This window comes from Archocentrus centrarchus, chromosome 16 (genome assembly GCF_007364275.1).
Source record: "Archocentrus centrarchus isolate MPI-CPG fArcCen1 chromosome 16, fArcCen1, whole genome shotgun sequence".
Taxonomy (NCBI): domain Eukaryota; kingdom Metazoa; phylum Chordata; class Actinopteri; order Cichliformes; family Cichlidae; genus Archocentrus; species Archocentrus centrarchus.
Genome location: NC_044361.1, coordinates 2,480,228 through 2,552,316, shown reverse-complemented (window position 1 = coordinate 2,552,316; position 72,089 = coordinate 2,480,228). Strand labels below are relative to the sequence as shown.

Genomic DNA, 72,089 nt, shown 5'->3' with positions numbered 1-72,089 from the left:
ACATTGCGCTGCCACATCTGACGGGAGAGTTCACACCAGAAAGTAATTACTCTTCTGGGCTGTTTTCTTTCGCCCAGCTGACTGACATCCCATTAACAGCTGTAGGCGTGTGCGATTTGGAGGTGCCGCTGTGGGTCAGCTTTTGTAGTTCTGATTGGTTCTCATCTCCACTGTCCTCCTTGGCAGCACGCAAATGAGGATTAATAGTGTTTCATTTGAGAGGTGAGCTCGTGCGGTGTGCTCCTGTTTCAAAATTTCAGGAGATGCTGGAAAGAAAACCGAGGCGAAATCAACACTCCCGTTTGAATCTCCGCTGAGGAGATCAGAGGGGGAGGAAACATGGGAATCCAGCGCTTACCCTGGATGAAGCCAGGAGACAAGTCACAGTCCTGACAGGAATCCTTGTTAATCTTTAAAAGGTGAGAGATTATAAAAGATCTGTAGAGGAAAGTTGCAAAGGCTAACCACAAAACCAGAGCTTAAAAAAGAAAATCACACACGCACACAAAGTGGCTGAGCATTCCTGATTTAGACGAGACGTCTGTCTTATAGCTCTTGGGCATCTTTCTGAGACAAATTACTTTGAGTAGTCAATAGCCTGTAATTAAAATATACCCACTTGATGGAGACGCAACAGTGTCTCTCTATTTAGTTATGGGTTGGAAAGATTAATTCTGGGGTGTATAACCCTTGTAATTTTGCAAGTGCTGTTTATTGTTTTCAGAGGAAAGAAAAAATCAGTGCAGACGATTGAAATGTCTCAGCTCAAGGTCTACTTTGATTTGCTTACACGTCACACACATTTGGCCCTCTTTTTGTGCTGTACATGTGCCCTTCTTATGCTTCAGCAACATAGATGCGCATTAACAATTTGCATTAATGTTTTGGAGCGCATCCACAGCTCTCACATGTTGCTGCTGCACTAATGTTCTTTGTGTTTGGATCCAAAGGTCAGGGTTTGCTGCTTTTAACTCAGAAATACTGGCACAAGCTGCTAGATGCCAGCATGTTAAAGCCAGAGTATAAAAAGAGCCTTACAAAGAAGGTCCACCATTAGCTGCCCTCCTCTCCTCTTACCCTACCCTCTTTAACATGAGACTCAGTGGTCCCCCTTGTGGTTAAAGTAACAACTGCGGCACATGTGTGCTCAGGGAGGGAGCAACATGAATTGTTGAATAAAACAGAGGCTGCATTGAAATCACCAGCTGTTGTCCGTAATGATGAAAACATCCCCAACTTAGCATGAATTTATAATTATGCAAAAAGCAAATTTGAATCTCTTTACTGGAACTTTTCAATTCCCGTTCAATCTCCCAGGAGAGCGCTGTTGTGAATCATATGCAGAGATTGTGTATTGTGTGTGTTTGTGAGAGAGAGGGTGTGATTTTTTTTTTCTTCCTTCTCCCTGTTTTTTTTTTCTTAATTTTTTGTTTTATGCAGAACTCAGATAATTCATAATGAAACTTTTGTGGAGTCCCAAAACCACAACAAATGAACTTTTCTGAGAAGTATTTTCACATATGAGCTTACAATAAGGGCGCCGGTCCTTTATTTTCACTGATAAAGACGCTAACTGTGGACATGTAGAGAAACTTTCTGAATATTTTTTTAAGATTAGCCCCATCTTCATCTCACCTTCTGCTGTCTAGTGTCAGTTTCTTTTAGCCCTCCCCCCCCCTCACTTATTCTATTTTCACTGGGGTTTGTAAATTAAGTGTAAATGTAAATGGATCAGTGTGTTATTATGCTAAATCCAGCAAAAGAAACACGTTCACATTGTAAGTAAACAGCTGCATTACCTGTGGGCTCCTGCACACCTGCTAGTGCAGAGCAGTTAGCCTGTGCAGATGCAAACTGTCAATCATTTCACACTCACACATGCAGGCAAACAAACAAAGGCGTGCATAAGACAAATGTGTATAAATGTGCAAGGTGCAAAAAAGTTCAAACACATGACACAAATAAAAAGAAGTGCTTACAAACCACAATCTGTGATGCACACACACACACTGTATACACACTCACATTATAGAGTCACATCCACATGATCAGCAGCAGCTCATGCACACACATGATGGGCACAAATAAAGTCAGACATAAATGAATTTTTGCATTAAACTGTTTCATCTTTTTTTTTTTTTTTTGAAAATAAATTATTGGGTACATTTAAGTACAACATGTAAAGGTATAAAAATTATTTCTTACTTGCGTCTTCACTGAATGTAAAATGCTCTTCATTAAGATTATTAATTTTAATTTAGCACACACTGAAACGTGGGATCATTTTAGACCTTTGCAGAAAAAGCGACTTACATCTGTATAAGTCGTATTTGCCCCTTAAATACAGAACTCGGTAGATGAAAATCAATTAAAATATCACAAATACATTTCGACCCAATCAGGATGAAAATAAAAGCTTTTTTTCCCCCTCTCTCCTCATCTGTCAGCATCCTCACTGCTTCGGCTTCTCAGCTTCGGACTGTGGTCTTAAAAAATGTCCAAGACAATAAATAAAATGAAACGATCCTCTCTCCACGCTGATTCTACAAACTTGGAGTCATTTAGTAGATTTTTATTTTCTTCTTTTTTTTTTAATAGGCCTGTTCTGACTCCTTAAATGTGGAGGCTGCTGAATCTGTCTGCGTGATGGCCGGAGTTAAGTTGTAAGCGGGGAAAAAACAGCAACAGCTTGCACTGATAAAATAAAAGTGAGTCTGGTTCAGTAATGATGCATTAAAAATGTTCACTGCCGAATAGTCAGAATAATAATTATTTCCCACTAAAAGCCTTGTTTAAATTGGTGAAATTAATTGGAAAAATAGCTTTCGGCAAACACAACGGAAGAACAGGCTGCAGCATTAACACGCCTTTCAACGAGCATTGTTCAAACTTAATTATTCTTGAAAACTTTTTTTTTTTTTCCTTATTGCCTATATTTTTTCAGCTCTCAGACAAATCAACCCATCTGCTTTAATAAACAGCTCTCTGTGGCGATAAGAGCATGTGATGTATAGCAGACTGTACCGGGCTGCACGGTTTCATATGCGGCTCAGGTGTGCGGGGAGGAAAGCTGGCAGGTTGCCCTCCGCTGTTAAAACAACAGGCTTTGAATTTCTTCGGAGCAAAACGCGCGCCGCGGCGCGCAGTTTACTATTTACCAGACTTTTTTTTTTTCCTCCCTTCTTCTTCTTCTTCTTCTTCTTGACATGCAAACATGTGGCGTGTAAATATGAAAATGAATGAGTGTGAGAGCTCTCCTGGCAGTGACTTCGCTCTCTCTCTCTCTCTCTCTCTCTCTGTCCCCGGAGAGCGGCGCGTCGGAGAGGAGCGGCTGTAAAAACCAAAGTGGGGCAATGAGACAAGCTGCGCCACAGCTGGCAAATCATCGATTTGAGCATCAGAAACGGGGAGGGGCGGTTCATTTACCTGCCACCCTCTCAAAGCAGCCCTCCTCACATGCCGCTACTCTACTCTCCTCTTCTTCACCCCCGCTGCCCGCAGCGCACGGTTGCTCGCGTTTCTGCGCTCCATCAGCCGTGTGCGCTCCCCAACTTCACTCCAACCTCCGCCAGTGCGGTTTCTACTTGACGACCCCCTCCTCCTCCTCCTCCGTAGGACTTTTGACTTCTTTTTTTTTTAAAGCAGTTCTTCCTCCCACATAGCAGTTGCCTATTTTTGGATCTCTCGCCGTGGAGCAGTGACAAGAGATTGTTCAACTTTTGATGGAAAACAAGAGGTCGGGCGACTGCTGACTTTAAAGGTACGGTCTCTCACTCTAAACTGTTTGTGCTCAGTGATCGCTCTCTGCTGTCATTCGGTCACATGTCTCTTTATTAGAGCATCTGAACGGGTGTGAAATTTTTATTGCGTGTCTCATAAAAAAAAAAATAAGGTCCGTCTCTTTGGAATTAGAAGGATGAGAAAGTCTAAATTAATTCAAAGCGATTTGCAGACCTTTATCTTCCCAGCCACTTAAAACCCACAGACCAGAAGTGGCTGCAGGAATTTAATATTTCAGAAAGATTTAAAAAATAAATAAATACAAATAAAAGAGAGATTATGAATTTTAATGCCGAATCTAAATTCACGCGTTCAGAAGTGTGTGCCGTCTAATTTTAAACGGGCCCGTGTCATTTGTGCACAAATAAGCAAAGCACTCGTGATGTTCGCGGGGTTAAGTACACCCATCTCCTCTAATTCATTTAACAAGTTATTCAGCGGAGGAGGAGGAGGAGGAGGAGAAGTGATGCGGCCATCGCTGCTCCGACCTGATGATTTTACAGAAACTTGCTTAATTTTCTTTCACGTTATGAATCTTATACAAAAATGTGGACACTCTAGATTTTAAACCAGGCCTTTCTTTCTTGCTCGTGAGGAAGTGTGTGTGATCAAACAGCTGACGCGTCTATTAGAAATGAATCTACTGCAGCCCAACTGCCCATCTACTTTTACTACTTTTCATTAGGCCATTAGAGCCACTTCGTTTATTCCCTCCATATACTCACTATTTAATTACGTGTCAACTTGCTTCAACATTTTTATTGCTGTGACATGAAACATTTTGTGTAACTCTTAAAAAACACACACTGGCTGAGCCCAACAAGGTATAAAAAAAAAAAAAAGGTGTGTGAGACTCAGAAGGAAACAAACATTAAATGAATTTATTGCTTTTTTTTTCCGCCTGACTTGGCGTGAGGCAGTCAGAGGGCTGTGATGACAGAGCTGATGTAGTAATGCTGTTTTGGTCTGCCTTATGGCTTTTGTCACAGTGCTGATAAAGTAATTTCAGGTACAACCAGACCTCAGTGTGTTTGTGTGTGTGTGTGTGTGTGTGTTTGATAAAGAGATAGAGAGCAGGGAGCAGTTATGAGAAGATGTATTAGTTGTTTGAAATGCGTGGGCACTGCTGTTCTGTGGTTTACAGGTTTTTAAAGGTTTCACTCTCTGTCTGCTCCTTTTGAAAAATAGCTGACATTTCACACAGCAGCAAGGCCGGTGGCTTTCGCTCAGATATTCAAGATTATTTATATATAGATATCAGCATAAATACACACGCGTATGAGAGACTACGGTTTGTGTTGTAGGCACGACCTGATGTGCTTGTAGGGGTTTGTGAAAATTACGCTGAGATATTAATTAAAAAAAATAAATAAATGTGGTGAAGTTCTGCATTTCAGAAACTTGATCTGGTCGTTATCTTAAAAATAATAATTAGCTCTCAGTGTCACCGGTTGTTTACCATGTTGCTGCTGTAGTCAGGTCGTGCGCTTTGCTCACGCACGTGCAAATTACAAGGTCAAGTGTGGCACTTCTGCATGGGAAAAAAGCAGGTTATGGCACAGCACCGGTGATTTTTCTCCCTTTTATCTTTGCAGATCTGTGGCAGTTCAAGGTGCTGCGGCTTATCTGGTCAGTGCCTTAGACAGCAATGACAAACAGCCTTTTTCCTGTCTTGGGCTGCCATGTGTCACTTCTTGTAAAAGTCCTCAGACAACCAGAAGAAAGCCTCAACGGCAGTTTGTGAGCGTTGAAGCAAAACTTCTCGGTATTACTCCTCGCCTTCATTATAACCGCTCCTTATCAGTTTGTGGTTGTGAAAGTGGCACAAGAATGCTGGTGTACATATGATACCATGTCACTGGGTTTGGCAAAATTTCTCCACTCCTACCTGTTTAGCAGGAATGATAAGAATCAGAGTGTGAAGATGCTGCCAGGTCACATAGATCCAGCAGTGAGGCTTAAACATATGTTACAGCTTATTAGTGCCTAATGACATCCTATAAATGTGTTCACAGTTCTTCCAATAACCCTACCGTGATTTACCATAAACTCACAATCTGAGAACACATTTAAATACGCTCACCTTTCTTCTTTTAAGTTACAGGTTTAACCTCGTCTACTCAGATTTTTCCCCTCAGAGCTTAGTTTTGTTTTCATTACGACTAATCGAAACTAGTGCACGCGGCATTTACTGTACTGTAGTAGTGTTGTAATAGCAGGAAATCAGCGAACAGAAAGCGTTTTCTCACTGTCTTTACTTTTAAATCCCAGTGACACGTCTGCATCGCACCTCTTTTAATTGTCACTTTCAGGTTGTCGGGTCAAAGCGTTTCTTAGGACTGGAAGGATGACAAATTAAACTCTCAGGTGGAGGCAGCGTTAGTTAAGTGCTGCGCCCTCGCTCAGTGGCAGCTTCACAGACTCTGAAAAGCAGGGTGTCAGAGGAGAGCAGGGGTAGAAAGTTTGTCCCGTGACCCCCCCGAGAGCCCAGTGAGCGTGCACATCGGAGAGCACAGGTTGTGATTTTTTTTGTTGTTGTTGTTTTTGCCGTGCAGTCTGCGCTGAAATTATATTAGGAAGGCTTCATCGCTTTGCTTTAAAATTGAATTTTGCTCTCAATCATCATCGAGTTCAGCAAAATAAAAAAAAAGTTGAGGGAAAGTTGTCGTCCCCACAAACAAAACAGACACTTGTACATGTCTGTATGAGCTTTGCTGCCTTAGCTGTGTGTTGTGGTTCTTCTTTGAATTCCTGCAGCAAAAGATGCTGTTTATTAACCCCCCCCCCCCCCCCCCCCCCCCCCCCCACACACACACACACACACACACACACACACACACACACACACCTCACTGCTGAGTATTTGCTGGGAGTTTAAAGCTGGGCTGTGCCTCACTTTGCTGAGGCTGATATCTCAGGCTAAAACCATTAATCGTCTTTCTTTACCACCTCGATAATTATCGCTGTAGCAAAATAACAGCTCAGCAAACAGTGAAATTATACCTGTGGTAGGGAGCAGAGTAAATACCTGTTTAGCTGCCAGCAAATGTATTTATTAGACTGTCGCCAGTAAATAAGAGGCCTGTCTCGTTTTTTAATGTGTGGCTCTTTGGGGATTCCATCCCTCCACGCTCCCCGCCATGCCTCCTCTCTATGAAATGGCTCTGTTATGATTGCTAATAGAGGAGAAAGATAACAATGATTCCCTCTCTCTTTTTTTTTTTTGATGGCGTGTTGCAACTAGTGAGGAAAAAGAAAATGCTGGCGAGTTAATAATGACTGCTGCATTCCAGGGCTCAAAAAATGTAAGAAAGCCCTCCCTGTCAGTTACAGACGTACCACCCTGGGTGCACGCTCAGTGTGTGTGATTCAGGAGTTACAGCTCATTTTGTCATTATCTGGAAAGTTCTTTATAAGGAAGAACGAGGGGGAGTTGGGGGGGGGTTATGTTGTCCCAGCATGTTGGGCTGCATTTATTTTGGCATGTGCTTTGCATACTGTTGATCCAGATTCCTTGGCTTAGTGATAAAAGCATCGTATTGTTTTTGGGGTCCTCACAATCAGCCCCCATTCACTGAATGGGTTGGCGTGTCCTCCCTGGGACATAAAAAAACTAAAAATCTAAAGTCCGTCACATTGGTTTTGTCACGCTTTTATGAAATGACATCCCTCTTATGTTAGATTTTTTTTTTTTTTTTTTTGGGGGGGGGGGGGGGGGGGTGTTCTTGTTATTTAGCATGCTTCATGCTCCTGTATCAAATATAATTTAAAGACGCTCGCACATTCAAGTTTCCATGATTCAAATCATATTATTACAGGTCTCATCGTATGTTTTTTTTTTCTTCTCACGAGGGGGAAAAAAAGCTCTTTGTCTTTCATTGCGATGCTTGTCTTCATCCGATCTGTGTAGGTTTTCCTGAATCCTTTGTTCAGAGAGAGGAAAAAAAAAACAGCGATTTAGAGGAAAGCGCATCCCGCTAAGATCAGGTTGTTAATACCCACCCACATACCCCAATGAAACAATTTCAGCAGATACTGTACTCTCTCTATCTCACACACACACACACACACACACACACACACTTGCCTTATCAACTGTTTTGTTCGTCAGTGGATGTATGATGCATCCTTTGACGAGAGATTAAATATGCAAAGAAAAATATGTAGATAAAGAAACACATCCTTAAGTCTTTGCCTCTTATTCAACACTTCTGCCTGAGCCTGAATATTAGGAGCTGTTTCCTCACACTCTTGTATCCCATCTCTCCCTTCAACTCGCTGCAGCCTCACTCCCTGCACACTGAGGCGAGTAACACCATCCCATCACCTGCCCTCATTTCCTCTGCACTCCCTACAACTGTGCCCTTCGCCGCCTCTCACCCCCTTCAGGAAAAACCCAGCGGGACGCGACGACCTTTCTCGCCCCTTCAGTGTGCCCTCTCTCACAAAGCCATCTTCAGTATCTCGTTCTGCGTCTCACACACAAACACCCCTGTCTTTCTAACTCTATTAATTGTTTCGTTTTTGCCGTCCACGAGGCAGAAATTAGTTTAATTATTTGATCATGTGATGACCGGCGTCCAGTGCGCAGTGACAGAAAAGTCATTTCTCCAGAGTGCTCTGCTTCTGATGCCTGTTGATTGTTCTGTGACTAATTGGTTTTATAATTTGATAAAGGCACAGAGAAGCAAGCGAGGGGGGGTGGGGTGTGTGTGATAAACAAGGCGGTGAACGGTCTTCTGGGCGAGCCCGGGCGGGGATGTGGTTTTGAATCGTTAACGCAGATTCCTGCGAGGAGGACTGACACGGGCCTGAACCGACCCGGTGCCGCTCAGCGGTCACTAAGGCCGATGTCATCCCGATGGAGGGGTCAGAGGTCATACAGAAGGCCCGGACCTCGGGGGCAAAGAGATCTTGTCAGAAGCCGTGCGGAAGCGCGCTCGCCACCACTGAGCGGATGCACATGCGTCTGTCTGTGTGGCGTGCATCTGTGTGGGAGCTGCACAGTGTACAGTGTACACCGCATGCCATAAGGGTGGCTGCCGACAGTGGAGAGTTTCAACCTGAAAACAAGAGGTGGGAGTGCAGCGGTCTATGTGTTATTTGTAACACAAGGGGGGGCGGGGGGAAATCCTCCTGGTGTTTATCTTCCACGGTGACGCTGAGACCCTCTGAGGGGAACTAGCATTAGGCCTTCCTGTCAGCAGACCTGAGCTGGAGACCACTTGCTCTGCTTCTATTTCTGTCGACTTCATGTGATTATAAAACAATTAAGTACTTAGGAGCCGACTCTCAGTTCATTACATCCCCCTTGTTCTTTCTTTCTCTCTTTTGTGCCTCCTCCCACACCGAAGCGTGGACATATGAGAAATGTAGAAATCACCTTCTTTTGCTGCTAATTGAAAGCCACACTCCGTGTATGAGAAGCTAATTTGAAACATGGCGCTAATTTGAGCTGAAGGATATCTCTGCGGTGGAGTAGTCTGTCTTTTTGTGGTCACCTCACAACAACTGTTTAAGGCGCTTTTTTAGGTCTTACATGTAAATACTAATAAACCACCTCAAAGCTGAACTCTGCACAGCGCTGCATGCAAGTTTGTTTGTGCGCAACAGGAAAACACGCGCGGTACCTGCGATAGCGCACACGTCAAGGGTGAAACCGGTCAGTCTCCAAAAAAAAAAAAAAAAACATTTCTGAGAAAACAATGAGCACAACTGAGACTGTATCAAATGAAATGATGACACATCGGGCTTGTATTGTTGAGAAAGTGTAATATTCTGGGTTGTGTTAGTGCAGTGTGGAGTGCCTTTTGAAACTTATTTGCCCACACACTGTCACAGAAATGCCAGTGGCACTAAACAAGTCAGACGCGTCTCTTTTTACCAAATTCATTCATGATAGAAAAATCTATTCTGCATGAAGCCAGTGCTCTTGTTCAGACAATAGATTCACTTTATTTCATGGCTTTTTTTTTTTTTTTTGTGCTACTCATTTAACTGCTCGTTGGTGTTGCACAGCATCTACTGTACAACACCCTTGTTTTCATTTTTTTCACTGCACATGACATATTTTCGTCTCGCTGAGGTTCGTCTGTGCACCCACACTGATGCAGGCGTGTTTTGACACGTTTCCTCGACAGATTATTAAATCCTCTTCAGCCTCTAATAATACTATTATGTTTATGTGTGTGTGTGTTTTTTGTTGTGGGAGACACTTGCAGAAAGAGCTCAAAGTCGAACCAGTGACAGCGCTAACCCCCCCCATGCTGTGCCTGTGTGTTTGCTCAGACTAATTTGTATTAGTAACCAAATAATCGCATTAATTCCCATTAGAAGCATCACAAGTGGCGAGCATGAAGACATCACAACACCTACGTAGAGTACGTGATGGCGCCGCTTCGCTTGACACACTAAATAAAGATGCTTCTCGATGCTGAGCCAACAATTATGCATTTTTTTTATTCCTTTTCAGCCTTTCCCCCCCTCTTTTGTGTGCCGATTATTAGTGGCCTTTTTAAATAAACACATAATACTTTGTCTCTTTAGAGACATAAAGATGGCTTAAAAAGCAGCGGGCCAGATATGATACCGCTGATAAGTGTGTTATGGGAAAAAACACACGCCGTACCTGTGATAACGCACACACTGAGGGCGAAATGTATTTAAATATTATTTAAATATGAGGTGTCTCTTTAGCATCCAGTCTGTCATGTCATTTTTTATGATTTCTTTACAAATGTAGCCATCAGGCGCAAAATCCTGCCTGAACAATTACACTTGTGTACATGCATAACACACTATGTGCTGTATCTCGACAACACAAAGCCACACGGGCTTGTAAAAACCCACCTTGAACAGAGCTAAATCTGCATTCAGCACATGATTATAACACCGCACAGCTAGTATTTTTAAAACGGCTTTCTGTGTTTCAAAACCCATTTTTCCCTCTTTTCTGTGCGATACAAAACGGTATATGTTAATTGATAATCAGCAGTGTTGATTCAGTGGTGCATTCAGTGCAAATCTGTGCCCTTCTGGATGTCAGAGGGTTTTCACAGCCACGTCGGTGCCAACCTAGCTGGCAGTGCCGGCACCTGTTGGCGGTGCCAAGGCCTGGCAGGGGTTATCGATGCTCTCTGATGGTGCCCGACAATCACAGTGGAAATGACTGCGGCTGCTTGCGTCATGCCAGATAGAAAAGAGCATTTGCCGACAATGGCTCGCTTTCACCATCGCTCCTGTTTTCCGGATGCTGCTAACGACGGCCAAGAAAAAAAAGAGACAGAGACAGAGAGAGAGAGAGAGAGAGAGAGAGAGTGAGAGAGGGAAACGGGAGCTGCTGCCGTGAACATCATGTAAAACACGTCAAACGTGGAAAACATGTCAACATGCAGAATGTTGAGCAGCAATGCTGTGCAAGTGTAGATGCTGCAAAGCAATCTGCTAAGGAGAAGGTGTGGGTGTAAGGGGGGCTCCAGCCTGTCAGATTCATGTTAATGCATATCATTGAGGACCCGAAAAGGGGGCACACGCATGCAATATTAATTTTTTATTATTTCTGTTTATGAAATATAAAGTCAGCTTTCATTTTCTTTAATGTATCTATGATGTGGAGCACTTAAAGGCAATTTAGGATTTTTACTTTCATGTCTTGAGGTGGACGCCTTTGTGGCGTTTTTCAGATGGTGAATGATATCTGATGTCTATATATTGGAATGAATCTCTGAAGATGTATAAATAGCACTTACAGTTTGGGTCCTTTAACCACACTGCACACCACAGCTGGGTTTAGTACAACTGCTGGCAGCTCACTCAAAACCAGAGAATGGTTGAGATAACAATTGATTGCTGAATCTTTGAGTGACAGCCTGTGCGCGTGAAGTCAAACACGCCGGGGTCGCACACCAGCGTTTTCAACAACTCTTCTACTTCCTGTTCAAAAAAAAAAGAAAAGAAAAAACCACAGAAGATGTGGGACCCTTTTAAAATGCAACCGCCTCCTCAAAACTTGCACCTCACACTAACTAGGTGTCAATATCGCAAGACGCTCTATCTCAGGTCCGAAAGGTGAGTTTCACATTGCGTTTTTCCGTTAAAAGCCTCTTTGGTGGCCTTCTGCTATGAATTTCTAATGCAGTCTTTTTGGGCACAAATGTATTTTGAAATGAACAAACTTTTGACCCCACAGTGGTGGGTGGAACAATGATTTGGTTTCACAATGGGGGGGGGGGGGGGGGGGGGGGTGAATGAGAGGTGTAACTGTGCTGCATCACTTCTTCCGTGGTAGCTTTTTTTTTTGATCACTTTCTGGTTCGGTCTTATTTTAAAGAGCTCCAGTTTTTCCCCCCTTAAAGCCGAGCACGTTATGTAAATTCAGACTGATTTTCTCTGTCGGGCTAAGCTAAGACGCTCACATCTGCCGGGATGTATTGTTTATGAAACAGCAGCTTTGTTTGAGACGATTTACAGTCACGTTTTCTTTTCTTTTTTTTTGTGGGGATGAGCTGTACGAACCCTGCAAACACATGTTAGTAAGCGCGTGGTGTTATGTAGCGTTTTATGCACACCTGACCTCCACGGTTGGCTCACAACTTGAGGCTCTGCTGTCGTGATAGGTATACACACTTCCTGTTTTCTGTTGGTTTCCTGTTTTTGTTCTTACACAGCCTGGACAGACGTGCTTGTTCATTCGTCTTTGATGTATACAGTGGCCTGATGAGAGAGAGCCACACCTCAGGCTCAGGCTGCAGAAGAGCAGTCTCATCTTTTAGTATTTTCATGCTTCGGGCTATTCATAAAACTAAAGTGTCCCCATGTTTTCACTTTGTCGTATAGAATGTATTTTCCCATGCACTCTCAACACTGAACTTTGCCTCACACACTCCCCCATCTGGCTCTTCCTAGGATCTAAAGATGGAGAGCCAGATAGAGCTACCCCTCACACACACTGTGTGTGTGTGTGTGTGTGTGTGTGTGTGTGTGTGTGTGTGTGTGTCCATCATTAAAATGACCCTTTTTCTCATGAAGTCAGAGCGAGGCTCTTATTATTAGGTCACCTTAAGGGTCAGGTACAAACAGCAGATCAGGCTGTTATTGACAATACCCACAGATTATCTTCCCTGATGTTTTTGCAGGAACCGCTTTGTGAAATAATTACAAAATAAGGACAATAGCTTAACATTAGCCTCTAAACACTGTGACTGTTCACACTGTTTTTGTTGAAAATATCAACAGAGATTAGCTCGTCTGATATTTTGGTGTAACCTGCAGTGGAGGTAAAGTTTCAGCACAGAAGGGAAGAATCACGAAAGCAAAATGCTGAGACTGGAAAATGTGACGACAACCTTTAACGAGGGATGTGACAAAAGGACTCCCTTTTTTTTTTATAATGTGTGCTGTTTGTGCAATGAGTAAATATTAGCCTGAGAAATCACTGCAGCTTCATATTCAAGCTGACAAGCAACCGAGCTGCACCATACATATACAAAAAATATGAGTCTGAATTGTATATTATTGCTGTAAGAGTGCAAACTGTAAATTCATACCTGCTTAAATAGGACAGAGGTCTATGGTCACTTTATCATTTGAAATAAAACGATTACCCAGCTCTTAGATTTAGATTTGTAATTTCCAATCTCACTTTGTGACACGTGTAATTTTATATTTTTATTTAGTCTTCATTTAAATTTTAGGAAAATATCAGTCTTGAAGTTAAAAATATCTTTTGGAAGAGCTTCTCGGGCAAGATAAGCAGCAGTGCAATCAGCTGTGACACGTAATACACACACACAACATAGCAAAATACACAAAATGTGTGCATAAGTGTGTATGAGATAATCAAAATGATTCACTTTAAAGTTTAGGAAACCTAAAGCCATAACATCTGCATCCTGAGGTAACCTCCTGCAGGTCACCTAAAGTGACCTTTTTATATATTTAGTGGGTTCTGGAAAAAAATCTATTTTTATTCCTCGTTATGAGAAGATTTTAGAGTTTTAAATAAAGTTTTTTTTAATCACAAACATAGCATTCTGTATATTTCTGTTCCCCTTTACTTCATTTTGATTTCAGTTTGTCTCTCAGGGGCAAACAAAGCACTTATTTAGCTTTTTTGACTGCGTCTGAATGTAGATTAATTTGTCAAATAAAAACGATATATTTGGCCCAAAGTAAAATCTGAAATAAATAAATAAAACAAACATCATAAATTAAGGTATCCAGTGTGTGTGTGTGTGTGTGAGCATCTGTGTGTTACTCGGTAATAAATGCAGGACCGCCTCACTCTAATCAAGCTGATTAAAAATTCCTGCGCGCACAGCCGGAAATCGCACCACCGTTCCTCCCCGTTGTGTGTGTATTAGTGAGCGTGTGTGAATGCACGTGTGTTTATGTGAGTGTGGGAGTGTGTGCGTGTGTGTTGTTTCTCTCCCAGTCCACTTTCTCCACTTTGTCTCCGCCAGGACTTTTCGGATGCGGAGGAATCATCTGTTTTTATTTTAATAAGGAAGGGGGGGGGGGGGGGGATTATTTCTCTTATTCTCAAACACTTTACACCCCCTTCTTTCTGCCCCTCTCTCTCTCTCACACACACACACACACACACACATCCCCATCCTTTCTTCTATTTTTTTTACCCTATTTTTTTACCCCCCTCTACCACGCCATTTGAAATGAGGAGGAGAAAGGGAAAGCAGAGGCAGCGGCAGCACCAGCAGCGAGGAGAGGAGAGGGGGGAGTGATGAGTCAATACAACTAATAATTTAATGGGGACAGAGAGGGAGAGACGGAGTGAGAGGGGGAGAGACAGAGAGGGAGATAGAAAGAAAGAGGAGCTCCGTCCGGACGCCAATCCCCAGCCAACAGGACACCTCCTACTATTACTATCAAGGCAGCTCTCTTATGCATCCACAGCAAGCCTTATTCATCCTCGACATCGGAAAGTAAACCGCACTTTTTGACCCCCCTCTCCTTGTTTTATTTTGCGAACCTGTTTCGACTGTCCGCATATCGTCTCCACATCGCCTCCATGGCAAGCTCACACAGTCGCTTGTTATTATTTTTTCTCTCTCAGTCTGCCGGCAGTCAAATCTAGCTAAGCCGACGGTGAGCTGTTTTTTTTTCTGTAGCCCCTTCGTGAACATACACAGCGGGTTTATTAGGTCTCGGCGGCGGTTGTTGTTATTACAACTGTGTCCGAGGTGCTTTGGTTTATACTGGCGGCTGCTGGCTGTACTGCGCGGCTGCCTGCTCGCCGATTTGGATGTTGTGCTGCGAACTAAAGCCGAAGTCGCCTTCACTTGTACGCGTTGCTAAATGTCGCCGGTTTTAGCGCCTCGCGTTGCCGTCTTTTTTCCTCCACTTGGACGGGATTAGCCGTAACGTTAGTGCTGCACACTGTGTCTCTGCGTTTCTCGCACACACACACCACCGCTTACCAATGTTCGCCTATCGCGGTCCATCTCGACCTCGTCCTCCCTTGCACAGACCCGGGTTGTTGTTGTTTTTTCGCACCGCCTGCCAGTCCTCTGCCAAGAAGAGCAGGAGAAAGCATATTTTTGAACACTGATTTTTCGGTCACCTCTCGCTGTCATGCACACGTAGAGAGAAAACAGGAGAGGAACCGGGAGTTGTTTCGGGGAGGGGGGGTTTCTTTTTCTTTTTTTTCTTTTTTTTTCGACCCTGGCCAAACTTGAAGAAGACGCGTTTTCCAGCCGGTGTTATATGCTCTCCAGTGCTGAAGTGCTGCGGTTCAGGTTGGTCTGAAGTTTTTTTCTTTCTTTCTCTTTTTTTTTTTTTTTTTTTTAAACTTCAACTTGTCCTCTCTGAAGCGCCCCCCCCCCTCCCTTTTTTTTAAGCAGGAGCGTGTAAACGGGGTGGCCCAGAACAAAGCAATGGGGGGGCCGTAGAAAAGCGGAATCTTTGATCAGGAATAAATGCAGAGTAGAAAATGACTGGGTTCGATTTCCAGGCTCCTGTGTGTGTGTACAGATGGTGTTACCTGAACTGTGACGTGTTTTGTTTTAAATAACTGTTTTACAAAGTGTTTAAGTAAAAGAGTACTAGTATAAAAACTTTTAAGTACCTACAGTAAAAGTACTGATGATGGAAAATTGCATCATATTTATGAATCAATTAATGTGCATGTCACTTTATTTTGCATCTGGAAACTATTTTAATTACTTTCTATATTGGCAGCTACCTTTATTTATAGAATGGTACAGTGCAATTTATTAGTATTTTTTCTTTAACTTGCAAGTCTGCAAAATAATAAGTAACTAAGGCTTCAAAGATGTCCTTAAATAAAATGTAACTGAGTAAACACACTTAGTTACATACATTCCACAACTGCTCCTATTCATATATATATTCATATATTTCATCCATTGTTGGGCACTGTAACATTAAAAGTACTGTGGTAATGGGGTAACCCCCCCCCCCCCCAACACACACACACACACACACACACACACACACACATACATACACATACACACACATACACATACATACACACACACACACACACACACACACACACACACTCTGCCCTTTAGAGGTGACGCGTCCATTTGAACTTTTGCTCTGGTTTTTGTGTTTTAAGGTCATATAAAAATCCTGACCTGAATCCGGACTGTATCCGGGTCTGGATTCCTTCGGCTCCCCCTCTGTGGGGAATTAGTTGCCTCATTGCATGTTATGAATGGGGGAGTTCATGATCTTTTGAGTGGGGCGGATGATTTTGCCCTTTTCACTCTTTGACAGCAGCATTCCAGTTCACGTCCACCAGCACCCACCTGCATGCATACTCACATTTCTATTGTGTCCTGATATTAGTGTTATTGTTACTATTATTGATCAGATTGTGGAAGTTTGGCCCAGCATTTCAAATAATGTAGGAAGCTGTGTGTGTGTGTGCACCTGTGGGTAAAACAGCCGCCCTCCATCTTTCCTTTTTGTCTCCTCCTCCCTTTTCTTTCCCACTTTTGATGACTACCCTCATGACTCAGCTACTGCCTGATTTGGAGTTTCCTCAAGCTGCTTTTTTCCCCCCACATCCTAAAGTTGTAAACTCATCGTGCACCTCGAACGTTTCGCTGCACTTGCAGAATCTAAAAATAAAGTTCACACCTGTAAAGACATGTAACTGATTTTTTGTTTGTCTGTCACAACAAAATGACGGTGCGGCCTTTCGCCTCCTTTTTTCTCTCCGTGCTGCGTCATGAATGTGAAGCTGCACAAAGTGACTCACAAACTGAATTACGTTAGTTTCCCCTTTGGTGCGTGCACCGCAGAACAACCTCGTTCCTTGAACTGCACTGTATTTATTGAAGTGGAATCTCCCAGCAAATTAATGTATTTGCACTAAAACCGGGGCTTGTTTGCCTCCTCTCACATGGGAATTTCTAGTGGGACACCCATACATAATACATGTGCTGAAAAATGGGAACATTACGGCAGCAAGAAGACATCACTGTGGCCCGAGTCATCATAACCGAGGCGAATTGACAGTTACTGCCGTAATGGGTCTGTTCTCAGAGGTCTCAATTACTTAAAGCACTTTTTTTGCTCGATAAAAATGTCCCCTCACATCTTCACATGTCAGTGATATCAACACAAAAGATTTCGTGTTCATTGCTGCCTTTATATTACATTTCAGCTCTTCAGCCTCGTGCTTCTTTTATGCCATGCACATATCTCTGCTGGCAGCTGATTATGTGCTGTTTCTGCCCCCCCCCCAGGTGATAGTGAGCAGAGGTGCTGAGAATGATGGAACATCTCAGCGAGACGTGTTTGGGCAAGGAGAACTCAGAGCTGGTCAACAGCATGGCAGAGGCCAAGGCCCCGCCGGCCAAGCTGCCCCGGCTGGAGCAGAACGGCAGCCCCCTGGGCCGGGCTCGGCTGGGCAGCACCGGGGCCAAGCTCGGAGGGGTCCCGTACAAACCCGCCAGCCACCTGCTGAAGACCTGCCATAAGAAAGGTAAGAACGAGAGAGGCCAGTGAAACAGTTGGCTCATTAAAAAAATTATTGGAAATAAGCAGAGGAAAATGGATGGATGGTAAACATTTGTGGTTTCTAGCATCTCAAATTGGTTGATTGATTTTTGTTTTTTTGTAATCAAATTGAAGAAGACTTCCCAATGGGTTCTGGGAAATTGTGTGATGCTTAGTGGGTTAATCACTGATTGACAGAAAATTAATAACAAATAAAATTTTTAAGCACATAACCCCAATATGAGCTCCTAAAATATGACAAAAATTCCGCTTTTCTTTGTTTTATGTGTCTGAAAACTGAATATTAGGGGGTTAAAGTGTTAGTGGGACACTTTATTAAGAAAAAAACTTTTTTTTAATTTCAGAGACAAAATGATTAAAAATATTTAAATTAAAATAATCATTACTTTCAGCTCGGTTTTCTAACATCTTCTATATTCATCATTTATACTTAATGAGATAGTCAACAGAAGTAGTTTCAGTCCCAGCCTGTGTCAACCACATGCAATACAAATGTAGTATACTCAGCTCTGTGTGCATGTGTAATGAGTAAGAGGAAATATAAGCAATGTAGAAAGAGGAAAGTAATTTAAATGCAGTTTAAATAGGCCCCCTCCCACACACACACACACACACACACAGCACCTTCCACCCACCACCACCCCTGCATGCTCTCCAAAACTCTTAAACCTTTTTACAATGCTTCTTTAGTCATCTCAGCATGCATACACACACACACACACACACACACACTGCACACACTCCCACTTATTTGCCCAGACAATAGCTAATAGAAGAGCACTGTGAGAATTATTCCTGTGCCGTGCTGCATCGCGCTGTGTCACTGCTCCTCTCTCCAGCCCCAGCCCTCCTGCTCTGACATTTGTTTATTAAGGGAAAGTTTCAGTCCTTTAAGAGCCGTTGCTGTTTAAAGGGAGTCTTTACTTTGAGATTATGACATAGCTTTTTAATATAACCAGTGTCGTCTTGTGAAAAAACACCAGGCAAAGCCATCCAATATGCGAACCTTTATTTTATGATCATGTTTCTTTATTTTTTGGGGGGGGTTTGAGAACCTGCAGGTTTGGAGTGGTAATAGCGCTTGGCTGCTAGGGCTCAAATGTTTGTTTGTTTGGCTGGTTTGATTTTCTTTGGCCGAGAGGGACTCGGGAACTCTTGGAATGTAGCTGCGCGAGTGTCCTCGGATGGGCCGTTTCTCTTATTCACTGCTTTTTATCTACGTGTTGCATGCCAGCTGAGAGAGCCTAATTTCTCACCTTCATCATCTCTGCTTCTCTTGGCCTCCTACAACGTTTGTTCCTCCAAGCATCCTCTTTGCCCTGCCTTCCTCTCCCTTTCCCTCTCATCAGTTTTATTTTTTTTAATTTTAGTAAAGGGTGAAGCAGCTGGGGGAGGCGGCTGGTCCGCCACGGAGGCTTCGCAGAGGGCCCACAGTGGCCATTGTGTCCGAGCCCGAAACAATATTTACCGCAGCCCTCTCTGGGCTCCCTGGAAACAAAGCCAGTATTGATCCCCCAAATGAACCTACACAGCAGTCTTTATTGTTAGATCTTTATCTATTAAAATCAGGGCAGGAGAAAAGCAGCTCTTTCAGCACATTCTTTTGCATCTGTTGGCTTATTGATTGTTTTGCTAGAGCTGTTTGCATCTTCTGGAATGCTTGGGATTGGAAAATATGGGAAAGTAAATCATTTATATCTGCGCTGACAGTGTACATAAAGAAATGTATCCAGGTGGCAGCAGGTAGAGCAGAGACCTACCTAGAAAGTAGGCCAACAGGGCATCATTTTCAGCACAAAGTGCAGTAAGCAATAGATTACCTCTGATCAGTGCTTTGACATAATTTCGAGTTTCTGTTTTTATTCAGACTAAAACTTCAAAAGGCCAAGCTGTCCCTGTGCCCTCAAAGTCTAAATTTCATGGCTGTTATTTTAGCCAAAATGGCATATTGGGTGATATTTGCACAGTTGGTCCCTTGAACATTTGACAGTCTTTGGACAAGGATTGTTCATCCTACCTCACCGCAGAGCCGCTGTTGACACAGACTCGTAAACCTCGGGGTGCAGAGGTGGCTCGGGATTTGAAGCGCTGCATCATGGGAAGATGATTTCGGGTTGGCAGGCATTGGGGAAAAAAGGCTAATGTGATCCCAGCACCTTGACAGTGAATAAACAGTGCATTGTGCCAAAAAAAAAAGAGACGAGTTGAAGGATTTTATTTTGCGGCCGCTTCACGTTTGTTCACACCGAGCTTAAGGTTATCATTCTGTCTAATATACATGTACAGTATATTTTTGTTTGTCACAAGCAATACCAATCATTAGGCCGTAGTGCAACACCTCTGCAATATTATGTCATCATCTTAAAGCTTTAGGCAACAGGAAGGAATCCTACAACGTTTAAAAATGAATCTTAAAATGGGAGCAAAAAGCATCAGAGGGCACACGATGGAAAAATGGAAAAAAAGAACATGGAGGGCAATTTCTTAAAAGACTAAACAAATGATGTCTCTAAAATTATGCACCCAAGTAATATTTGATCCCTGGAGCTGATGATATCGTTTGGCAACGGGACAAAGAGGTGAAGGTTTAGAAGGAAATCGCCCTATAAAAGATTAAATATGCCTTTGTGGTGCAAACTTCTGTTCAGAGCTTACACCTGCAGCAGCAGCAGCAATCTGGATATTCACTTCTAATCCCTCGACAGTCAACCTCAGTGTAACTTAATCATCTGCACTAAATTTTAATCCCATTCCTCTGCAAACAGAGGAGAAGGTCAGAGTATGCCTGTGAAGAAATGTGAACCCACTCAGTGTCGGTTTGTGTCTCCTCGTCTTCAGGCAACATGCTGCCTGTGTTCTGTGTGGTCGAGCACTACGAGAATCCCATGGATTTTGACAGCAAGGAGGAGCACGCTGAATTTGTCCTGGTGCGCAAGGACATGCTCTTCAACCAGCTCATCGAGATGGCCCTGCTGTCACTGGGCTACTCCCACAGCTCAGCAGCCCAGGCCAAAGGTAACCACTCACTGGCTCTCATCATTGTCGTCTCTTCTCTGATCTGGAGCTCTTCTTTTATGCTTATTAGCATCTTTTCTGACATGCTGGTACTTGTGCACTCTCAGGCTTCGTGCCTCACTCAAATCTACACACACACACACACACACACACACACACACACACACACACACACACACACACACACACACACACACACACACACACAGAGTCTTTGACCATAATAGCCTACTGCCAGCAGATCTGAAGCCACAGTAACACAACCTGACACTGATCCCAGAAAGGAGATGCTCGAGTCTCCCAGGGGTCATACACTACACATTCCCACACAGATGTATGCTCTCACTCTCACAGAGGCCAGCTGCACAGGTTTGCCCACTAAAATGTTTACATACGCATTCACTTGAGCACTCATATTGTGTGTATTTATATACATGTACCCCCGGTGGCAGTGGGTGGGAGCGGCAGGTGGAGGAAAGGGTCTGCTAATTGCACTCGAGCACATGTAGGCTGAGTGCGGCTTTTTCAGGGCGCTTCGATACATGCTCTTTTATTATAGGCTGTCCGTCACACTGCACATACATATGCATCCTAGGCCACCTTTCCTTACAAGCAGTCTTCCTTCTCTCTGTCTGCTGTGCGGGCTGCCGCTGTTTTAACGGCACTCTCAGGAAACATTCCCGCGTGGTTGTTGCGATTTCAGTGAAAATTAAGAAAATAAAGAGCGTTTATGGCACCAGAATGCTTCTGCGCGTGGCTTCGTTCCTAGTGTGCGTGTTTACGGCTTTAAGCGGTGAAAGCGAGCTGATGTATTTGCTCGTGAGCCCATTGTTGTGCTTTTGTTTCCAAATCTGTGATCATTCTCGTGCATGTCCACTTTTTACCCATATTTATGCGTGCATATGTGTATTTTGCATCATCCAGGTATGATTCAGGTGGGGAAGTGGAACCCCGTCCCCCTGTCATACGTGACAGACGCACCAGACGCCACAGTGGCAGACATGCTGCAGGACGTCTACCACGTGGTCACACTTAAGATCCAGCTGCACAGGTAAGAACCAAATCCACAAGTTAGGGCACATGTATACTGGATTATATATAGTTTAACCAAGCCTGAACGTGTCCACATGCTCATACATATTCTTACCTGAGTACTAACCACTGATCTGTTGTGCTGTTTATCCATCTGGATTATTTTGGTGTGAGTTTCCCAGTTCTGAAGATCTACTGGCTGTAGAAATGTCTGCCTTCTCCTCAGTATAATGGAACTAAATGACGCATACCTCGTGGTGCAAAAAGTACCAAGAGAATACATAATTTGAAAAATTCAGCAGCAATATGGAAACAATAACCCAGTTACTCAAAACAATCCACAAACCTTGTTGAGAGTAGTTTCTCTTTGCTGTCTGCATCCACCAAGAAAAGGATGTGCGAAGCTAACAAACGTTACAGCATCAGTGTTTATCACACTGTTTATTACACATGCTAGTGGTGCTTTTGTCACTAGTGTGAGCTTCTTGTATCACCTATAAAGAGTGACACAATGGATGGTTTTTTTTTTAAAATAACCGGGGCCGTGATTCCTGCAAAGAGGCATGAATGTGATTCGGTCCGTTTCTCAAACGGATCTTTGGGTTCTTTTAGCGCAGCAACACAAAATAAGTCTGACAACTTGGCAGCCATCTTGAAATCCACGCACTTATTTTGAAGCATGTATCTAAATAAGCTTTATGTTCAGTGGTCACCAAGACAGAAAAGTTACTTTACCCTAAAATAGGATTTTAAAAAGCTTTTTTCACTTAAAAAAGTTGTTCTTTGACCACCATCTTTGCTGTTACTGAATTCACCGCGACTCTTTGAAAGTGTCTCTAAACATGTTTCTGATCTCACTTCAGCTGACGTTTATAAAACTGGATGATTCACACCAAAATCAGTTAGAGAAATACCACAGCAGATTAAAAATACGTACATTCGATCTTTGGACTAACTGTCCCTTTAATGTGCGCAGAGATAAAATTATACAGATTAAGCTTTGCTTCTAGCATTAACACACATAGTGTGTAGGTGCCAGTTTACGTGTTTAATACCGAGAATGAAATTATTACTCAGACTGGTCGTTCCCAGGAAGTGGGAAAAACCCATTCAGAGCAGGTCTCTGCCCGGTAAAGAAACACTGATGGGAACACTGATTCCAAAGCATCCTTATGTTCTTGGTAACAATGTAGCTCATTCACATGAAATGATTTTAACTAACACATGTTTGGCATTTTGCAGTGGAAACATAAAATATGAAAATAAAGTAGCAGTTTTTAAGCCGAGCTCTGCTTCAGCTCCTCTCATAAAAAAATGAATGTGGTCGGTGACTGCGTGGCTAAAAATGACTCACCTGAAATAGTTCCTTAAATAAACCTGGCTACACTGGATATTTTAAGCAAAAATATATTTCTTTGGAATCCACGTTGCGAACGATGAAGCAGACTAACAAGCTGAAACCTTCTTAGACCGAGTGCTGCTAGCTTTCTCCTGTCATCACTCACCATATTGTATGCTAAATTATTCTCTGTAGGTGTGAGGCTTTGTCATATTTATACACACGGCAAGAGCATACGAGCATTTATAGACATGGACACAAACGGGCTTGTATGCACTCATGGACACAAACACACACACACACACACAGAAAGCAGCCGACTGGCTCTGGTGTGGAGGCTTGTGCCAGCTGCACGCTAACCCAGTGTTCTGCAGCCCTCTGGAGAGCTGTTTCTGCTCTTCTTCTACCCCGCTCTGTCTCTTCCTTTTCTCTTCCCTCTCCTTCTGTTTCCCCCGCCACCAACACCATCACCACCCACCTCCACCAATGAAGCACTCACACACGCACTGACTGATGTGAACACGTCCAACAGCCAGACTACAGAAGGTTGTGTTTATTTCCGGCTTGCTAGCCCCTGAATGCATGGATAGCTGTCTTTCTCCACTGCCCCTCTCTCTCTCTCTCTCTGCCTGTCTCTCTCTCACACACTCTCCCTCCTCTTGTTCACTTCCGTCTCCCCAGAGGCTCTCTAGCTGCTGGAGCAGTTTAAGGTGTTCTGGAAAATCCATTGTTTGTGTGTTACAGTGTGCACGTGTGTGTTTTCTTACTAGCAGATGTTAGCCTCGAATGTGGCGAGCATCCCTTTTCTGTTCCGTTCTCCTGTTATCTCCTCGCTCGTAACGTTTCCAACACACCGGATGACAGATTTATGGACACGCACACACACACACACACACACACACACACACACACACACACACACACACACACACACAGTGTCTCACACACTCCCATCCCTCTCTTCCTCATGTCTCAAGCCAGGTTTAATGAAAAGTAAGAGTTATTCTCTGCCCCCCCCCCTGAAATGTAAATACCTTTAACATTTTCAAACCCCTGAATTCAGTCAGCGTCTCTGCAGCTCGTGATTCCACAGCAAAGGCAGTCTGTTTGAACACAACTCCATTTTGATTATGCCGTATATACGTAATTGTCAATATTGTTATTGGTTTGTATTTGTTTTTCCTCTTTTTCTCTACCCACCGCCAAACTCTTAAAGCCCCCCCCCCCCCCCCTCCGCCCCCGAGCCCCGACTGCAGCAGAAATCTCGCCAGTAACACCTTAAATTGTTTCACCGAGCACAACAAGCCAGGAAGGTAGAAGTAACACGAAATAATAGTCGCCACATGCAGCTGATGTATAATTCATGCATCAATCCAGCAGATGTGTTGTATAAAGTAATTAACTAATCAGAACAATCAGGAGAGAGAGAAAAAGAGAGCGAGAGAGAGAGAGAGAATCTGAAAGAGGGAGAGAGATCGAGGTAGGCAGAGAGAGAGAGAGAGAGACAGAGCAATCTCCAGATGCATCTGCTTGATGCGCCAAATGAAATCTGTCTGTCTTGGAGGGGCGCTTGCAGCAGGAAAAACGAGCAGGGACCCGTGTGCGTTCAGCTCGCTTTCTCTCTGGTTTCCTCTCTGCCTATCTGATGTGAGCCAGCCAGTTTATCCATACGTGCTCCTCGGCCGGGGTCCGGCTAAATGCTGCAGCCGTGTTTGGCCCCGGTGTTTTTGGGGAAAGTAATTTGCTTCCAGAATTTTTAGCTCAACACTTTATCATTGGACAAATGATCAGTCGAGTTGACTGACGGAAAATTAATCAGCAGTAATGATGACAGTCGGAAAGGTTCGAGCTTCTCGTGGTCGAGGATTTTTGTCTTTTTTTTTTAGTATTTTCTGACTTGTATAGGATAGGTTGAACAGCAAAAACAGATAGTAAATTATACTAGAATAAAACAGCCTCCAGTTGCAGTTTTCAGATATTTGGTAAACTCTAATTTACAATTTTCTGTCGGTTTTAGGGAGAGAGTTTAACTAGGCTGAGTAAAACCATGTGTCTCAATAATATAAGTCTTATGTATAGTGTACTACACTTATGAAGTACACTGTACACGATGCATTTACTAGTGCTGTCTCATATTGAACACAGTGAGTTGTGTCATATTCCATTTCCTACATTTTACAACAACAACATTTTATATAACAACAAATAACACATTCAGTGTGTGGTTTTACTTGCAGTGCTCTCAGCTAGCTGGGATTAGCATCATTACACCTGCTGACTGATGGAGCCTCTTTCTATTGGCTGAAAATAGTTTGGTTTCCCCTCCCTCTGCTAACCGTAAAGAGCAAGAAGTGGACTCCATTTCACATTCAGCTTTTTGACCATTGTGGTGCAGCCATGCACTCAAAATATCAAGTGGAAATTTGAAAGTATGCGATTTAAGACGCAGAGATATTTTTATGATCTGTGATGTTGGATTGAAGCAGCTGCAGTTTGGACCTTTACAGCAGTTAGTTCCATGTGAAATAGATCCAATGTCACCTTTTAGGTGACCGTTGTTGTGATTTGGTGCTATATAAATAAAATTGAATTGAGCTGAAGAATCAGCTGCAGCACTGTGAATATTAGCATCAGAGCTGCTGGCCTTTCTGTCTCAGTTTCTGTTCCATCTGAGTTTTTTCTCACGCTCTACTCTCTCCCCTCTTCTCCTTTCTATCCCTGTCTGTCCTTTCCTCACACTCTTCCCTTTTCTCCTTCTCCCTATCCTTATCCTCCCTGTCACCCTCCACCCCAAATCCCCGTGTTTCTCTTCTCTCTCTTCACAGTTGTCCTAAGCTGGAGGACCTGCCGCCCGAGCAATGGAGCCACTCTACAGTAAGAAACGCCCTCAAGGAGTTACTCAAAGACATGAATCAGAGCTCTCTGGCTAAAGAATGTCCTTTATCACAGGTGCTGAAGACCAATCTGCTTATTCCAAAAAAAAAAGCAAAAAAGCCCAACCCTATACCTTTGCTGTCATACCGCACAACTAAACAATCACTGTCGCCATCACCTCCGTCTTTAACTTATCAAATGCCGTGAGTTTGATCACACGGGAAAGAGAAAATCCAAATCACCGGCTATTGTCATTTGTTTGCCTCTTGATTTTTTTTGTTTCTTTTACCACCCACGACACACACACACACACACACACACACACACACACAGACTCGTATGCACCAGCAGCCAAAAAGCAGAGGTGTTGTTGAACGTATGGTTATTGTGAGATAAACACTGGCCTGAACCCAGAACAATCTGGATGCTTTTTGTTCTTTTTTTTCTCGTTTGGTTCATTCTCAACATTTCAGGCTGGAGGTATGTGCGCTCGCATGTTTAGGTTTTATATTCTCTGTCTTTTCTTCTTTTTTCTTTCTTTTCTTTTTTGTCGGCTGGGAGGTTGGATAGAAAGCACTAGCGCAGATATTGTATTAACAGGCGGTGTAGTCAGTATATCACAGAGGCAGCTCTGGAGTGAATGGAATGAAATGGCAGTATATCTCTCACAGGGGCCAATAATGTGTGTGTGTCTGTGTGTGTGTGTGTGTGTGTGTGTGTGTGTGTGTGTGTGTGTGTGTGTGTGTGTGTGTGTGAGAGTTACAGTGCAAGGAGATGTGCGTGCACCTGTGTGTATTTGCTTGTATATCAATGTGCAGAACGCATATGCAAAAGTGCTATTTGTGTTTTGCATGTGTGTGTGTGTGTGTGTGTGTGTGCATTCGGATCGGAGTATGTGCGTAGGTGCCTTCAGTATGAAGCCAGCTCTCCTCCTAGGCCACCGTATGGTCACCTGGAGACCCTCATTTGCGCTGTGTGCGTACGTGTGTGAGTGAGCTGCCGCTCTCAGTGTGTGTCTGTGTGTGTCTGCGTGTGTGTGTTTAGCCGAGCATGAGCAGTGTGCTGATGATGTAAAGAGTCCCTGGGTGGCGTTCAGGCGGAGCCCAGCCCGGTCTGGTAATCACCCTGTTTACGGTCCATATGTGAAGACGGCTCAGAAGAGAGCACACGCTAGCTCAGAGGATTTACCACACAAGCACACACACTCTTGCTCAGACACATATTTGCTATATTGACATACACACCAGTCTCAAATTAAACTGAAGATTGTTTTTGGTTTACAGAGAGGACGAGCTGCAGACCTGAAATTATCGGGACCTTTTTTCTTCGTGTGTACTTTTATGCATTTAAACAGCCAGTGTGGATTTAAGTGACAACATTTAAATGGCAGAAAGTGCAGCCGTCCTTTGTAGATTCATGGCAGCTTCAGTCAAAACTTAAGGCAGCAGGCTTAAAAAGAATAATCCAGTTTTTAAGTTTTCATGTAACTTGGCAGCTTTGCCGTGTTGTTGCTCGATAATCTGATGATCTTCTTACATGTATCTCTGTCTGCCTCGCTGAAACGTGGCTGCCATGATGGTGTTTGACATCTGTTACTCTGTGGGGTTGCATGTGGCCAGTTACACCCACGGAGTGGCAGTTTGCTCCTCCTAAACCCGATTGGTTTATGACTGCAGTTGTCCACACGTTGCTCCGATACACGGACTCCCCGCCTTGCGAGCAATGATGTCACCGCCTGTGTGCAGTCTCACGCGAAGGTGAGAAGCCAGGAAGCATTTGGCCCACCCGCTGAGATTTCTGAGTTGACATAAAAAAAGAGAGAAATGAGTGGGAGGGGAAAGGGGCGTTGCAAGAGGGAGCAGAAGATTGGCACCTTTTTAGGATTAGTGTTTCCTTGATATTCTGCTGCGTAATCCCAGACCGAAAAGAGAGGTTAACAGATGAGAGAATCACAGCGAGCGAGTGAAAGAGAATTAGCCCACCTCTGAACGGGGCTGTGAAGAGAGAGAGAGGGGAGGAGGGGGCGTAGAGCAGCGAGGGGAGGGCGGCGGGGCGTTATTTTGTGAAATGCTTCTTTTGTCCGGGGTCTTGTCAAACATTTAGTTTCATTCTTTTGTCGCTGGGAGTCATGCTTTGTGTGTTTGGCCTCCAAATGGCACGAGGAGACTCGGAGAGAATGCAGTATTCACTAATGCCTGTTGTCATTCCACTAGAGGAGCTGATTCTGACCTGCACTAAATATGAAGCACGCTTAAGGATTCGCAGTTAATAGCCGGGAGAGGCGTCTGCAAAATACAGCTCCTCCCTCAGTCGGGCTTATTTTTGTTTTCTGAGGTTGCTGCCGAGCTTAGCATCCCCCTTGCCCATATTCTCAGAAACTATGGCAACAAACGAGATCCCCCCACCAGCACCACCACCTCACCCCACTCATTCCCATTGCCACCACTACCTCTTCTTGCCCACCCCCTGCTCACTCTCGCTGGGCGGCCCCTGATGCACCAGCTGCTGCGTTGTGTAGCAGCAAATAGTCATCAAAATGCCATCTTTTGCAGGCCTTCACCACCTCGGCTGCCACAGGCATAACCTGGTTGCCAGTGTGTGTGTGTGTCTCTCTGTGTTTGAGTGTGTTTGTGTGTGTGTGTTAAAATGAAGGAAGGGGAGGGGTCATCCCAGTTGAGGTGGATATGTGCCATAATTGAGCTCTGTTAGATGTTGGCGAGAGACAAGGCGCAGGGTTGCAAATGGGATGCGCTTTTTTTCCCCAGCTGATTCAAGACATCAGGCTAAGTTGGAATGCGTGTTAGTGTTTAATTGTGTATGTGCTCATGTGAGTTTGTGGAATGGCACCGTGTGTGTTTGTCTGCGGGGGTTGTACTCTGTGTGTGTGTGTGTGTGTGTGTGTGTGTGTGTTTACCAGTGTGTATATACCACACTCTAACACTGGCAGCTGGGTGCCTACAGTACCTGCCTGCTGCACTGCTATTCTCTTACAGACACACACAAATACACACACACACACACTCTCTCCTCCCTCTTCCTGTCTCCCATGTTGGGGAGTGGAATAGATGTTGGGGACCGATAGTAGCCCAGTGCCACTTCCTGGTCTTGCTGATAAGCTCTCTGTGCTGCAGATGGCTATCACTTAAAGGGTCCACACACATGCTCATGCACGCACACACCCGCAAACTCACACACACACACACGCAGTCATGCTACCTGTTGACAAGCCCTAGCACAGCCCTCCCGCTGGCACCGCAGTGGCAGCAGAGGCTCTGGTTATCTGCTTGATTTCACTTAGTGCGTATGCATGTGTGTGTGACAGAGCGGTGGGGAGAGGGAGAGGATAGGTGTGTGTGTGTGTGTGTCTGTGTGCCGTTTCATTCTCACACACACGTAGGGCCCCCTGTGAGAGGTAGAGTGATGTATTGAGGGAGAGGGCTGATTAATGAGGAGCGTTTATTAGAACATCTGTGTCAAAGATGGCGGAGAAAGAGGGAGTGAGAGAGATAGGGAGAAAGATGGGGAGAGAGGGAGAAAAAAGCACGCCGTCTTTTGCAGGCCTCTTGTTTGTTGCCTGGAGCCGCCTAAGCCCAGATATACTGTAAATAAAAGATGCCGGGCTGGAGGAGAGGAGTGCATTATCCCCCTGACTTAAAGGCAGATTCTTCTTACGTTAAATATGCGGTTTACAGACCGATCTTTGGGTGGGGGCTGGATAGAAATTGTTAAAGTAGGACCAGAGAATTTCCTATTGCCAGTAAATATAAAAAGGAACCAGTTTGTGCTTAAACGTGTGACCCGTTAAAAGGATCCTTCTGACTGCCTAACCCTAACCTGAACTCCATCAGGGCTTCCACTGAATGAAAGCTTTTCAACCTGATCGATAAAGGACTGCTTTGTTATGCCGTACAAGTCCAAATGCAGACCTTTTCACCCTCCTGTTTTTGATCATGCCAGGATGATTTACCGCAGCATGGTTGGCACAAGTCCTCACCCAGCTGCAGTCACCAGTGTGACTCCCCTCGGCTGCCTGAATTTGCCTTGAAAGAAAAAAAAAAAAATAAGCAGCTGAATGCTGAATTTGACTCCACCTGGTGCGAGCAGGTATAGCAGTAATGGTGTGTGATTAGTGGCTGTAGCTGGTATCTTTTGTCATTTCTGCTGTAAAGAATAATGACACAAAAAATTGATGTGTAAATATGTAATTGCTTCTTTTCTAACCTCAGCTGGATTTTAATATTACTGAACCAAGACTTGGCTAGCACCGAGCTCTCGCTTTTATAACCTCTCCTGTGTGGTGTTATCTCAGACAACCAATGGAAAAAATATTCACCCAGTAAATCTTTTAGGAGGAAGCGTCGCATGAAGCTGGTGAAAATTGTGCTTAAAGCCACCTAACATGCTGCTTTTTAACAAAACGAACCCGCGCCTGCTCTTGTTTCCTTTTTGGACGGCACGTTTGTGCCGGATCCAAAGTTTCTGGTGCGTCACACTTGGCTGTGACGCTGCTTTATGAGGTGCATACGGCTTTAATCCAGAGGTCAGGAGTTCAGAGTTTGATTGACCTTTTTGATGGCACAGCTGTCACCCTTTAACCTCCTTTTGTGTTGAAAAGCCGGAGAACCAGAATCATCCTGTGGCTGTTCATTTATGCTCTCGCTGCCATGCTACTCTGCCAGAAGGTTCCCCCACCATCCTCCAAGCGCATATATTATAGAAAATGATAAAGATGGCATACCTATAATTTGAAAACAGATGGTTTGGTTCTTTTGAATATTTATAACAATCAAAAACAATTTCTCCTGTGCCAACCTCGCTATTCACCCGGAGGCCGGCAAGGTGTTAAAACATTCATTTTAATGAAACTGGATGGGAGAGAGGAGAAAAAAAAAACAGCTCTTTGTTTTTCCCGGGCGAAGGAGGACGGTTGAAGTAAATGCTGAGAGGGCAAAGAGCCGACTGTATGGGGGGGGCGGGAGCACACGCGCGTCGGAGAACGACATGCTCAGCGCGGCCCCCGATCTGCTTGAAGTTGTTGTCTTTAACAGATTGTATAAATAAAGAGCAGCAAAATAAAAGAGGTTTATCTGTTTACATCGCCCAGCTCCCCCGGTGCTGATATTCAATAAGCCAACTATCTCCTTTTCCTTTCAAAGGTAAATATCTTTCCCGCCGCATGCTCGTGGTGTCAGCACAGGTAGAACTCAGTTGACCTTATAATCGACCCGAAAAGTTCAGACAAACTCATCGGCATTTGATAAAATAAGAACAGATAACCCCCCCCCCCTCCTTCGGTTTAATTTGTTTTACCTGTAGAAGAAAAGATCTCAAATTTCTGCATGTCTGATCCTTTTCAGTTAGCCTTTTTGTTTAGTGCCGGGTTTTACTCGATCCCTATATTTTATTTGTTTTGACAAGCTACAGTGTTGCTGCATGTTTCACAAGCTTTACTATTATGTCTGCATTTTCCACAATGAGAATCTAAAGTCTCTCTCTCATTCTCTCTCCCTCTCCCTCAATCAATCTCTCTCTTTCAGAGTATGATTTCCTCCATTGTGAACAGCACTTACTATGCAAATGTGTCGGCGGCGAAGTGTCAGGAATTTGGGCGCTGGTATAAACATTTCAAGAAGACAAAAGATATGATGGGTAAGCAAAACGGAGGGGCGCAAAGTATGGCGCTCACACTTTTGTCTCTTTGCACACACACACACACACACACACACACACACACACACACACACACACACACACACACACACACACACACACACACACACACACACACACACTCACACACCAGTCACCATTGCAATATGTTCCCTAACCATCCGTCTCTTTGTCTTCCTGCTGTTACATGAAGCAGAAATACATTATTATTCTGTTGTCTAATAATTTAAGCTCACTCCACGCAGTGTTACAGTTACACACAGTGTTACAGTTACACACAGTGTTAGCTTTGATTTAGACATTATTGCTTTAACTAACACTAATGCGAGAGCCAAATTGACCCAAACTGTTTTGGTTTTTGGTTTTGTGTGAGTGAACAAAAAGGCAGAGGAGGACTTCAGCGGGCCGCTGCCCGGTCTAAAATCCAATTAGATTTTTCTTATCAACCTTCTACCAACACACGCTTTATATAGTCTCAGGAAAGTCCCCTTTGACCTTCCGGGAAATGAGGTTATATAATAGCAGTAGCGCCCAAGCTGCAGATAGCATGCCGATATATTTTTATGTCTTTTGATTAAGCCGAACACCGCTCTGCTGTGAGCCGGTTTAATGCTGAGATATTAGCTTTAGCAATCTGTTGAGCATTATCTTTTTTCTTTGCCACTGTGCTGCTGCTCCCAGTGATGACAGACACAGATATTATATCAGAATGTTTTTACTGCCTTCCATGCAAATAGTGTGTTGTGATCATATCTTATCTGATGTTTTTTTTTTCTTTTTTTTTTTTTTTCATCAGTTAAAGTGACAACATACTCTGGGAACTTTATTTACTTGAGACCTGCTGTACTTTAGTACTCTCTTGCATACTCCTACACATTTTCTGTCACAATTGTTTTCTTTTTGGTTTTATGCTCCTTAAAAGTGGAAGCACTGCAGCTGCCAGTCTGGCCTCAGTTTTAAATGCTGATGTTTTAAAATGTCATATTTCTGCTTAGCTGGAGTGGGAGAAACAAACTGTAGAAAGCCTTAACCCTGTGCTTCTTTCCTCACAACTCTGCAATGTATGCTGTGTGTGTGTGTGTGTGTGTGTGTGTGTGTGTGTGTGTGTGTGTGTGTGTGCCCCGCCATTTGACTGTGTAGGCATGCGCCAACCCTCCCAGCTGGAGGGGTACCTGGGGACGTGTGTCCTCCGTGAGAGCCCGCGTGCCAATGCACTAGGTATGTTGCAACATTGGCGCACACACAAACACACACACACACACACACACACACACACACACACACACACACACACACACACACACACACACACACACACACTAGAGCACTTTGCTTTAGCATAAATTAATTGCGTGGAAACTCGGTATAACATTACCTAGAACAGCGTTGAATTTAACCCCGATCTTTGCAGTGATCCTCGTTGGTTTTTGTAATGCGACTGTTCAAATTACTACACAAAGATAAACACACAATCACCTTTTGAGAAGCTGCATTCCTGCCTTAATGCCCAGACCGCATGCGTAATGTTAACAACCAGCCTTCCCAAAAACTGAATCACAAGTATAATCTTGATCTAAAAAGCAGTCACAGTCATTTTAATGTCATATTAAAAGGAAATGATTCACTCTGTTAGCTTATTCTCTGCGTGGCATCAGTTTTCTTACCCTTCAAAATTTAACCCACAAGCTACAAAAATGACAAAGTGGAAATGTCCATCTTGGTTACAGCTAAACTTAAAGTTCCTTTACAATTAGAACAATTATCTAAATTTCTTGTGCTTGTCTTTTAAAGAAGCATAATTACCACACAGTTTTTTCTGCATGATGCTCTCTGAGGACATCAGGTCCTGATAAGAGAGACACAAATGTGTATGCACACGGAGAGGCAGCGATAGCATCTCAGGATGTACTCGCACACAAACACTCAGATAAACTCTCTCGCACACATCATGTCAGCCAAACCTCAGACACAAAACCTTGGCACACGAGCTTCAGGTGCCCAAAACATGCCCGTGGCAAAACCTCATGCCCCACTCCAACCTCAGTATTTATGATGGGCTGTTGTATGTGGCCACAAATGGCAGGAAGAGAAAAAACACTGGTGAACTGCCAAACATGAAGGCTGCAAGAGAGAGAGAGAGAGAGGGGCACAGCAACCCTTTGTGTTTCAGAAGCAGTGTCTTATGTGACTCCGCATTTACTTCAGCACATTGCGCTTCGTGAGTAGATTTAGCCTGAAGTCAAGGGGAACAAGTACCTGGTCACAGGTACTCTCTGTCAGCTGAAGTGGGTGCCAGCGAGTGAGTGCAGGGAAGGAAACATAGGAGCAGGAGTTGGGTCAGTGTCTGTCTTTCTCATTCCCTCTCCCAGTCACAAACACACACTCCCTCCCTCCCACATCCCATTCCCATTGTGTGTTTAATCCGGGGCTCTTTTGTGGCAGGATTCCACACGAGGACTCCCGCTTCTGTGGCAGCCTTTTTCTCCCAGGGCCTGCCATGCTCTTCTGTCACCCCTTCTCTTTTCAATTTGCATGGAAATGCCTCCGTGTGCCTGTGCGTTTGTGTGTTGTGAGCATGCCCCCCAGCAGTCTGCGCGAGCAAGCATATGCACGCACGCACACACACACGCACATACACACATTCACATATGAGTGAAAAGGCACGCCGTACCATCAGAGCCAGGGAATGCCAGGGATTATGGGAAGAGATGTGATTATTACCAAGATTTTTTTTTTGTTGTTGTTGTTGTTGTTGTTTTGCCCCCCCCCCCACATCATTTGTTTTCGAAAAACACTCAATAGACCCGTCTTGGCCGGGTGTTTTGTGCGTGCTGACAGTTAAGAAACAGGCAGCTCAAACACACAATTATTGTGGGTATTTTTGGAAAACGTCCATGCACTTAATCTTTCATCTGCTGAAAAATTCAGCTTGAAGACCCCCGCTTTCCCTTAACAGCAATTTATGCTTTTCACATTCTCATACGATGCTTTTTCTGTGGGATGTGGAGGCCGCAGCACACTTCTGAGGTGTTAATGTTGCCATCCGTATGAATTCTTAAATACTGCCCCCTCACTCACTTGGCATAGTACATGCAAAAAAGCGTCAGCATATGTGAATTCCTTAAAGAGAGGCGGTAACCTGAAAACATTCAGCTGCTCCAAATGCTCATTCACTTCGTTGTGGGTAGCACTTTAAATGTTAAATCATTGTTTTCATCCTCTAAGCACATAATTTAAACCTGTCTTAAAATATTCCCCAGCAGCCATTATGGACTTAAAGATTCCCAAAGCAAGAGATGCCGCAAAAATCTCCAAAATGCCATTAAATGACGGCACGTAGATTTTTTTTTTTCCTTTCTCACAGACAGTACAAGTCAGGTCTGTTTTAATATTTCAAACAGGGTCGTTTCTCAGGTTCCTCATGCTGTACCCCTCCTTTCTCTGTTCACTGTTCCCAACATTTTATATTTAAACCATCATCCCCCAAATATGTCATATTGGCGAGCTCGTGTTCCTTATTTTAGAATTAAGGATGCAAAGGGAGAATCAGATTTAGCTGTATTGCTTCTGCCTTTTGTGGATGCGCGCGCACACACACACACACACACACACACAGGCACGCACATATCATTTCTGTACCTACACACACACACACACACACACACAGATTTTTTTTCACATGATGAGGCCACAGACATTCTGTACTTAATTTCGAAGGCATGGTTTGTGGAAGACGCAGGTCAAACACAATGAGGCTCTTTTATCTGCGTTTCCATCTTTTTCCTTTTTTTCTTTTTTAACCCGGTCATTGGCAGCGAGGAAGAGGCCAGCGCGGAGTTCTGGTTAGGGGAAGGACACTAACCTCCCGTGGCTTTATGTTGGCCATTTGGTTTCCTAGATATGTGCGAGCTTCACAAATGAATTCCCTTCTCGTATAATGGAAACAGGAATGTAAGCTGACAGGCTTAGATTGACTTCAGATTTGAGACTTTGATCTGCTGCAGACCGGGTCTGTTTCATTTCTTCTGATTAGAGAGTATGACTATGGTGCCATTAAAGTGATGTTCATGATTGTTAGATTGTTATCGTTCTTGTCTTGTTTCTTTTTACGTCACGCTCCGCTCCTGTTTTTTCCTCCTCTGTTTTCTTTGTGGGATTGAAGTCAATAATTAACCGATAATTTGTCTGTGTCTATTTTTCTTTGTCTTCCTCCGGCAGAAATGGATGGCCTGTCTGACCTCTCCCCACCTGGCTCTAACCACAACCACAACCACCTGGGTTTCTCCCAGCAGCAGCAGCCAATCCCCGGCAGCACGGCGGAGCAGACTCCTTCCTCGCCGGTGCCGCCGCTGCCTCACGCTCCGCCGCCGCACGGTGGCCAGACGGGCGGCCGACAGCCCCAGCTCCCCAGTCTGCATCACCCGGGCTTGGTGTCCACGCCCATCAGCCCCCAGCTGGTCAACCAGCAGCTCGTGATGGCACAGATCCTCAACCAGCAGTATGCAGTGAACCGGCTGCTGGCGCAGCAATCCCTGTCACAGCAGTACCTCAACCACCCACCTGTCAACCGCAGCTCCCACACCAAGCCTCTGGAGCCACAGGTGGCATCAAACACAGAGGTTTCCTCTGAGATTTACCAGTGGGTGAGGGACGAGCTAAAACGGGCCGGCATCTCACAGGCTGTCTTCGCCCGTGTGGCCTTCAACAGAACACAGGTGAGGACGCAGAGTCCAAAATCAGTGATGTCAAAAATTTTAAATCATTTAGTCTTTATATTAATGATCATCTGTGAGGAAATGTATGGGGGGATTTATTAAAATTATTTTGGTCATCTGCTGCGTCACACAGTTACAATTTAACTGTCTCAATCTTTTTTTTTTTAGCTTTAATGTTACACCTGTTGTAGTCAGATATTCAGATGTTAATAAAACCTTTAAAGTTTGAAAAAGGTACCTGGAAAAGCCCATAAAGGAGAACAGTAAACAGCTGTGGAATCATGTGGCACCATTAAATTTCAAACAAAAAGCCCAAAAGTATACTTCTGCTTTCATCTTCAGTGGTAACATATAACGTGTATCCATCGCAACAGCATCCTTTTTGAAAAGGAAGTGTATCACACCATCATTTGTAGGATTTCATGGGACATGTTTGAATCCACCGCTCAAGCTTCATTCATAATTCTCACACACTCCAGTAATCTAGCACCTCTGCTTTACTTGAAGACAGCTGGCAGGCTGCCATGTGAAAGACCCAGGTTCGGTCATGGCATCCGCTCTCTCCCTGCCAAAAATATGTGGTTTCACTTCAGAGTCAGAGGCCTAACAGACACATCCACACACACACACAGATGGCAGTGTTAGTGTCTAAAGACCTGCTGTCTGTGTTGGGGGGTTGACAACAAACCTCATTGCTGCTCTATTTTCTTTGAAGTGCTGTGTGTTAAAAAAAAAAAAAGGGCAGATAAGGATCTATTGGAATTAGAATGTACAGCAGCAAAAATGTGTGTGTGTGTCTGTGTGTGTCTGTGTGTGTTACTTAGGCAGACAGTGGTGTTTTTGTGCAAAATGGCAAGCTCCCACACAAATAGAGCCTTATTGGTGGCCGATGTTAGGAGTTACGTGCCGTTGGAGAGTTTGCCTTCGGAGGATCATTCATTAGGTTTGTGTTCCTTCCTGAGGTCGGCGTTAATAAAAGGACAGGGGAGGGGGTGTCAATTAGTGGCGTGAAGGTGCCGCTGTCAATGCAGGAGGTGGAGCAGAGGTCGCTTTTTTTTTTTTCTATGGGGAGGAAACTGCTCGACTGAAGAGATAGACAGAAACGTTTGATGGCGAAGAATGATAAACATGTTCGCGCTGAAGAGCGCGAGCGTAAAAAGGATGTACCACGAATCTGTCCTCTGAAAACGTGTATCCATCGAGTACGCAGTCACACCAATAAAAATGTGCGGTTTGTTCACACATGTCTGCACACCACAGACCTGCATATTTTAAACGTGACACATATGGCTGCATATATTTTAATAGTCAGAGAACAACACCGCCAATCACATATTGCAGTTCTGATCATTAGCCCAAGAGGACTTAAATGCTTTAAAAATAAATAAATAAGAGCATGAACATGCTTTCCCCATCACCTTGTTTTATTACCAAATCACACGTATTGATGGTGAGAGAAGCGGAGCGATGGTTTGCACAGTGTGTGGCCAAGAGCTGATGAAAAGGCCCAATCACACGTCTCTGATAATGGAGTCATTGCCGTCTCATAATGATGGAATTGCGCGCTATTGAAAAGTAAACAGAGGATACGCTGATTGCTCGCTGAACAAGACAAGATGTTTCAGGCGCGTAGCTCCGCTCTCATCCGAAGCAGCATACGACTCAAAGAATGTGTCCAAGATGTGCTAAATACGTGGCGGGTTCAGAGGTCGCGCAGAAGTTTCAGTGAAGTGTTTTCTGTTTGTTTGTTTTGTCATCCACAAATGATCGTGGGCGAAGTGCTACAGACTGACAGAACAGTGCTGTTGTACTTCCAGACAAAAGCCCTGCAGAGAGTTATGAGAATTTTATAACATTAATAATGGACTGCTCTCTGTAGGCTCAGCTCCTGCAAGTCTATGAGAGGTGGAGACACTGTTATAATCAGTTGACTCAGAAAAGACAGCGTGTGTGAGACTGTCACATCTCCGTTGTCATTAGAGTCTCCATTTACACTTTTCTGTCTTACTTAAGAATCCTCTAATGTGATTATTCTCCTTATTGGTTACCACCACGACCCCTGCTTCACATCTATTTCCGTCTCTGGGAGCCTCTTTCTTTCTCTTCCTCTTTCATTCTTCTTTGCCGCTCTTTTAAATTTTACTAACTGTGGTTTCATCGTGCAGGGCTTACTGTCAGAGATCCTGCGTAAGGAGGAAGATCCCAAGACAGCATCCCAGTCGCTGCTGGTCAACCTGCGCGCCATGCAGAACTTCCTGCAGCTGCCGGAGGCCGAGCGTGACCGCATCTATCAGGAGGAGAGGGAGCGCAGCCTCACGGCGGCCTCCGCCATGGGCTCCGCTCCGCTCATCAGCACCCCATCCAGTCGACCTGTGCAGGTAACTTTCTGTGCTTATGCAGTTTATAGTGGATGTCGAGGTGGTGGAGGGGTTCAAACAGGAGCCAACAGTGCAGGGTGGGGAAATTATAAATATAACACCAAATTAGGAGGGTGTGTTTGATATATGACGTGGGGTGAGTCAGATGCACTGCAGATGTGATGCAACTTGCAGGCTTTGCTTCATCAGTGGCAGAAGTGTGATGAATCAAACACAAAGCCTCAGTAGCTGTAGCCCAGATGTTGACCTCTAGGTAGCAAGTAAGGTCAACACTTCAACTGTGGGACGCAAGAATCAAGTCCCATGACCAACCAAACCCAGATGTTTATTACCATGACACTGATTAATAAAGTCTGTAATCTTGTTGCACAGTTGGACCAGCTAACTTCTCCAACTCAAAGAGAGAGTTAGAATAATGAGAGGAACAGTTCTTGAAGTTCCTGCAGCCGACAAAAGAAAAACATCATTTTCTGCACAGTTATAGTTTTCAGCGTGCACACAAAACTCACGGATGATAAATCTAAATCTCAACCTCATAAAACAACACGTGTGAAACGCTCTGTGCCTTTGAACTGTTGAGCCAGCTCCGTCGAGATGTCGTTGGTATTTCGTGAATGTGTTTACGCACAGTGAGTGATGGCTGCAGGTATGCAGGCGCGAGAGCAGGTTGGAGTGAGCCGAGTCTGTCTGTCGTTGTGTTGGAATCACAGACCGACACACAGACGTGTGAAACACACCTCGTGACACGGGCATGTGTTACAGGTGCTGCATACCTGACAAGGTCCAACAAAATGCTGCTTCCTGTTTCCTTCTTCTTCAGAAGATTCAGTCAGTTGGTTAAAAAAAAAAAAACACATTTGTGTGGTGTTAAATATTTATACTGTACAAACACAGGCACCTCATGCACTCATTAGCACACTCTGTTTTCTGGGACAACAACAAGCATGTATACAAGCACAACCCCAACACGCTGCTTTGTTGCGTACCTCACATTCCCCTCTATTGTATCAGAAACACGTGGAACAAATAAAAGTCTGTCAGCGGTAAACACCAGAGCGCATACTTTACATTCTTCCTGCATGTAAATGAGCTCTGCATCATCCCCGCCCTCACCACACAGGTGAGAATGGTGCACAAATGATGGATAATTTTTTGTGCTAATTTTGACCTTTTACCATGCATTAGGCAGCATTAACAGCCCTCCCAGTTCGAAAAAATAAAGCTCACTCAGTGATGACAAGCTCTGTAAAAGATCAAACATCGTTTAGTCAGTGCCTCTTTCAAAATCACTTCGTACCACAGAGCAGCTTTGCACCCTTGCAAATCACTGTCCCTCATTTGAAAGGTATGTGGCAACTTTCTACCACTTAAGCCCATTTGAAGTGCGGTCAGCTGCATTTGGGAGGTGAGAGGGGCAGACAAAGGCTTCTTCTGTCCTGTCCTCAGTGAATATTTGGCTTTTATTGAGGTGTGGAGGAGAGTAAGGTAGGAGCACCAGCCCACCCATCTTAAAAATCAATCTTCCCTCTGAAACTGCTCAGCGTGCTGGCAGGGGCCGCCACACCGAGCTGAAAAGAAAGAGTGGCACTGTGAAGCAGCGGTGCTGAACTTAAGCGGGACCATTTTGCAGTTCACAGCTCATCTTTACAATCTCAGGCTGTGCAAGAGCAGGACAGCGACTCAAAGCAGGAGGGGGGACTCTTACACAAGAATTTATTGAAAAGAAAACAACGTTCTGGCAAAATGATCTGCTTCTAGTCTTACTGTCAGTGTCCCTAAAACCAAGATTTGGAACTAAGAGCTCCCTGTTAGCGTCACATCAGGTGAGGTAAATCATTTGCTTACAGAATTAATGTAAGTTTTTAGCACAGCTGCACACAGAACTGCACATAACCAAACAAAATAAAACAGAAATAAATCTGCAAGAGGGAGAATAAAGGCAAAGGCTACAGCATGGCGTCCAAAAGTCAAAACTTCTGGTTTCAGATTTTTATTTGTTGGCACATCAGTACAATATCTCAGGGCCTAATATACTTCACCTGTAAGACTTAAACCAATTGGCATTTATCATATAGACCTGTTCTCTCTCTCTCTCTCTCTCTCTCTCACACACACACACACACACACACTCACACACACACACACACACACACACAGACTTGCACACTCATACACCTGGCCATCTGCCAGTCTCTCCTATGGAGCAATGCGGTGTGAATTTAAGCACATAAATCAGACAGAGTGGCAACTGAGCCAGAGACAGAGGAGGGTTTTTATTGGCCTCATAAAAACAGATGCAGAGGTATGTTTCTCTCACATGTACCGAAGGCTCGGCTCGACTCACCCAGAGCCAGTTAGTGCACGTCCCTTCCTTAACAATTTGCTTGACACGGCATCCTCCTGTTCCCACTGACGAGCCCGTGTCGAGCTGTCATAAAACAGGATAAAAGGGCCAGAAATTCTCAGACATTCCACTTTCACCGCAAATTTCAGGACTGTGAGATTGTTTTTAACTCATAAAGGGGCTCATATTAGGTGTCTAGACAAATACTTGAATATATGTCTTTTTTTTTTTTTGTTTTTTTTATCACCAGTTCCATCAGGAGATGGTAGCTGTTGGTGTTATTATGGTTTATTTGAATGCCATTTACTTGTACTCATACCCAACCCTGCCGATGTTTCCTTTCAAAAAGACTCGTATGGAATGATTCATATGCTAATGGTTCTTGGGTAATGCTTTTATTAGGATACTTGTTACCTTGTCAAAGGATTTTCGTCAAGATGCAACAAGCCGCTGAATGAAGATGATTTGATTTCACTTGACTTACATTTATTTTTTAATCACCAGCTTGACATAAGAATAATAACGTTTCACAAAACACATCTAAGTGTTTTTGAGCAAAGTAAGGCTGGCGCTGTGTGTGGGTGTAATCTACACTCGAGCGTGTGTGTGTGTGTGTGTGTGTGTGTGTGTGTGTGTGTGTGTGTGTGTGAGGTGGCTGCATGCATGATCATGTGTTCAGACAGATTCCTTTTATTATGTTTTTTTTTTTTTCTTTTGTGCGCCTGAACAAATATGCTTGTGTCGTGTTCCAGCCCCGAAGGGAGGACTGTAACAGCGTAAGGCCGGAGGATTGGAATCCCAGAATCCCTGTGGGCATCTCACCTGTGAGCAAACAACTTCACACCTTCACCTCCCCAACCCCAGCACTGCCAATCAACCAGATACATTCAAGAATATCCCTACATGCAGTTCAGTGCCATTTTAGTGTTTCCATGTTTATGAGGCTGAAAATGTTGTGTGAGGTTATCTTTCAGGTGCACGGCAAATATTCATTTTTCTGTCTTTTGGTGCAAAGTGTTATCAGAAAGTCTGGAACAATAAAGATACATTACGTTACTCTGTTGGCAGTATTTAGTAAACCGACTGTCACATGACACTAATAAAAAAATCTCAGGCAGAGTGGAGTTTCCAGGTCCACGTGTGTCAAATACAAATAGAATTCCATATCTAAGAGCAGATTAGATTTTAATAAAGTCGTTAAATCAACTTTCTCTTGTTTTTATTAACAGGTTAAACCGTCACCACTGCCCAGCGAGTGGAACGGCAAGACAGACAGCTGCATCCTCAACATCAACTCCACCATCTACGATGAGATCCAGCAGGAGATGAAGAGGGCCAAAGTGTCCCAGGCCCTGTTTGCAAAGGTGGCCGCCTCCAAGAGCCAGGTACCCAAACACACATCGTTACAGTCGTCTTCCTCCAGAAACCTCCTCATCATCATTTTCCCAAAATTGTAGCTGTAAAAGGTTTTTGACTTGTCCTCTTTTTTTTCTTCAGTAGCATAATTTGTTAATATCCATTCCAAAGTATCTATTAGAGCTGTACTGATATGCCATAAATGAAGTTCCAGACCTGCATATATGATTGCTCAGTGTCTACATGTATGCAGAAGCATGTGGATAATGGTCTGGATAAAGTCTTTCTATTTAAAGCAAGAAAATGAGGAACTTTCTCCTCTGAGACAATTCTGTTTGTGTTCAAATGAAACTCATCCTTAATCTGATCGATGAAAAGAATCAAACGCGTCATAAAAGCAGTAGAGTTACTTCAAGATGGAGTAAGAGAAAACTGCAGAAGAGTGCGAGGCAAAGATGGAGACACCACATAACAAAACTTACCTCAGTACATCAGTGGAGTCATTTATCGTCATAATGACACATGTCTTCTTTATTGTGGGTTTGGAGTTTAGCAGTCGACACTGTTTCAACACCAAACAAACCTGTTTATATTAGCTCCACTCAGCTGAATGATAATGGGAGCCCCTGTCATCTTCTCACAAAGAGCGCAGAGCTCACACAACAGAAGCCTGTGTGTGTTGGAAACAGAGGGCGAAAACACAGCACCAGTTTAACTCTTTATTAAAAGCAATTAAAAACGTAGCGCTGAGGAGTTATTATTAAAGGTTTTCATGTGTCTGTCGCAGGCTGAGTTGGGAAGACTTCCACAATTGTGCTTGATGAAGAAGATGGGAGGGAGAAATAGATCACCAAGGGCGGAATAATCTTGAAATATCTGCAAAGGCTTTATTTTTTTCTTGCTGATTAGGATGATTATAGCCCCAGATAGCTTTGTTTTACCAAATTGCAGTTTGATGCACAAACCACTGTTTTTGTTAAGGAGTTCAAAGACTCCTTGGAAGGATGGAGAAAGAGAAAGGGGGAGAGTGAGGCGGTCGCAGTATTAACTCGCTCATGTCTCTCTCTTCTCAAATGACGGTTTGTCTGGGAACAGGTTTCCATCATGCTGTCTCCACCTCCCTCCCATCTCTCTGTCTTGCCCCTCTACCTCTCTCGTTCCCCCGATTTCTGCCTCTCTTTCACGTTCCATTCATGGCAGGCGGGTGTGAATGTGAATTGAGCAGCAGATAAGAAGTGTGCTAATTATGCCTCTGAAAAGGGGCCTGGGAGAGCACTTATCTCTGGCTCTATCTCGTAATGGGCGCTCCCCGGGCAGCTGGTCCTCCCCCCTTACTACCCAGCCGGCATTGCCACATCTACCACCACCGCCAGGCCAGCGGCTGCTTCTCCCCAACAGCACCCATGTACTCCGAAAATCAGAGGCTAGGACCCAGCTTTCAGCTGCAGTTTCCACAAAAATCTTCTAAAAATCAGCATTTGTCATACTGCTGTTTTATTTTAACCAAGACAGTGGGATCACTGTCTTGGTTTTAGTTTTATGCTGTGGGCAGATAGCTCCAGCATTTTTTATTTTACTCTCTCACAATCAGGGCTGTGTATATTATCATTGTCATACATAATAGGAAATAAGTGTGGCATTTTTGGAGACAGCTGCAGAGCTGCAATAATATGTTAAATGATAGATTAGCTGGTTTGCTCGTCAAGCAGTGAGTCAGTCATTTTTTTGTCATGTCTCAGGCAAAACTGTAAAGATCTGCTGGTTCCAGCTTGTAGAAAGTACGTAACGGCTGTTTTAAGTAACTGGAAAAAATATTATACTAGTGCAGTGCTAATTTGGGGCAGAATTACTCACCATAGCTGCAATTTACAAACGTCCCTGAACACCTCACAAGCAGGCAAACGGCTGTGAAAGGTAATAGACACACACGCGCATAGTGTTACTGTATTGAATGGAAGATGCCTATAAGGATACAATTACTTAACACAAAACATATGGAGCAAGTCTGAGCAGCGGCGCTAATGCTAACTGCGCCAGTTGGTAACTAATCAAATATAAACTCACCCTGTATTAATCACTTCCTCTGACATAAAAATAAGGAACCGAGGTGTGCTTAGTGGGAACCTTTTTTGTTTCCATCTTTGTGCTCAGATTTCTCTGCAGAGCTTCGTACAGATCGAAAGACTTCTTGTGGCTATGAGCGATGAAGCTGCAGTTTACCAGTATTCTGTAAATGCCTCGCAGGCAGGCGATTGGTAGTTATGAAAGTGTAACAGAAGAAAGCTCTTAGTCAAAGTACGAAAACTTGACACTGCACTAAATCAGGTCCCCAGCAGTACACCCGAAGCAGATGAACAGTTGTCAAGAAATGAGAACAAACCCTCCCACTTACACACACACACACACACACACACACGCACACACACACGTGCGTACGCACATACACGCAGATATACAGAGATTGCTAAATAGATAAGAAACAAGCAGACATCCTGTTGTCTCCCTGAATGCGTCACCTTGGTTAATAGGAAATTATGACGGCCATTTTTTTCAAAAGCTTTTTAGCATTTTATAAATCAGGTGATTAGTCGGTATAATGCGGTGGTTGCTTCTAGAATTCATATGTGTGAGTCGGTGACTGGCACTGATTTCTGGTCTGTTATCCAAACTAGATATTGTTGCCTAGATGAGCTGCTTATTTCCAAAAAAAAAAGGCGTTGGTTCAAAAACAGCTTGTAATTTTTTTAAAGATGTTACTACATCCTGAATCAGTGTGAGGAACGTATGAATGTATCTATTTACAATGTTCAAAATCATCACTTAAGCTCAGGTCAAGAGAGGTTTGCAGGCTTGCAGGAGAAAAAAATAACTATCTAAGCCGTGGGTAGAGCACTATGCCAGGCGAGACTGCTGGTACTGCGGTTGGTGATGAGGATGGAGGATGGGTTAGACTGGCAGGATGCCCATATGGGGTCCAGGGAAATAATCATGGGGGGAGGGGGAGGAAGAGGCCTCATCACTGAAACTGGCACTGTACTGTCTGCTCGGTTCACGGATCAAACTCTGCCTCTTCAGCTCAGCTTAGCGATTCCCAGCATGTTTACATAAGCATAGGACCAGGTGACTGGGACACATGTGGGTAGGTGTGCGCCACTTAGTGTATTCTCATTTGTGCAACGCATATTTGAGACATGAAATAGCCAAAAAGAGGAGAATATCATCAAGAAAGAGGAAGAAGGGAGATGGTGACCTGAAGGAGGCCAATAACTGAAGGGGGCAGTTAACCCGAGTATATCCATTTGCTCATGCTCCTCTGAGTGTGCGGTTAGGTGTGTCGCGTGTACTGTGTGCTTTTCTGGGGTGGCACATTGAATGCATGGACCTGTGTTTGTGTACTCCAGTCTGTATTTATGTCTGCTGGTGTTCGGGGGGGTTGGAACGCAGCCATGCTGTCCTCTCTTAGGGCTCGTAACCACAGCAGGCCTCTGCCAGTCCTTAACACCCCCCGCCCCCCTGCGCATGAACATATTCAATGTTGCATTTCAATCACTCTTTTACTGCCATATATTCAGAGTAGTAACTACAGAGCGGTGACTCTGACCCAAACCGTAATACTACTAATCAGATTAATGTCGGCGCATTCATAATTTTTCAGCAACCCGTGCAGCCGTTCTGATTTATTAGGATACATATTGTGTTTGCTCTTTGATAAAATCGGAATCATTATTCATGATCCATTCCTCAATGATTCAAACTGATCGAACGCTCCAAGAACGCTCCATCTCCATTTAGCTTCAGGAGATGTCAGACTTGGAGAAAACAACTGCGTGCTGCTGGTTCAAATCCAGCGTTGACGCTGCCAGAAGTTGTGCAATTTGCCAAACGGCCCATTTCATTTTAGCCTGCAGAGGTGCAAGCTACGCTCTGGATAGCCTGGAGTTGATGTCAACATTATTAACTGGCTCAGTAGGGCTAGAGCACTATCTAGCAAGCTGCAGTGCTTTGTTTTCATTCATGTTAACAGGGAGGGCTTGCTGTGCTGGCTAGCCTGACAGCGAGGGCAGCTAATATTCAGCTGAGCGATGGGAGGTCGGCTGAGGGTGGGGTGGAGCGGATTGGGGGCATTCCTTTGACACGACTTTTATGTCTAAACATTCCCAACACTTCCTGAGAGGAACTGTGCGGTGGATGGAATCAGAGTCCCTGCTGTCATAAAACAAGCACCCTGGGAGCCCTGTGCACTGCGGGGCTCAAAGCCCTCCGACTCCTCAATGGCCAGTGGAGTACAGAACGCAGTCACCGCCACAAACAGCGCCCTCCCTCCCCATCTCTCCGTCTCTCTCTGTCTCCCTCTCTCACTCGCTCATTCTCCCCTGGAAGAGGCTACGCTAATTAGCCAGGCTCTAATGAGACAGAATGGCACTGATCTGGTCCGCCGCTGCGCCACCGGGGGGGCCGAGCAGGGGGGCTGGTGCAGTAGGGAAGAGGGAGGGGGGAGGTTGGTGTATGCCATCTGTCACCCTGCACCCGCCTGGCACGGCAGTCCCTTGAGTGGAGGGGGGGTGGGGGTGATGGTGGGGAGTGAGTGCCTCGTCGGTCTAAGGATGTGGACTGTTGGGTGAAGGTGGGCGGGGGCGGGTGGAGACACTGATAGGAGGAAGGGAGGGTGACCGCATAACTGCAACTGCTTCATGTTTCCAAAGTTGCTAATTTCCTGTTACGGGTAGAATCCGCTTAGTGGTCGTACATGTTTCATATGGACATGAAAGCGTTTCTTAGCTTTAATCTCAGATATTTAGCACATGACGAAGGCAACTGCACCAAACCGCACACACACACACACACACACGCATGCTGCCTGCATCGCTCTGCTCTCCATCCAGTGGCCGCTTTACAAGAGGGGCAGATGGCTGACCTTTTCGGTGTCTGTTTCTAGATTGTGACCGTTCGGAGGTTTGTCTGTTCTGAGGAGCCACTCGGGGTCGGGGTGTTAAAAGTCGTGTTTTGCATGAATATTTGTGACATCCGTGGATCATAAAACTGACAGTAAAGATGTTACAATGATACTTGTTACTATTCTGCATCACTTGCCACAAGTTTTACTTTCTGTGTTACAGCGGCGCTGGCATCAAGTCTTCATTTTTGTTTGTGTGCTTCTCCACACCTCTCTCTCTCAAATTAGGCAGATCAGAGTGAGCATATCACAGCCCCTGGGGATCTGAAAGGGCCGTGACTGTTTATTAATTGATTTATTTATTTATCTCCAGTGCCTGCTTGGTTATTAGGTTGCCATGGGAAACAGGCTAGGCCAGATCCCCTCCATTATTAAAGACACAATTTCTTGAACTGGAGACCCAGCTGTCTGAATAATTAATTTAGCGAACGAATTATCTTGCAAACGGTAAGTCTTCCCCTCCCTCTGAAATGAGCCTTTCTCTTATTGTTTAATGGACAGTGGAATTCCCACCAGCCTGTTTTCTGAACCCTCCTCCTCTTAGTGGGGGCACGGGGTCTCACTGAGCATGCTCAGAGCACTTTGTGTCTCTCCTGCCATCTCTCTCACTTACGCCTTACGTGCCACCTCTCACCCCATCTGTCTCCAACCGCACGACTCCCTCCTCCTCCTCCTCTTCCTCGCCCACCTCCTTCCCTGCAGTCCAAACTAGGAATCTGCCCCGACTGTCGAGACTCCGAATCCTCGTCACCTCTAGTGCCTTACTGTATGACAAATGTTTTGTAGAGCACAGCAGCTGTTAGCCAGTTTGCTAGATAACTGAACTAGCACCAGACCTCTCTTGAGAAATAAGCTTAACCGGTGCTTATTCTACCTGTCACACACCTGACCTCACTAGTTCTTACAGTTTTCTAGCTTGTTAGCAAAAGTTACTCCTATTCCACTGACAGGCGCAGTGTTTTGCTAGCTTCTTCTTTCCTGCAAATGTTAGCAAGCTAACCCACTCCCACTGTCTCCTGACAGACCACACAGGGCTTGTTCTGAGGCCCATTCTCACTAATCTGATCAGGCAGGCAAATACGCCGGGAAAAGCGCTTTAATGATCCCCCTAATTACCTCAAGTCAATACCAACTGTATTATTAGACTCGGGGAAAATATTCCATTAGGGTGCCCCCCGTGGGAGTCCCCCCTGTGCGCGCTGATGTCACGCGCTGCGCGCCCCCTACGCTTGTAATTAATTTTATTTACACACGCAGGAATGCACAAGGTCGCACCTGCAGCCCGGAGCCGCCCGACTCGGCCCGCCTAATCAGATCTGTCATAATTACCATTCTGCATGCTTCTGACACACGCCGGGAAATATTTCAATTTAACTACAGCCACTAGCTCCGGCAGATGCAGTCTGAGAGAGAGAGTGTGTATCTGTGCTAGTGTACGTGCACACAGTGTGTGAGAGAGGGAGAATTGCATGGGGAGATATTAGGACGTATCCAAGCCTTCATCCTGCTTATGTGCTCTTGGTTTTGGTAGCATTATTTGTCTTTCAAAATCTCCTCTCGGTCTCTTTGCTTTCTCTGAGGACGACTGCCTCTCACTCCAAATCACTTTATCCACACTCGATTCTATTAGTAGGTAAATTTACAATATACTGCATAAACTGAGCTTGACGAAGGGCATGTACGTTTTCCAGAAGGGCATGTATGTTCCAGAGAGACATTTGATTTTTTTTTTTTGGTTATTGAACAGGAAATAAAAAAAAGATACATCTCTAAATACTTTAGTCTGAAACACCTTTTGGTACAAATATTTGTTCAGTTTCATTCATATCTGCAAACTTGTAGACAATTAAGAACACTTATTTAGCTGACATAGACAATTTGCAGGTTCTCTGCTATTTCAATCCCTAATTCAATAAGATCAGTCATGATTTATCAGCTTAATTATGCTTTGATATTAGCAATTAAACCCCAGCTTTGAATTAAATCTCAATCAAGCTCTTATAATTGATGGAATCAGACTCCATGTAGGTGCTTTCTGCGTTTGTAATGTTGCTGCAGTTGTTGATTATCTGTAGTTCATCTTCGGTGTGTTTGTTGTCTTGTGTGCATTCATCCTCCATCTGCCTCAGCAGTATCGAATAGAAAAGATTATAAACAAGAGGTAAATTTGTGGTTGGAGAACAGTGTTTGAACATTCAGTGTGGCTGTGCAGACAGCGCTGATGTACAAATATCAGCCCACCACCGGGCTAAACTAGATTATGGTGCAATTTCAACAATACTAATATTTGATACAGAGAGACACGTGTTCTGTAGCATCATCAGTGACTCTGTTTTCAGCCATTTTGCACACACGATCAGTCCGCAGTGCTTTCCTGGACGGAGAGTCCATCAAAACGTGTTCCTTCTTAGGAGGGAAAATATATTTCCTACAAGTGTTTGGTCAGGACTGAGCAAAATATTCTAACAGTTTAATTTGTGGATATGCAAATTAGATGTGTTTGTTCCAGGCTTGGACAACGCATTCATCCTACTGAGGATCCAATAGAAGTAGACTGTGGGAAAGTCCCTGCTTATACAATTGTCACTGTGTTGTGTGCAGTTGTGTGTGAAGAACCTTTCTGGAAAAGAATAAAATGTGTGGCTAAAAAAAAAAAAAAAGAAAGAAACTGTAACCACACAGATGTTTAATGCGCTCCATTTTTGATGGACTGGTCATTTGCCTTTGGTTATTCTTTATGCTCCATCTGCCTCTGTTTGGTCGCCCGAAAATACCCCCGGTGCTTTATTGGTTCGGCAGCCATGACGTAAACTGCCACACAGAACTGGCCGTATTGTTTCTGGGAAGGAGTGCTGACACAGAGAGGGCCATTTCCTGCACAGTCATGCCTCGCCCTCACAATGTGTGTCGCGTTAGCTGTCAATCTGTTATTGTTGTCAACTTGCTTATTGTATCTGGAGAGGTCGCGACCCCTCTTCAGAGAACGTTCACTGTTTGGCTGAGACTTCTCCGTGTCACAGCTCGAATAGAGATTAAATGTTTGGCATGTAGGATTCAGACTGGCGAATCTCTCTCCTAAAGCTCAGCCACTGACATCCTCACAAAGGAAGATAGTAACACAATCTGGCAACCACAATCTGGAAAGCATCCACTCTGACAAGACATCAGAGTCATATCAACGAGATTTAATAACTAAAAAAAAAAAAAAAAAAGATTTTTCAAGTTTCAAAGCATTTAGATGACTCAGTGTTTAATCCTTAAAAGCTTTCCATAAGAAAGAACGTACAAGAAATTTCATCGTTAATTTCTGCCGCCGTCCTCAGGGCCTGTCTGTCATTTCACAAAGATGGCCGTTTGATCCGTTTGCTCTGTAGTCTACCTCCTGCACGACGGCCTCGGACCCGCGTGTGAATTAGAATCAGATGGTGAGGTTATGAAAAATTATGCAGAGGTAAATAAAAATGTGGCTTAACAATAAATTCAACTCTTTGATCGCCATCTGGTGAAGAGCCTTAGATACGATACAAAGTGGTATATTATTAGAAAGTAATTAATGCTTTTTTCCCTCTATATTCATTTCATAGGCAACATTTTCAGTCCTTCTGTTGTGTGTTGTCTTTTATTATTAATATCCAGTCGTGATTTGTAGGCAAAAACGCTTAGAGAGGCAAACCTGTGATCCGGTGGGTCCCGAGTTTGAATCCCCGGAATTTAGTAAAGCTGGATTTTGCAGAGGCTCCACGGCGCCGGCGTGGTCCCGCTCAAAAACTATACATCGAGACGTGGAGTGTAGCCAGCGTCATAAATGCGACATGAAGCGCGCTGAAGAAGCGCTCGGTAATCTCCTTTTCAGCAATGCTGGATACATTAGTATTTTGTGATCTAGCAAAGCCATTTCCAGTGCAAACCTTCTCTTAAGTCAGAGAAATAATGCAAACATGATTACTTTGCATTACTTTGGGTACGTGATGAATGCACAGTTTGGTAATCTTTTCCATTCCAGTAGCGAGACAAATTTGTATGTTCAAATCTCGCTAGCAGACATTTTTAGTGCAAATCTTGCCCTTGTCCTGATCATCTGCCTATCACATGGAGAATGAAAGGAAATAAACACGATTGCTTTGGGTATATAATGAATACACCACATAACCCAACATATTCATCTAGCTGAAGCGGTGCAACGATAATCAATGTGGTAAATCCTTAGCTGAACTGCAAATTAATTCCTTCCCTTTAAGCATTGATCACTGGATCACCCCCACAGAGGAACATATATTTGGATTAAGGCTTCCTTAAAGGGCTAGATAGAGTTTGTGGGAGTTTGTGTCTATGCTAAGTTGACTTATTATCTGAGGAGGCAAACTACACAAAGACAATTGAAGCTGAACACGAGAAATTGATTTTTTTTGTCATTGATTTCATCTGTTAGAAGGGGAACAACGTGCTCTTAGTATATCTTTTTTGGCCGTCCTTCCGATTGCCATTGCAGTTCAATTAAGGCTACTGACCCCGTTTCCATTGCTCTTTCATCCTCGCAGCATGCCAGAAACAGTTCATACAGTCAAAGCTTTTTCTGTTTGCATATAAAGACCCACTCACTGCAAAGGAATCTGGCCCAGAAATGTGCAGTCAATTATTGCTTATTGTTGCGGGAGATTCGCATATGCCCGAGCATCAGGAACATCTCAAGACTCCACCGTCGTCAGCAGATGGGCGTCCACCGCGCCGTAATGTATTTACAACGCAGCACACGTTACCTCGCGGGTTCAACCTGCACGCGCAGACGCTGGATCGGCGTGTTCGGGGAGGAGAAACAGGTTTGAACATACCGTGTTATCGGCTGCATTTATCTGCATAGTGTTGCCTGCCAGTGCTGGGCCTCTGCCAGGTTCAAGGAGGAGGAAAGACAGTGATGCATTGTCTTCCCTTTTTCTTTTAGCTCTCTCCCTCGTTCAGACACAGGAGGTTTGTCTGGCTGTCTCAGAAATCGTCTTCTCCTCCAACCAGCCAGCCACAACAATAGCCACAATCATTTCTCCATCACTCAGTTTCTCTTTTCATTTTTTTGTGTCATCTTGGCCTTTTTTTGTCCAGATGGTTAAACTCCAAATGGTGCTCAAAGTACATTTTGTTAGGTTGAAACTGAGGCATTATTTTTGGTCATGCAGTAATCTGAGAAAGGAGGGGGGGGGGGGACCTCAAATGGCAAATTGATGGACATCTGTTGGCTTATTTTAGTTATTTATTTTTGCAGTGGCCGAGGTCAGCTCGATGGGGCTGATAACAAGCAAATGAGATTAGGGGGAAGGTGTTGGTCCGGGCCATGTGACAGACCTCTGTCCGTCTGTCTGCCTGTCTGTCCGCTCTGCCTGTCTCACAGCAAAGCCAGATTTTTTTTTTAGCGTTCCTCTGAGCTTCCATGTTGGGGGGGTGTTTGCAGCAGTAGTTTAGCGGTGAATGGGTGGGTGGGTCGGGCGGTGAATACCATGCTGTTCTCTGACAGAGCAAGCCTATGCTCTCATTGGCAGCTTGTGACTGCAGCACACATACACGGTGTACTGCGTTGCATAGTTGGGTGAATCTTGCGCATGAATTCAACTATTGTGTTGCAAGGAAACTGTTTCTCTCCGAACACCCGGTTGCTATTTATATCAATATTATACAATGGTCTGCTGAAGCTCCTGGGGCTGAGCACAGATCTGACCTCTCGGGCCCTGAGGTGCTCTTTTAATTTGGCACCCTGCGACCCCAGCGCCGCGCGACTCCACCGGTCATGTCTGTGTCGGCTTTAAAACAAGAAATGAATCCTTGATTGTCAGTCCAGTTGTTTGAAAGTAATTAATAATTAAGCAACAATGACCCAGAGGCAGCGGATTACAGTGCAATATTGTTGCAGGTGTGTGCCAACATAGCAAGATAATCCTATGCCTTTCAGTACTTATTGCTTCAATGAACCTGTTTGCAGCATCTGTGAGTTGAACTGAGAGATGTGCTTTGCATCCAAATAAACTGCCTTTCCAGTTCACTACTTAATCTGTGATTTCTGAGGTTATCTAGGTTGGAAAAAATCTGTTTGGATGGGCTGGTATTTACATAGTGCTTTTCTAGTCTTACTGACCACTCAAAGCGCTTTTTATACTGCAAGCCACAATCAGCCATTTATGCAGCATTTTTTTCACTTTTGCACGCTGATGGCTGCATGCCGGGGGGGGGGGGGGGGTCAAGACGTGCAGACCAGGAACAGACTGAGACCTGACCTCTCACCTTCTGCTCTGCCTCCTGAGCCACAGCTTTCTTCATTAGATCAATCATTATTTATTTCCAGTATAAATGTCCTTAAATGCAAAGTAAATATCATTTATTAAACCTTAAATTACAGGTTAATTCTCAGTCAAATGAAGAATTGTTAATTTTTGGGGGGGGCCTAAGGTGTGACTTTGAGATCACATTGATGACAAAAACGAAAGCAGCAAATGTTTTTTTTTTTTTTGGCAGCACGTGATTCAGCAAACGGTACATTATGCGATTAGTTGACCGAAAGGCTTCAGCACCTCCTTTGTGGCATTTAAATATTTGTGAAAGTGATTTCCCGCAGTAACACGTGAAGGATCTTGAGGAGCATGAACACTGTTACCAGTTTTAGGTCAGCGCTCTCCTCCAGCGCAGACCTTCGTTGCGTTTGGTCGCAGTTTCTCTGCTGGCTCTTTGGTTCCAGCTCGGCCGCTCTGACATTGTGTTTCTGCGGTTTCGAGCTGTGAGTTGATGAGAGGTGTGAAGATTAGAACTGTACAGTCCACCTAATAAAAATAAATCTGTTACTTCTGTTTCTTATATGAATGTAGGCTTGCTGTAACTGATCATTATCAGCCTTATCAGCCATAGACAGTGCAGCAAGTATCAGCAGACTTTTGGTTCCTGTTGCAGCTGCATTTTGCAGTCATGCGATATGAGAAAATATCTTTACTACAGTGTTGTTGTGAGACACTTTGTGCTGCATTCTCTATTGGTGGGCAAACAGGCCTGTTCTGAACTACCTGTTCTATTTATTTATAGAGAGCCCTTAATGATCTTCAACAAAACACTGAGTACACTGCATTGAAGAGCCCTAGATTTTTGTTTTCTGGACCGTATTGGAACACTTTAGCGGCAGGGGCAGCAAGTTCCACGATCCAATCAAGAGCATTTGGTGCTTGTCATCTGCGGTGGAGAGGCTCAACAAATTACATTAAACAATAAAGGGGAAAACTGATTTGAAACAGTATGGTAATATCAGTGGAGTGTGGGAATGTTGAACATAAAGTCCTGTTGAAAAATATTGATATTTAAGTAGGTTTGATGTCAAATACATTTCACAGCACGTTGGGTTTTAGAATAGATTCATTGTTTTACTTTATCCCAAGTTTATTTCTTCCAAAGTTACAGCAGGAACGGCTAACTTCTCTCACTCCCTTTGTCCCTCACCCTCTCTCTGTCCTCCCCCCACACCGCCTCTGCCTGAACTGTGGAAGCAATGCAATTAGACAAACACAAACAGAGCTCTTGAAGCTGCCATGGAAAATGCTGACTGTCCACTGTCCACAGCGCTGGACAGGAGAGGTGTTTAAAAATGTTATTTTCTTCGCGGTGCGTCATTCTTCCTTCAGCTCCTTCTGTCGCAGCTGAATGTCGGTAAAAGCCACACAAACGAACATTCGCACTCGTGAACTAATAAACTCGCTGTACTTTATTTCATCAAATGGACTTCCTGGCATTGGAATGGAGTTCACGTCGCGCCTTTGTTTGATTGGCTCTGCTACTTTGGGTTTAATCCTGCTGGTTTGGGGAGTGTTTGAGTTGGATTACTCCATCGTTGGGCTGGGGTACTGTTTCTCTGGCTTTGACAAGATGGTGTGTGGTGGTGTGTGTGCGTCTGTTTGTGTTTTTTTGGTTGGGGGTGTCTCTGAGAGTGTGTGTGTGTGTGTGTGTGTGTGTGTGTGTGTGTGTGTGTGTGTGTGTGTGTGTGTGTGTGTGTGTGTTCTTCCTCACTACCGAATCAGCTGAAACCACAGACAGCCCAACTGGAGCGCTGTCCAAATCCCTCTGCATGCAAATTAAAAACGCAACAATAAACGTGGCAAAGGAACAAGGTGGGCACGCAGGCTTTATGGCCCCCCTCTCCCCCACCTTTCTCTCTCCCCTTCCCTCTCTTTATGTCTCTCTGTCTCTCTCTTTCTCCCCCTCTCGGCTTCCTCCAAAACCCCTCCTGGGTTTGATGTGGCTTATGGGAGGAGTTGGAACAGGGGACAACCAAACTGCTGAGTTATCTCTTGCATGCAGTGTGGCGGTGTGGCTCTGCCCTCTGTGTGTGCGTGTGTGTGTGCATATGTGTCTGTGTGCAGACCAGCAGCACGGTGTAATCCTGTGGAAATGAAAGGTGCTGCCGCGCACTGGCCGGGAGATTACAGCGCTGCTCTGTCGCGCTGCCAGGACAGTCTGAGAGAGTGGCCCTCTGTAACACACACATAGGCACACACACTCACACACCTCGCTGCTTCTCTTTGACGCCGCGTTTCCTCCTCGCTGCTTTTCGCTCCCTGGCCGTCCCTCTTTCTTCATCCGCTCTTGTTCCCTTACAGCTCTCTTCTAGCTTCACTACAGTTTCATGCCCTCCTCACTGCATCCCCCACTCTGCTGCTCCCGTCTCTCCCACGCAGCCCTTCAGTGTGTTATTTTCCCTCAGTCTTACTCACACGCTGGCCTGCTGAGGTTTAGGTCATCGTGTCTGACCACGTCACTCAGCCCCTGCGGAGCCCTCGGTCTTTCACGCAGCTCCGCGAACAAACATGAACACACGTTTTAACAATTGTGAGGCGTTTCTATTTCTAATGTCTAGAGATGGAAGGGAAGTGAGATTAGCAGCTAGGCTGCACCTACGGGTGCACTTTAATGCAAATTTCTGGGTAGATGCTGATACCAGTGTTTTAAATTATACTTCAGGCAGTTGCCATTTCTGATTCTTGATTATTTCCCCCCTTTTATATTACAGAAATAAACACAGTCATTATTATTAAAAAATAAACCTGTTGTAATGTATTTTCAAGTCTTCATCGCACTAATTTTTGGATTTTTGCCAGCAGAAAGTTGATGCAATATCGGTAAATATCAGCCCCTGACTTCTTCTTTGCCTTTATTTGCTCACATGCCGATATCGGAAAATATCACCAAAATCTGATGGTGCCGATAATAAGCTGATATATTTGTGTATCCGGCTGATTTCTTCTTTAGCAGCCGATATTTATCTGTAATAAATACTGATTAGTTCAATCATTAATCAGTCAAAAACAGCAACAGTTATTCAAGTTATTTATTAGAGTCTTTTGTGTGTTTGTGTCTTCATTTGTTCATTACAAACATGCATGAACTCGAGCATCTCGATCATTTTAGGAACTGATTAGTTCCTTATTTAATCAACAAAAACCGTAACACTGTAACAGCTGTACATTATGACCAAATGATGTAATGCTTCTAAAACGTTTGTGTACTTCTGCAGGTTTTATCATACATGAACAATAAATAAAAGTACTCGTGGAATACGTGTGAGTTTTTTTCTTGCTGCACGCTCGCGTCAGCATTTCCCGTCAGGCTCGTGTTGAATCTTTTAATCACCAAGGTCAGACCTCTTTGTGCATTGTATTAATCAAATAAAGCCTTTTTGAGTGCACTTGTCTTCTCCTGTTCCTCAGCTCTGTGTTTCATGGCCCTCTGCTGGAGCATTTTAAACATGGGAGTCACCCGCTTCCTCCCAAGGGTGCTACTCAGTGTGCCAGTATGTCTTTCTTGTCACATTAAAATGTTCCCTCCTGCTGTGCTGCGTGACCTTGGCTGACCCACATCTTCATCTTCAGCTGTGCAACAAGGAAAAAAAACACATGCACACTCACTCCTGGTGCATATATTGTGAAACGATGATGCATTTTATGAGTGAGGTTTTAGTTTTATTTTGTTCATTTCAGCACAAGAAAGTGTTAATTACTTAAATCATTTGAAATGGTGTGACAGTGGCTCTTTTTCTCAGTCTTTTGAAGCTTCCCATAGAAGCAGCTTCCTGGTTTAGTGGAGCTTATTGATTTTATGGCCTTTTTAATGTAACCGTGCTTAAACATTTTGGAGGCCACGGCCCAAAATGACACAAATAAGAGCACATTTCATTGTAAAGATATAGAATATGTTTTTATTGATTTTAACTCTCTCTGTCTCTGCCTCCTCTTCCTCTCCTCTCAAATGTTTTTCCAGGGCTGGCTCTGCGAGCTGCTGCGCTGGAAGGAGGATCCGTCTCCGGAGAATCGGACACTCTGGGAGAACCTCTCCATGATCCGACGCTTCCTGAGCCTCTCCCAGGCCGAGCGCGACGCCATCTACGAGCAGGAGAGCAGCGCCGGCCAGCAGCACCACAACGAGCGGCCGTCGCATTTGATGCACGTTGACCAGCTACAGGTGAACATGGCATTTTTCAGGAGCGTCTGTCACCCCAGCCAGCGCCTTTGGGCAAGGCACCAACCTAATACTACCTCAGATGTTTTCCATAACATCCATGTGAATGCTGTTGGGAATGTTGCATGGCAGAAAGATGTTTGTGCAGTTGAATCTGCTGATTGGCTGCAGCTGATCACAGCTCAGACACATGCATGCTGGCTTAGACTGAGTAGTTTCCTGTGATAAACGGGGAGTTTGTCCAGGGTGACCTGCCTCTTATCTGGCGCGAGATGGGACAGGCTCCAGCCAAGACCCTAGCTGTGGATCACTAATCGCTAAATCAAAGCTATTTGATTATCTGCACGTGTGATTTGGAGAAAATGATTAAAAAAATCCTGATGGAAGTCTCATTGTATCTGTGGGTATCCTCATTTCCAAAGGTCTGTGTCTAATATAATTTATTAAAAAAAAAAAAAAAAAAACATATTTTCTCCATTTCACTTAGTCATTTACTAATTTTCCAGGAATTTGAATAAACAGCACTCAGGAGTTCCTGTGAACGCTTGTAAATTAACAACACTGCAACACTTAAAAAGTTCCTACTTTTTAAGCAAAAAGCGTTTTCAAAGATATCATTAGGCTGAACTTGCTTAACAGAGCTGCTTTATAAGAGACATCTGGCAGATGAATAGAAAATAACACACAGGCTCGGTTAACGGTCGAAACATCTTAATGAAGTACAATAATACTTCTATTAAAAGTCTGAGCCACAGCAGAGTGGTTGATTAGTTATTTGGTTACTTGGATACAATGCCAGTGTTTCACAAAGACTGTCATTTACTGGATATAAATAAGGTAATAGGATTTCTTTGACAAATCAGTTTCAGCAGCAGATATGGAATGAGGGAATTTTGTGCATACTTTGCATGCAGCACAAATGGTTGCAGATTGATAAAATAGGATTATTTCTGATTTAATGGTGCAGTTTTACAGTGTCCATAAGAGACTGGTGTTTAAGTATTTTGTGCTGCTCTTTCACTAACGCGATGCATTCGCCAAATTAGCTCACATTTGCTCTATCGCGGCTCAGTATATTGGTACAGTAAAAATCACATCTTTGGGTGCATTTATGCAGCTGGCAAGCAGAGTCCCTGCAAAGTGCTGTTTTGCAAACTTCATTATGAAACACCTATATACAGAGTCTGACTCAGAAATGAAAATAAAAGAGCGCCCATTTTGCAGGGTCAATAGAGACCACGAGTTGCCCACTCGCTCCCTCTCCAACCACACAATGAGACATTTTACGAGTAATGTGTCATGTGTTTACACTAACGGGACTCTGACGGCAGAGTGAAAGCCATCGATAGCATTCTCACACCACGGCAAATCGGCCAGACCATCGCGACGTGAATTGTGCACGGGGAGCTTGTTTATCACTGCCGGGCAATAGAGCCCGATAAGCAGCACAGGATATAATAGAGAGGCCAGTTTGCCCGTGAATTCCCAGTGTGTGTGGAGCCGATTGTGTCGTTCATGTGTACGAGTATCTCTGCTGGTGTGTGGCTGCTGGCTCCTCTACCCCCACAATGAGACACAATCTCCCACTACCAAAAAAGGAAAAACATCATATCTGCAGAACTGATTGCATTCAATGAGATATTACATAGAAAATTCCTTCAGCCAAGTGCCTGTTCTATACACAGCAGGCCCATTTTTCCTCACAACTCAATTGATTTTAATGAAAGGCCTTATTAAGGCGCCGATAAGTGTTCACTGATAACATCCCCATCTCCTTTCTCTTCCCTCTTTTCTTTTTCCTCACCGCAGGCTCAGCCTCCTCAGACACAGCAGCAGCACCAGCCCTCCCTGTCCCTCCACCCCTCCCAACAGCCCTTGCAGCAACAGCAGCCCACCACTGGTCCCCGGTTGCCGCCTCGCCAGCCCTCCACCGCCTCTCCGGCCGAAACGGAGGACGAAGGCAGCCGCGGAGGGAGTGTCAAATCCCGCACGGGCGGAGGGAAGATCTCCCTGGAGGCTCTGGGCATCCTGCAGAGCTTCATCCAGGATGTGGGCCTGTACCCTGACGAGGAGGCCATCCACACCCTCTCGGCCCAGCTGGACCTGCCCAAGCTCACCATCATCAAGTTCTTCCAGAACCAGCGCTTTTATGTCAATCACCCAGCGAAGGCACCCAAGGAGCCCCTTAACAACAACAACAACACCATGGCCACCACCAACAACACCACCAGCAGCAGCAGCAGCAGCAGCAGCCCAGCCTTTGAGGAAGAGCTGACGGACTTCAGGGAGAGCGGAGAGCTGCTGAAGGAGCTGGACGAAAGCACGCAGACCAACAGCACCATCTTCTCCATCAAGATCGAAGAGCAGCTGGGCCGAGGCACCGAGGCCCAGTCGGAGTCAGAGCACGAGGCCAAGGAGTAGGACTCGCACACCCCCACCCACCTCGAAACATGTACTGAGAGTTTTCTTGTGCACACACACACACACACACTCACAGACTGATGACTGTGCTAAATGTACCGCTCTGACCACCACAGAACGACCACACTGCAGAGAAAGAAAAGTAGTGTTTTCAATCAGTACAGCATCTGGACTGTATGACGAGTGTTTTTATATATATATATATAAATATATATATAGACTCACGGGTTATGTGAAAGGAGTGTTCACACACTGGAGAGCCCATTTCAGACTCAGTAATACATGTACTACTTTTTCGATTTTGTAAAACTTGTATTATTCACTGTAAAGACTGATGATGCATCATTTAAATAATCTGCACAAAAAAAATTATTCTAAGTATGTTGCCGTGGATATTTGCTGACTGCACTCTATGTCTGTTGTTTTACACTGACTTACTTTATCTTTTTGAGCTACTGATTATATTGAAAAATGGAAAAGAAAAAAAAAAAAAAAGTTCCCCTGGAGTTTGTTAGGACTTCGATAGGTGTTTACGTATGTGATGTTTAACTGGATTTTTTTTTTTTTTTTTTTTTTTAAGAAAATAGCAAATGAAATCAAGGACCAAGTGGATGACAAGGCCTTAATTATGAGGTATCAAGTCTGGAGCCTGCTGGCAGATTAGTTCTTTTTAAAAAGCGCATAATGTGATTATGGATCACTCCAAACTCTGGAACGCGATCACCCAGCCCAGGTGCATCTCCGAGAATAGCTCAGTCTTTACTTATCATTTGTTAGGGAAGAAATATATATATATAAATATATATATATAGACATTATATTGTAACTGTAAAAAAATACAGTCTTAAAGAAACTATGCCAACAAATGCCTTGTACTATACGGCACTGCCGATGTTAGATTATTTTGCAAAACCTTTGTCACTGTAACTTTCTGAATTGCCACACAGTTGGAAATGTGAATTTCACAATGTTTATGTTGTCTGACATTATTTATTTGCAGTTCATGCAGTGTAATTACTTTTTCTAAAAAAAAAAAAGAAAAAAGAAGTTTATGTTTCGTTGCGCGCGCTCTCTTTTTTTTTTTAATTCCACCGATCTTTTTTCTATTTATAAATGTAATTTCAATGGGCAGTAAAAACAAGAAGTGTCTTAAACGTTTTAAATGGAGAAATGTGCTTTAAAGGTTGCCTATAAAAAGTGCTGTATGTCGAGCAACTCATGCTACAAGCTTCACAATTAATGTTGTATGCAATTTTTACTATCATGCAAATAAGCTTAGGTAAAATGACTAACCTATAGAACACCTTAGAAAGAAAAACATATGCAATCTGTGTGAAAATCGATGTCTGCGATGTGTCTTCCTTTGGTTAACAATCCAATTCAAAAAGCTACTCCTGTATAAATATTCTGTATAAAAGTGTTTCTTTTTTATGAGTTTATTTCAATGAGAACACCAGTTATTTTGTTACAACTGACTGTTTTATAAGTGTTTCTCGGTTCCTTTCGGCAGAAATGTTCTAACTAGAAGTGGTTATTGATTGTTAATTACACAATTAAACTGTTTGTATTGTACCACAGATTTCTTGGCATTAACTTGACCAGACTCTTTTGACACCAGAGGCGTGTTTGTCTCCTCTGGAAACAGAAGAGGAAACAATGTGAATTTTTTTTTTTTTTTTTTAAGTTCTTTTAAGAGAGATCAACTCCAGTTACTGACTCATTCAGCTGCAATCACTGAACCCATGTTATTTGTAATATCTGTAAATATCACATCTTATGAATCATTGATTGTTTAATATTGTAAATATATTTGAAGTTTGTGCAAAAGCTCACCGTACAAAACTGAATCACCGTTCTGTCGTGCCTCTTCCTCTCAGACTCACTGTACCTGGGCTCTTCTGCTGCATCTCCACTTCTACATGCTGAGTGTATCTGAAACACCTGTGAAATCTGAAATAAATAAATGTTAGGTGTAAACACCTGTAATGGCAAAGCCCCCTGCAGGAAGTTAAGATATAACGTGGCACAGGTGTCCTAACCCCGCCGTAAACCCCAGGTGAGGCCAGGTGTCTACACCTTTAGGAGATTACCCTCACCCGTTCACACCCTGAGATGTGTGCCAGCCTCTCTGGGCCAGCGTTCCCTTTGTGTTTTTTCTTTCTTGAATTAAAAAGCCACGGTGTGACATTGTGTGTGTCGAGAGACAAAGACCAATCAAATGAAACATATAGGAGTGTCATATGCTCTCAAGAGCACATCCGTTTGTCAGAGGTGATCTGAGGGTACGCCATCAGTCTTAAGAGGTGATAAAAAGAACATTACGGCATGTCACCGAGTAAAGAGGCACCATTATGCTTCATTATTTCTCGATTTTGACATTACAAATGGCTTACTCACTGACAAACAGAGGTGAAGGCAACAACAAACAGGAACTCCAGCGTAATACTCCTCCTCATTATCACTGTTTTCATAAGGATCAGCCATATTTGCCACAGACTTACAAAAGGTTTTTCTACACAGATGGCTAATACTTTGCTCTAACAGTGGTTCGAGACTCGATTTCTGATGTTTTATAGAAAAGTTCAGCTATAAAGTAAAATATCCTACAAAGGGGTTATCCCATGTTCTCCAGCAGCTGTAAAAAAAAAAGTCTCCGGCAAACATGGCGTTATTTCAGGGGATCATGAGCTGAGGAGGTTTACCACCGTTTGATGACTAGAAAGATCCAGTTCTGCGTTAGATGCTGGAGTTTCACGGCGGGTGGGTATCATGGGTGATTGCTCAGAGAAGACTGGCAAGCAAAGCACAGGTTTGATACTCCATCTCCATTAGGCTGTTCGCTGGCTCTCCGCGGCACCAAACACACTTCAAAGACTTTCCCAGATGTCAAAATAGAAATCATAATTATGACAAGAATGGTGACTGATGAATCACTGACTCGTTTACCCCCGGGCACCTCATGCTGTTGCTTATTTAGAAAAAAAAAAATTAGCAGGCTCCCCAGATTTGCCAGAAAGCATCTATAGATGATGCCACATCACGCTGTGGTATGCCACCAGTGGAAAAAGAAGCCCAGCAGATACAATATCTTCTTGTGATATTTGTAGAAATCCTCAGCGTCAGAGCAAATAAGCAGCTTCCACATTAAGGCTCCAGTTGACACACATGGGTGGCAGAGGGTGGGCTGGAGAGACTGAGGTCAAAATGCCAAATAAAGTTTTATTTTAACCGAATGTGATTCACAGGTATGAATATATTTGGATGTTAGTAGAGGTGCCCAACTGTCAGATTCATATAAAGTGGTATTTTAACTGCAGGTCATAGTTTGGAGTAGAGCTTCGCCTGGAATACTGCAATATACTCTAAAAAGTATATATTCAAATTGCATATAGATTTTGTTCATTTTGGTTGTATACTTTGAACATAAGCACCATAATAAATGTAATGTGATGAATAATTGTTAGACAAATATAAAGTCAGACAAAAGATAAACTAAGATGTACGTGCAAGTTAGATACATAATTTTAATAATTTTCCTAAACATCTTTTACTTTATATACATAAAAACCCTTTCATTAAAAATATGTTCCAGCTTTAAAAGGGAACAAATTTAAGTACAGTTTGCAAAGTTTATAAAGATTTAAACAACAAGTTTAATTATTATTCCTCACAAATCTGTAAATATCATTTTAATGTACATTTTCAGTGTTAAATCATAGTTTGATAGCTAAATGTTGGTGCAGGGCTGTAAGAAAGTACCTTCTCTGCTCCCTCAGTGAGGCCTTTAGCCCCAAACTGCCTGCATTTCACACTGTTGTACTGACAGCTCCCAGGTTCATGGTGGGAAGTGTTTAAGTGCAGTATTTAAAAAAATAAAAATGAACATAGCTACACACACGGATAAAAAGTGGTGAATAATGGTGGACAGAAACAGAACTGAAGGGACAATTTAAAAATCAAACATCCCTCATGAAAAACATACAGTAGGAGTAAGTTATTCCAGTAATGTGTATTTCTAGGCTGCACATCTGCACGATGGACACATTCAAAGAACGTATACATGCTCCACTGAACGCAGCCCCCCCAGGGTACACGCAAAGATGTCAATCAACAACGAACATTAACACTTCACAGGCGATTTGAAGGAAACAGGAGTTTGGGCTTTATGAATGCAGATTTCAGGGGATGCGTCATATTTTGTGTGTGTGTGTGTTTTTTTTTTTCAAGCTTGTGTCCTCATAACAGAGACTCACCGACTCTGAAAGAGTTCTGAAAATGTCAGTCAAGAGTAAACCAGGAGCAGGGCTCATGGCTTGGCTCAGTCCCTCACAGCCACTCTGTCATGTAATTATTCACGTGATATTTGATCCGGTGTTAGCACTCATCAGACTAATAGACGACGTTCAGCACTCAGAGAGAAATTCTGAGAATTTTACAGAATCATGAGGTGGTATAATTTTATTTCTTACTGCTGGGGAGAAATTCAATTCAGTTTTATTTATATTGCACCAAATTACAACAACAGTCACCTCAAGGGACTTTATATTGTAAGGTAAAGACCCTACAATAATACAGAGAAAACCCCAATAATCAGACGACCCCCTATGAGCAGCACTTGGTGACAGTGAGAAGGAAAAACTCCCTTTTAACAGGAAGAAACCTCCGAGGGGAGAAAGACAGGACAAAAGATATGCTGTGGAAGAGAGACAGAGATTAATAATAACTAATGATTAAATGCAGAGTGGAGTATAAACACAGAGAGAGTGAAAGGAGGTGGTGAAGAATAGACACTCATGGGAAGCCCCCAGAAGCCTAGGCCTATAGCAGCATAACCAAGGGAGGGTTCAGGGTCACCTGATCCAGCCCTAACTATAAGCTTGATCATAAAGGAAAGTTTGAAGCCTAATCTTAAAAACAGAGAGGGTGTCTGTCTCCTGAATCCAAGCTGGAAGCTGGTTCCACAGAAGAGGGGCCTGAAAGCTGAAGGCTCTGCCTCCCATTCTACTCTTAAGTATCCGAGGAACCACAAGTAAGCCAGCAGTCTGACAGCGAAGTGCTCTGTTGGGGTGATATGGGACTATGAGGTCTTTGAGATAAGATGGGGCCTGATTATTCAAGACCTTGTAGGTGAGGAGAAGGATTTTAAATTCTATTCTAGATTTAACAGGGAGCCAATGAAGAGAAGCCAATATGGGAGAAATCTGCTCTCTTTCTAGTCCCTGTCAGTACTCTAGCTGCAGCATTTTGGATCAGCTGAAGGCTTTTCAGGGAGCTTTTAGGACAGCCTGATAATAATGAATTACAATAGTCCAGCCTAGAAGTAACAAATGCATGAATTAGCTTTTCAGCATCACTCTGAGACACACTGTTGGGTTTTTTTCTGCAATGAATAGTAAGATATTCTAGCTTCATGGAGGGCTGTTTTATAGAGAAACTCTTTTCCAGGCTGAATGATGGTCTTCTAAAGTAACGAGACACCATTTCCTCTATGCTTTAAGCTGTACATTTGTGAGTTATACCAGGGAGTCAAATACTTCTAATTTGAGGCTTTTTTTAGAGGAGCCACAGTATCCAGAGCCATACACGGTGAGGATGTAAAATTGTTAATGAGATAATCATCCTCTGTAGGTAAATGGTAAATGGACTAGTTCTTATATAGCGCTTTTCTACTCAATCAGAGCACTCAAAGTGCTTATACAACCTGTTTGCATTCACCCATGCACTCCCATTCATACAAGCACTTCCATCATTAATTAAGCTAAGTCCTTTTTTAATTAACTAGCATTCACACGCATTCATACTCCGACAGAACGGTCGGAGAGCAACTTAGGGTTAAGTATCTTGCCCAAGGATACATTGGCATGTAGCCTGGAGTAGCCAGGATTCGAACCGCTGACCTTCCGATCAGTAGGTGACCTGCTCTACCTACTGAGCTACAGCCACCCCACTGGGTGTAGAGTTTAAGTAGCTGCTCTGCATTGTGTTGGCACATGGCATCGAAAAAAAGCAGGGGAGGAATTATATCCTTAAACACTTAGTTACAGCACTTTCCCAAAGACATCTACTGTAATGGAATTTATTCCCCACTGCTGTGTAATCCATTATTGTAAATTTAAGTGTTATTAAGAAATGAACAGACAAAAGAGGGTTTTCAGGGAATACTGTTACATGTTCAGTTTCTATGCCATATGTCAGGACAAGATCCAGAGTATGGTTAAAGTGGTGGGTGGGCTCCTTTACATTTTGAGAACAGCCAATTGAGTCTAATAATAAATTAAATGCAGTATTAAGGCTGTCATTTTCAGCATCTACATGGATGTTAAAATTACCCATTTTATTTGAACTTTATCTGAACTGAGCAGTAAATCAGATAAAAGTCTGAGAAATCAGAAACTCTGAGTAACAGGTTTTTGAGTTTTCCAGTTAGGGTGGACAAGGCTAAGAGTCAGGCTTTCAAATGAATTCAAACTCTGTCTGGGTCTGTGGTTAATTAATAAGCTGGAGTGGAAGATTGCTGCTACTCCTCCCTCTCAGCCTGTGCTTAGGGGATTTTGAAAGTTAGCATGACTCGGGGTTATTGATCTTTTTTTTTTTTGCAGACATATAAGGCCGGGGTTGTCTAGGCAACCCTCTAACTTATTTACTACCAGGTCATACGTGAATCAGTCTTTGCCTGCAATCACTTGCCCATAGTCTTGAAGGCTTGAAGGCTTTGCCACTTTGCTGTGAATCACTTCCAGTGTGGATAAAGATTAACATCAAATATGGTGGTTGTTCCACCATTGTCCCCAAAGAGCCAATCAACAGCTGAAATGGGAAAGAGCTGAGATTCACAAGAGTTCCAACTGTATGGCTATAGGCATATCTGCTTGTTGTCATTTCAGTCTGTAGTTATTTTCAGATGTAGTTATTGGTTTGGGAATTGGCATGGAATTTGATCAGTGCTTTGGTGGGATTTGCTGGTGTTGGTACTGTGGAGTGAGCTGTTAGTGGCCAGGCCATGTTTGTAAATGAGAACTGGTTCTCAAACATCTTACCTGGTAAAATAAAGGTTTAAAAAAATGCTGTGAACATAGACTAGCAAGCATAGAGAAAGATTTACTGTACAGGTGCAACACACACAGGATAGACTATCCACAGTGCCTGACATGGCCCCAAGATCGGTCTTAGAGTTTGATGTTCATAGTTGGTGTTTTATGTTTGAATTTTGAATTCTTACTTAAGTATTATTATTATATGAGTCTTGGTGAGTCTGTGTTTTCTGTGTTTATTCATTCGAGTGATGAGGTTTCATTATTTTGTGTTTTGGTTTAGGTCTATTATTATTGTTATTATTATTATTATTATCTGTGGTAGTAGTAGCAGTAGGAGTAGTAGGAGTAGTAGGAGTAGTCTCCTCTGTTTGTATTGTCTCCATGGTTGTACCTTGGCCCCTCTGTGCAGTGTTCTTGGCTCTTAGTCTCTTTGTGTGTTTCCTGTTTTACTTTGAAGGTTAGTTTTCTTTCATGTACTTTGATAGTTTCGTTTCCTGTTTGTCTTCCCCTCTGATTGTTGTCACCTGTTAACAGTGTAGCCCTGCCTCCCATTCCCCTCCTGTGTCTAATCCCTAATCAGCCCTCTGTGTGTATATATAGCCCCGTCCTCAGAACAGTTTATTTCTGTGGCTGTCCTCAGATTTGTTGTGTTCCTCATGTGTTTGTTTGTTTTTTTAAAAGATCTTTGTTTACTTGTTTTTAAAGCATCGTTGTTTTAGGTCTGCTCTACGTCATATTATACTGGAGCCCAACACTGTTTTGTACCAGGTTAAAAACCTGCTTTTAATACTTTAAAGTTGGGCATTTTAACACAGGAGTCTTTTGAAGTCAGCCCCAAGTGCCTGTTAGAGTTTTTGGCACTTTTATATTGGTTTAATTTTTCAGTCCTGGATGTTGCTGCTTGGTTGTGAAGCTGTGCACGTGCGTGGCTACATCACTGCTGGGAAAGAGGCTTGTTAAGCTTTGTTTTGGGGCAAATATAGCTTTAATAATGTTCATCCTTTATATACAGTTTATGTCCTCAATAGGCCAACGGGAACACAATAAAATAGTTTAATTCTCTAACACACAGTTACACAAGCAAAGTTCAGCTCTGTTTGTTTTCTACTCGAATCCTTGAATAATTATTTGGTTTGCACAAAATTATAGGGAAAAAAATGATGGCACAAAGAGACATCAGCTGGAGAAAGTTGAAGGTTTCTTAGATTGTTTGCAAAGTAGGAAATCTTTGCACTTAAACACAAAAGTGAGAGAGAGAAGAAGACTTTTTGATTCTGATTATTTACTGTTGTATTTGAATACATTCTATATACTCACATGCAATTTACTCTTTTAGTAAATATGTCCCTCATGACATGAATTGATAAAACTTCTGAGCTTTTTTCTTAAAAAATGCAGTTATTTGGTGTCACACACCTTAAACAATATATCATCACAATATATTAAATTGCACTTTAAGACCCCACACTTTGCAGTACCATAGCCGCAAATGGTTGTTAGCTCTCTGCTAACACAAACACTTACATACTTATGCATACACATGCTAATTTAAAAGGTCTGCAGCAGATTTATTGGGCAGCGTCTTTGTTATGTTTCTGCTACGTTTAGCTCCAGATTAATCGGGACGTTACACTCAGGTTGCTGCACCACAACATCGGCAGGTCTGGCTCGCATAGCGGAGTCCTCTGTGCCTACCCGCGAGCCCTCGGGACTGCGCAGTAAATCAAACAGGAAATGCAGCAGAAAGCCTAATAAAGTTATTCTAATGATAGCAATCTCTGCGGGATCACCACAATGTAAATTGGGAACTTCTCTCTCTACGTCGAGCTGCTTGGTAAAAGCAAAATGACACACTTCTCAACAAATGTAAAGACGCAGAAACAGAAGGTTAGAGGTGTGGAAATGAATCATCACAGAGCTGCCTTCTGCCCTGCGCTCTCACTCTTTGTTTTAAGGTGATAAAATTAAACTTGGACCAATTCAGGGGACTCGAGGTGTCCTTCTGGTCACATAAATTTAGAAACATGACACTCCCGTGAATATATATTCTGATTCAAAGTGGCACATGCCTGTGCTGTATCTTGTTATGTCATCATAAGATAAAGGACTCATCTCTCAAAAGGTTTGAAGATATCATCTTTAGCTCTTTTCAAAGGATCTAAGCTGGAACACTTTTTGAACTAGGAGTACAGTTAAAGCCCATTTCTGTCTCTACAGGTTCAAGCTACACAAATGTAACACCCCACCCACAGCCCATAGACATGCATGTTAACTGGTGGCTAGAAATTAGGCATATGTGTGTCTTTTGTCCTGTCTCCCTCCCCTCACCCCCCTCTCAGCAGATGACCCCCCCTCCCTGAGCCTGGTTCTGCTGGAGGTTTCTTCCTGTTAAAGGGAGTTTTTCCTTCCCACTGTCGCCAAGTGCTGCTCATAGGGGGTCGTTTTGACTGTTGGGTTTCTCTGTAATTATTGGACGGTCTTTACCTACAATACAAAGCGCCTTGAGGTGACTGTTTGTTGTGATTTGGCGCCATATAAATAAAATTAAATCGAATTAACAAAAATATATAAAAAGCCTTTTTTTTTTTTAAAAACATTGTGTTAAGGTACAAAATTGTCACCAGAGATTCAAGACTGATATCCATAAGGTCCAGTCCACATGGGTGCAGATAAGGGAATAACAGTTTATGGAGTCAGCACATGAGGAGAATGCCACACATAAAAATGAATGCACACATCAAACATGTCCATGGGAAGCAGGGCTGCTGCAGCATGCATTGGCAATGGTAGAGGTCCTGCACATTCACAACTCCAAATTAAAGCCTATTATTAACTATTTTTGATGATCCAGAGCCTTTGTCTATGTCTTCTTCTATTCTGTATTGTTACTGTACTGTGGCATATGTGCTTCCTCTTAGTTCACGGCTAGCTGTGCAGGTAAATTGGTAACACAGGTCTTTTTCATGTTTGTCTTGAGGGTGCTGCTCCCAACTCACAGATGCTCACAGATGCTTCTTCTCCACAGCAGCCCCTACCTGAAACATTTCCCACGACTATCACATCAAACATTTTTCATCAGTGTAACGTGTCGTTCACAGCCATCCACATTTTGGGAGGCAGGTGCTCAAGCCCGAAGAAAGGGCACAAATGTAAGTGTAAAAAAAGTTGCACAAAGTAACAGAGTAACACCTTTTTCTTGCTCACAGACTTCCTGATTTATTTCAGCACCCATAAACTCATCAGATCCAAAATCAGCAGACTAACATTCAGCAGATTACTACACAATGATCAGCTTACACGGAAAATTCCATACAAGCTGACATGCATGACTCCAGATGGACAGGTCCAGGGATGATGTTTCTGACATCTGAATATTTACGTAGAGTAACAATCACATAATTCTCTCTGTTGTCAGACAAAGGACTGAAAAGAGTTCACTTTAAATCAGACTTGCTTGCTTTTCATGAGCTAATGGTGGACCGTTACTGCTTAGGTTTGGCTGGCTGCATTTCCATGTTGTAATAATAGTGAAAAATATGGACACGGTGGGCAAACCCTATTGTTATCTGTCTGTCGGCAGTAAAAGCAGGTCAGAGACGTGATGCTGCTCCTCAGGTCGCTCACAGCATCACGTTTGAGATGCATGAACTGTAAACAGTGGCACACAGGTGACTGTCAGAGGCGCCGGGGCACGTGCACTCCAGCAGAATTATAAAGATACAACTGTCGGGCACTGGATGCTTTTAATTGACTAAATGGGCCACATTTAAAATTAAAATGTAAAATTATAAAATTATTAAGTAAGAGGCCAAAAGGTCGAGCGCTCGAGGACCACCTGGGCTCGGTGTACATGGCTGGTGTGAGTTCAGAGTAACTGCCATTTTTGTGCTAGTTCACAGTTTTGCAACCATTACTGAGGTGGCTGTTGCATTTCTTGACTGCAGCTGTATTGTGTTATGAAGGTTTAGTCAGCTATGATGGCTGAAACAGAAGAGAACAGGAGAGCTGGAATTAAAAAAGTACTCCATGGGCTGTTACATCAACATGAACTATGGGTGAATTAAATGTACAGTAGTGCATTCTTTCCTTGTTGCCCCCGTGGGCTGCATAAAATGTTACCAATGGCCCCACTTTGAGAACCCTGGGAGGGTACCACTAAAGGCACAACGAGGTACTTTATTTTCTGAGTGTAAGTACTACATTCCAGGGCTTGTATTTATGTTTGGGGCCGACACCTATGGCTGCCCTTTTATTCGGCTCCACAGTTTCAGACATAACAGCTTTTGTTTGAAGTCTGGAGGCAGACACAACAGCGCAGTCACGGCTCCGAGGCCCTCAGACCTCCCCGCCTCTGTTTACAGTTCAAGCGTCTCACGCATAATGTTGTGAAATGGACAGATGAATCTAATAAGCCTCCAAAGAATGTTGGCATCTCCCGAGCCTCAAAGTTTGTGAGCGAGTGCGTTCGCGTGCCTCGGTGTCTGAAGAAACTGAAATGTATTTCCCAACAAATATGAGTATGTTTCAATGAGTGTTTTTTTAAAAAAAATCAACATTAGTTTGGGGATAGTTAGTTTGCTAATGAATAATATGTGACAGCAGCCACTGCAGCGAGCTCTTTTAAAATCACAGTGAAAATCAACTGCTCTCTATTTATCGAGTCTGCAGCCTGTTGTTCATTTTCTAGGAATTTA

At 43.6% G+C, this 72,089-nt stretch overlaps 1 protein-coding gene across 1 annotated transcript; it reads left to right on the top strand.

Moving 5' to 3' along the window:
- Positions 1-14,954: 14,954 nt before the first annotated feature.
- satb1b (SATB homeobox 1b) lies at positions 14,955-60,539 on the top strand. The gene is made up of 13 exons (XM_030749943.1): positions 14,955-15,533; positions 17,520-17,758; positions 20,632-20,808; positions 21,733-21,859; positions 26,005-26,128; positions 31,591-31,702; positions 32,864-32,941; positions 35,942-36,438; positions 38,604-38,816; positions 41,913-41,984; positions 42,390-42,545; positions 57,743-57,943; positions 59,750-60,539. Exons 2-13 carry the CDS (start codon positions 17,545-17,547, stop codon positions 60,359-60,361), a joined length of 2,583 nt encoding a protein of 860 aa, XP_030605803.1. The 5' UTR covers positions 14,955-15,533; positions 17,520-17,544; the 3' UTR covers positions 60,362-60,539.
- Positions 60,540-72,089: the final 11,550 nt, after the last annotated feature.

Bases quoted from the DNA above. Each gene is read 5' to 3' on its own strand.
- satb1b (XM_030749943.1), top strand. From the start codon at position 17,545: ATGATGGAACATCTCAGCGAGACGTGTTTGGGCAAGGAGAACTCAGAG. The intron at 17,759-20,631 runs GTAAGAACGAGA...CCTCGTCTTCAG, and splicing joins GAAGACCTGCCATAAGAAAG to GCAACATGCTGCCTGTGTTC. The intron at 26,129-31,590 runs GTGCTGAAGACC...TCTCTCTTTCAG, and splicing joins AAGAATGTCCTTTATCACAG to AGTATGATTTCCTCCATTGT.